The following is a 70,341-nucleotide window of genomic DNA, read 5'->3' on the forward strand; positions in this document are numbered from 1 at the left end:
GATGAAGATGACCGTGCTGTCATTGTGGATCATACGCGAGGCACACAGCAGAGCATTGCACAGGGTGACTGCTCTTACAAAGCTGCATCATTTCCATTAAGAAATCTGCCACTGTGAAAAATCCCGTTTAGATGTACACTTAGGTTGTGTGCACACGACGAGACTTTTTGCTGAATTTTCACAGCAGAAACACAAAGTTTTTGAGGAGTTTTGAGATTTGGAGAGTTTAAGCTCAGTTTCTGCCTCCTCCCCAGAAAACTCCAAAGGGTGCACAAAGCCTTACATGGATATTGAGATTTGCTATTGCTTGGCTGTTTTACAGATACTGGTGGGCTGCCGGTCCCAGGACGCCATACACAGGCACCTCTCATACATGTGCCACTAACATGTCACTAAATGGGGAGACTGCTCAGCTCTCCCCATTTTGATCAATTTTTATTTCGTCACATATAACGATCCCAGATTTGTGTTTTTTCTATGCAATATATACATATATTGCCATAAGAAGCGAGATCCTACGCTGCACCACTAATGAAGAGGACCCCAATTACAGAGGTGACCGCTCCCACCTGAGGATGGCCGACTACAGAGGGTCAACACAGTTGCCGTCCATACAAGTGTAACTCACCTACTTACACATGGAAATTATTAATTATTCCTATACAGGAGTCACCAGAATTACAATTAAACAACTTTCTCATAAAGGCAAAGTGCACCTTTATATATCGAACTCCAGATGGGGGGGGTGGGGGGGGGGCACTTTTTTGCGCAGTGTAAACCCATAAGTTTGAGGATCTGTGTCTCAAAGCAATGTCCTACAGCTTTCCTACTAAAGACTAAGCTCTACACCAAGACTAGAGATTAGTACAAGGGGCTCCCAACAACCAGATCCCTATGGATACATTACACAAACTCTCCAACTTGATTCCTTTGCACGACACCTTTTTCTAACAAATGAAGCTATCTGGGGAAAAAGCCCCCTGTGTGCCTCCCACCTCCTCTTCCCGGATTGCGCCCCCTCCGTAAATGTCTGTAGGATAACGAGACCATAGGTTACAAATCAGTAATGACAGAGGCGGCTTACTAAACATGACTACACAGTTTTATTGTGAAATTCTGCTTTGCTGAGAAAAGAGTGTATTCAGTAAATCTTTTTAGAAAACAAAACAAAACAAAAAAAAAAGGAATAAAATTAGAAATCTTTTAAAACACAAAAAAAAAGCGTCTGCCAGGCCCAAACATCAGTGAGACGGAGGCAAAGGATGGGGTGATATGGCACAGAAACAATTAGAGCAAAAGCTCCGAGCCCTTCACTGCCATTCTGCAAAACCGCTTCCTTTTCCTGTTTATTAACCCCATCCTGACATCAGTGGCTCTTGGACCACATCACAAGGGAGTGTGATCCTCTCCGTGCGAGCTTTCCCGGAGTTGTTGTGGAACTACAGATCCCAGCAGGGCTTGCAGCAACACAAAAGCTGACGAGCGGGTTCACCCGGATGAGCCGGCTCAGCTCACTCGTGTACAAACATCTGAGACATATATATGTATATATAGAAAGGAAACATCAGTTTTTGTGAAACAGAATAAAATCCCCCCATATTCTGCTACCGTGAACCCCCTAAACCAGCACCGGTTATCTTGGAGGGGTCACGGGGAACATGGCACTGCCTGTCGCTCCCCCACTAATAGGAATTGCAAAAAGATGTCACCAACTCCTTCAAAAAGTCCTATAAAGCATGGCATCTGAGCATGAAGGTTTCCAAAAAGGCTGTGGTCCTGTCCCTATAGATAGAACTTGCAGAGCATGTCGCTGACCACGTGGCATGATGTGGGAAGGTCTGGCGGATGTTGGCATCTCCTCCCCCACTGACCTCTGTGAAAGGTCCTTCATAATAAGGCAGTGTGGCTGACATAGGAATGGCACAGCTTCATCACGGGCCCCCTCATCAGCCCAGAGTCCAGAACTGAGCTGGGATCTTATGAGCAGAGAGGGGAGCAGACGAAGGGAAGGAGGGTGAGGGGCGATGGGGGAGGGCATCTTTCTATTGCCGTTTGGCCACACTCTAGAGCAGATTGCACGTGTTCTTCTTGCGCCCTCTCTTGGCTTGCAATGCAGCTCTTGTCGCCATCTCGAAAACTTCCCGCACACCATCCTTTGTTTTAGCAGAGCACTCCAGGTAGCCAAAGGCACTGATCCTGTTTGCCATATCCCTGCCCTCTTCTGGCTTCACTGGCTCCTGCATGGGGAAGAAAAGTCAGCATCTTGTCACACGCTTATAAGCAGATCTATCTCTTACAGAATATGGTGCAAATCCATTCCCAGGACTTAGGTCAGTAATGTGGCCGTCTGGTCGGGAACCCTGAGAACCACCTTCATCCTCCCAGCATCTGTGGCTCTTCTTTTCATTAGATGGCATATGTGCACCATGCTATAATGTTGGTATTGAGTCACGGCAGCAAATTAAAATAAAAAAAAAAAAAAAAAAAAAAAAGCTGTGGATGCCGAGAGGTAGGAGAGGATTCTCAGGGCTCTTGTCCAATGCCCACAGATTACTGTACCGGGATCTGAGAATCGATCTTCACCTATTCTAGGACTTAAACCTCCCTCCCATGTGCCATATTCCTTTAACCCCTTAATCACTGCTAAAACGTCTTTTTACTGACCTGAGATATAACAGAATAGCATCCACATACAGGTGACAATTTAGCAGCTGTAAGCTGTACACTATAGCTGACAACATGCTGCATCAGCCATGATTAATGTTTGCACCGTCCATATCTGTTTAACCCCTTAGATGCTGCAGTCAATAGTGACTATCATATAAAAGGTTAACAGAGTGTGTGTGTGTGTGTGTGTGTGTGTGTGTGTGTGTGGGGTTCATGGCCATACAGCGGCCTTAGAGTTTGCCAGCTACAGCGGCCTGATCAGAAGTTAATGACATTTTGGTGGTAAAAATATACTTTTTCATTCCCGTCATGTCACTTTGCATTAATACCTAAAAAGCACCTGAAGGGTTAATAAACTACATGACAGCAGTTTTCAATATGTCAGGGGTGCAGTTTTTAAATGGTATCACTTTTGGGGTTTTTCCAATATATAGGACCCCTAAAAGTCACTTCAAACCTGGATAGGTCCCCCAAAAAATACATTTTGTAAATTTCTGTGAAAAAATAAAAAAAAAAATCACTGCTACATTTTTAAACCTCCTAAAATGCTAACAAAATAAAAACATTTTACAAATGGTGCTGATTTACAGCAGACAAGAGGGAAATTTTATTTATTAGTGTTTTTCTATGGTATGACTATCTGGATTAATGGGATAATCAAAGTTTGAAAATTAATAATTTTTTAATATTTGTCAAATTTCTGATATTTTTTGTAAATAAACACAAAACATATTGACCTAAATTTACCATTATCATAAAGTATAATGTACCACAAAAAAAATAAATCTCGAAATCACTGGGATTTGTTGAAGCGTTCCAGAGTTATCACATAAAGTGACAGTGGTCAGACTGCAAAAATTTGGCCCGGTCACTAAGGGGTTACGTGGTTGTCCATATTTTATCATACTTCAAAAATGTCATATTGGCGGGGGTCAGGCAGCAGCCACCCCAGTGATTAGCCGTCATCAGATCCCTCAGCCACCAAACGTCAACTCTCTAGAGAGTCAGAACAGCACCACTCTGCATGCCATTTAGTGGTTGTTCTCATGTAGTGCAGCTCCCCTCCCCAATGGAGGTTTATAGCTGAGCTGCAGTACCAGGAAATGGCTCCTAGGAATTGTAGGTAGCTGTGGGATCACCACCAATATTATATTTTTACTTCATCTAAAAATAAGTCATCAATATTCCTTTAAAGGACAGCTCTTACAACTCTCTAAAAAATAATCTCAACAAACCTCACTAATCAAAAATTGGTCATGTGTCCACCAACGGCACAAATAAATACTCCAAAAACCTTCCAGCAACCGAGGCCATGTCACCCACCTGCTTCATCTTGGCCAGCTCACGCCGAGTGTGCTCATCGTTCCTCAGATCCTTCTTGTTTCCTACCAATATTATGGGCACATTGGGACAGAAATGCTTCACCTCCGGAGTCCACTTCTCAGGGATGTTCTCTGGAAAGAAGAAATGGAAAAAAAGTATCCATTAAAGGGACTCGGTCAGCATAGAAAGACTGTTCAAACCATATACGGGCACTCTGTGCTCCATGGTGGGCAAATTCACTTATATACACCTTCCCAATTGCTCGTTTAGCCTCTATGTCCACATTTCTCTGGCTCTTTGAAGCCAGAGCGGTCAACCAAATAAGGAGGTGGTGGAGACAGAGGGAAAGCAAGCAGGTGGGAAGGTGTATATAAATGACTGGCCCCGCCATGAAGGCCCGAGCGGAGGGACTTGGTGTGAACAGTCATCCTCTGGGGACAGAGTCCCTTTAATGTAGGCTACACTGGGACATGACACCCTGTTTGCGATGGTACAAAGTCAGATGCGGCCCAAGTGATTGGGAGGGTAAAGCCGCTGTCGCATATCTAACCGGGTTATTGGCAGCAGACTTTTATCACTTACCCAAGCTGTCAGGGCTGTCAATGGAGAAACACATGAGGATGACATCAGTATCCGGGTAAGATAGGGGTCTCAGACGATCGTAGTCCTCCTGGCCGGCTGTGTCCCACAGTGCCAGCTCCACCTGGGGAAGATGAGGCTTTAGTTAGTCTCCCTTCAACTTTTCAATCTGTTTGAGATTGTACAACTCTGCCTGCAAAACCAGGAATCCCACAAAACCGTACCATAGGGCTTCTTTTTAAAGGGAAATTCATGACAACAGCTCCCAGAAGAAGAGGTCCCTAATGTGTAGCCAGATCTGCTCTTTTCCCCCTTTTGTTACCTGCTTAGAGTCAACCTCTATATCCGCCACGTAATTTTCAAAGACGGTGGGAACGTAGACTTCAGGGAACTGATCTTTGCTGAATACGATGAGCAGACAGGTCTTACCGCAGGCGCCATCACCAACAATGACAAGCTTTTTACGTATAGCAGCCATGTCTAGAGGAGAAAGAAGGTGGTGGAGGTCAGATCAATGGGTGCAGTCACTATGCACAAACATGACATCCCACATCCAAGCGAGCGGCACCATCTGAGAGCAGCGACATTGTGCATGCTCAGCTGACATCCTGGTTGCATCCAAGATCTTCTCTCGGACTCAGCTTTAATTTAACCACTGATTCTTTAGCAACAGATGAGTTAAAAACAGATAAAACTCAAATGGTAAATTGAAGTACAAAGTCTGTCCTCTATGCCTCCTCCATGCAACGTTTCCTCATGGACTTTACTGTTTCTGTGCTGCTGACACAAAAGACAGACATCACAGATGTGTTACACCCTGTATTATACCCCAGAGCTGCGCTCTCTATTCTGCTAGTGCAGTCACTGTGTACATACATTACTGATTCAGTACTTTTTCCATGATTTATCTATTAGATGTGCCAATTCTGGCTCTTCCCACTTGCCCTGTAGTGGTGGCAAGTGGAGTTCATATTTGTGGGGTTGATGTAACCTTTGTATATTCCAGTGACATCAATCCAACGTATTAGTGATGGAAAGTGGTCTATGAGACGCCTATCCATTACTAATCCTATTTATTATATTATATTTTTTATATGGTAAATAAAGACACAGCCAGAATAAACTCCTTTGCTAGAAATAAACAAAACACACTTACTTTTTTTAATATAAAAATAAAACAGTTATACTCACCTAACGCCCATTCCATTGAATCCCTTATCTCCTGTAATAAAACAACAATATCCCTCATCTCTCCGTCTTTCTGTCCCATGCCTTAATCCATGCCTTGAGATAAACAGTTTTCCACCTGGATATTGCCAAGATGCGACCGTCCAGGCTGAGAACAACATAGGAATCAGCTGCTGGGAGCGCAACATCAGTGACTAGCGGTGACATCATTGAGGTTACTGCAGGTCACTGAGGCTGCGTCTCCAGTGGGGCCAATGAAATGCGGTGACCTCAGGGTAATCACTGCTAGCACCGTGAGAAAAAAAAAAAGTCAGTGAGTTCACCGTGGTGAACACACTGACTTTTTCTCAGTTGACTTTTTCTCACAGTGCTGAGGTTGCCGCAGTTCAGCCTCAGTGTCCTACGGTCACCTCGACAATCATTGCTGCTCACTGTTGAAGTCATTGTTGCTATGTCTTGATTTACCATACAACTATAGTAATAGTAAGTGCAGACACCTCGCCATTACTAGTCCATGGGATTGATGTCACAGTACAATACAAATATGACATCAAAGCCATAAATATTACCCCACTTGCCACCACTACAGGGCAGGCAGGAAGAGCCCGGCAATGTGCCAGAAATGGCACATCTAATAGACATGCCTTTTCTGGGCAACTGCTGGCTGCTATTTTTAGGCTTGGGGGGGGGGCGCTATATCCATGGCTCCTTACCAGCCCGAGAATACCAGCCCCCAGCTGTGGGCTTTAGCAAGGTTGGTTGTCAAAAATGAGGGGGACCATACACTTTTTTTTTTTCTAATTACCGTATTTTTCGCTTTGGGGGGGGGGGGGGGGGGGGGGGGAGAATAGGGGTGCGTCTTACAATGCAAATATACCTTTTATTGTGCTGCCGCTGCGAGTGTCCATTACTTGCCGCCACCGCGCTGTGTCACCCGATGCCTGCCGCCGCTGGGCTGTCCCGTGCTGCGTGGGAGGCTCTGCCGTTCCATCCATTCCTGTGCGGTGGATTGCTTCTTGGAAAATGGCCATTTTCCAGGAAGCAATCCACCGCACAGGCATGTATGGAATGGCAGAGCCCCCACGCAGCACGGGACACTGCCCGGCTGCGGCAGGCACTGGGGGACACAGCGCAGCGGCGGCAGCACCCGAGGGACCCAGCGCGGTGGCGGCAGCACCCCGGGGACAGCGCGGTAAGCAATAAGACGCCTGGATTATAAGAACACCACCATTTTATTAAAAAAAAAAGTTTTTTCCTATTTTTCTCCTCAAAATTTGGGGTGCGTCTTATAAAGCGAAAAATACAGTATTTAAATTTAAAATTAAAAAAACAGTACGGGCACCCCTCTATTCTTGATAACCAACCTTGCTAACGATGACAGCTGACGCACACAGCTGTCAGTTTTGCCTGGCTGGTTATCAAACATACAGGGGAACCCACAAGGTTTTCTTTTTATTACTTACTAGATTATGGCCCGATGCTATCGCATCGGGAGGATGCGACAGCATCACACCTCTTGCCATGTTAACCCTCAACACACACTCCACTCACCTTTCACCATCTCCACATACGACCCCTTATCTCACTCCGTCTCTCATACTCACGCCGTCATTGCCGCTGCTCCACGATCCCAGACATCTTCTTCCGCCGGCGCCATCCTGGATCCAGACGTTGTCCACGCCGGCGACATATTCTTGCGGCGACGCCATCTTGAGTATCGTGAATAGCCGCGATACTCAAGATGGTGTCGCCGGAAGAACATGTCGCCGGCGTGGAAGACGTCGGGATCCAAAATGGCGTCGGCGAAATCTTGCGCGTTTTCGCCGACGCCATTTTGGATCCCGACGTCGTCCTCGCCGGCGACATGTTCTTGCGGCGACGCCATCTTGAGTATCGCGGGATTTCGCCGATCCAAAATAGCGTCGCCGCAGGAACATGTTGCCGGCGTGGATGCCGTCGGGATCCAAAATGGCGTCGGCGAAATCTCGCGAGATTTCGCCGACGCCATTTTGGATCCCGACGGCATCCACGCCGGCGACATGTTCTTGCGGCCAGGGCTGTGGAGTCGGAGTCGTGGAGTCGGTGCTCATTTTGGTGGAGTCGGAGTTGGAGTCGGTATAAAATGGACCGACTCCGACTCCTAAAATATATAATAAATTGGGTACAGTAATTCAATGCAGGATGTGCTGAATATTTTTTCATAGGAATTTGGGAAAGTTATGAAATGTCCTATAAATGGCTGTTCTATTCCTGATCTAAGGCTACATTCACACACAGCGTTTTTCCTGTGTTTTTTGAGGATACGTTTTTCCGCTGCAAAAGCTGATCATCTATTTAAAAAACCGCATCACCTGAAAGGTTTTAGAGCTCATAGATAATGTTTTCAATAGCAAAAGCAGATTAGAAATCTGCTCTATCTATCCATTTATCCATATCGTATCTGTACCAAAAAGAATGAAAACCGGGTAGTACACCAATATATATTCTGTTCTATCTAAATATCTTGATTATGGGATCATAAAAATGATTAAATGTCTGAGGTTCACATTGTACTACAATAAATTTTTCACTTAAATATAAGCAATATGTGTGGGAGTCGGAGTTGGAGTCGGTGTAAGGGAAATTGAGGAGTCGCAGGTTTGGCTTACCGACTCCACAGCCCTGCTTGCGGCGACGCCATCTTGACTATCGCGGGATGTCGCCGATCCAAAATGGCGTCGCCGCAAGAACATGTCGCCGGCGTGGAGGACGTCTGGATCCAGGATGGCACCGGCGGAAGATGATGTCGGGGATCGTGGATCAGCGGCGATGACGGCGTGAGTATGAGAGACGGAGTGAGAGAAAGGGTCGTATGTGGAGTGAAAGAGTGAGTGGACGTGAGTGGAGTGTGTGTGTTGAGGGTTAACATGGAAATAGGTGAGCGGTGACGTCACCGGTTACAACTGGACGGAAGTTGTTACAACCGGAAGCTGCTTAGGGCATTTATTATTATAGATTTATAGCGCAGGCAGAAGCTCATGAACACTCATCAGCCGCGCCAGCTCTTACTGTTATCAGCTAAATACAACTCTCAACAATCTCCTCTGGTCGAACTAATCGCAGGCAGAGGAGGGAAGAATGATGAGAGATGTCTTAAGCACCCAACGCCGGGGAACAGCACGAATGGTAATGTTGCTTCCCAGGAGCCGGTATGTGCTACTGATGCGGCACACAGCTGTAACACACATACGCTGATATTTCCAGTTTTTTCTGGTACTGGAATTATCAGGACAAATGAAAGCCTAGTAGAAAGTGCCACCTGCCCATGGCACAGCAAACCTGGCAGGAACAAACAACCATGAACCGTGATAAAGACTGAGGAAAACAACAACAAAGCAGTGAATGCAGATTTATTTATTGGGAGAAGACAAATCGGTCCCATCGTCGTTGACCCAACCATGTAGATAAAGAATTGTAGGCTGATTTTTATTTTCAACCATAGTCGTTCTCGTTTTACAAGGCCCTGTGCTTCATCTAAAAGATTATGTAGAAACAGATGTACTCTCAGTCAAGCTTCCGGTTGATGACCGTGGCATTGTGTGGCCCAAGGTACTTCTCTAGAGCTGCACTCACTATGTACATACATCACTGATTCTGAGTTACATCCTGTATTATACTCCAGAGCTGCACTCACTATTCTGCTGGTGCAGTCACTGTATACATACATCACTGATCCTGAGTTACATCCTGTATTATACCCCAGAGCTGCACTTACTATGGGAAGGAGGATGTGTGATGGGTATATGGGCACGGGACTATGGGATGGAGGATATGTATGATGGGTATATGGGCACGGGACTATGGGATGGAGGATATGTATGATGGGTATATGGGCACGGGACTATGGGAAGGAGGATATGTATGATGGGTATATGGGCATGGGACTATGAGATGAAGGATGTGTGATGGGTATATGGGCATGGGACGGCGAATATGTATGATGGGTATATGGGCATGGGACTATGGGATGACAAATATGTATGATGGGTATGTGGGCATGGAATTATGGGATGGCGAATATGTATGATGGGTATGTGGGCACGGGCCTATGGGATGGAGAATATGTATGATGGGTATATGGGCACGGGACTATGGGATGGGGGATAATTATAATTTGCTATAACTTACCACAGTTAGTTACTATGCCCGGGCAGTGCTAGGCTCTTCAGCTAGTACATATTACTGACACAGAGTTACATCCGGTATTATACCCCAGAGCTGCACTTACTATTCTGCTGGTGCAGTCACTGTATACATACATTACATTACTGATCCTGAGTTACATCATGCATCATACTCCAGAGCTGCACTCACTATTCTGCTGGTGCAGTCACTGTGTACATACATTACTGATCCTGTACTGATCCTGAGTTACATCCTGTATTATACCCCAGAGCTGCACTCACTATTCTGCCGGTGCAGTTACTGTGTACATACATTACATTACTGAACCTGTACTGATCCTGAGTTACATTCTGTATTATACTCCAGAGCTGCACTCACTATTCTGCTGGTGCAGTCACTGTGTACATACATTACATTACTGATCCTGAGTTACATCCTGTATTATACCCTAGAGCTGCAGTCACTATTCTGCTGGTGGAGTCACTGTGTACATACATTACATTGCTCATCCTGAGTTGCATCCTGTATTATACTCCAGAGCTGTACTCACTATTCTGCTGGTGCAGTCACTGTGTACATACATAACATTACTTGATCCAGAATTACATCCTGCGTTATGCTCCAGAGCTGCACTCACACTGGTGCAATCACTGTGTACATACATTACTGATCCTGAGTTACATCCTGTATTATACTCCAGAGCTGCACTCACTATTCTGCTGGTGCAGTGACTGTGTACATACATTACTGATTCTGTACTGATCCTGAGTTACCTCCTGTATTATACTGCAGAGCTGCACTCACTATTCTGCTGGTGCAGTGACTGTGTACATACATTACTGATCCTGAGTTACATCCTATATTATACCCCAGAGCTGTACTCACTATTCTGCTGGTGCAGTCACTGTGTACATACATTACTGATCCTGAGTTACATCCTGTATTATACTCCAGAGCTGCACTCACTATTCTGCTGGTGCAGTGACTGTGTACATACATTACTGATTCTGTACTGATCCCGAGTTACATCCTGTATTATACTCCAGAGCTGCACTCACTATTCTGCTGGTGCAGTCACTGTGTACATACATTACTTATCCTGAGTTACATCCTGTATTATACTCCAGAGCTGCCCTCACTATTCTGCTGGTGCGATCCTGTACTGATCCTGAGTCACATCCTGTATTATACTCCAGAGCTGCACTCACTATTCTGCTGGTGCAGTCACTGTGTACATACATTACTTATCCTGAGTTACATCCTGTATTATACTCCAGAGCTGCCCTCACTATTCTGCTGGTGCAGTCACTGTGTACATACATTACTGATCCTGTACTGATCCTGAGTCACATCCTGTATTATACTCCAGAGCTGCACTCACTATTCTGCTGGTGCAGTCACTGTGTACATACATTACATTATTGATCCTGAGTTACATCCTGTATTATACTCCAGAGCTGCCCTTACTATTCTGCTGGTGCAGTCACTGTGTACATACATTACTGATCCTGTACTGATCCTGAGTCACATCCTGTATTATACTCCAGAGCTGCACTCACTATTCTGCTGGTGCAGTCACTGTGTACATACATTACTTATCCTGAGTTACATCCTGTATTATACTCCAGAGCTGCCCTCACTATTCTGCTGGTGCAGTCACTGTGTACATACATTACATTACTGATCCTGTACTGATCCTGAGTCACATCCTGTATTATACTCCAGAGCTGCACTCACTATTCTGCTGGTGCAGTCACTGTGTACATACATTACATTATTGATCCTGAGTTACATCCTGTATTATACTCCAGAGCTGCACTCACTATTCTGCTGGTGCAGTCACTGTGTACATACATTACATTACTGATCCTGTACTGATCCTGAGTCACATCCTGTATTATACTCCAGAGCTGCACTCACTATTCTGCTGGTGCAGTCAATGTGTACATACATTACATTACTGATCCTGAGTTACATCCTGTATTATACCCCATAGCTGCACTCACTATTCTGCTGGTGCAGTCACTGTGTACATACATTACTGATCCTGTACTGATCCTGAGTTACATCCTGTATTATACTCCAGAGCTGCACTCACTATTCTGCTGGTGCAGTCACTGTGTACATACATTACTGATCCTGAGTTACATCCTGTATTATACCCCAGAGCTGCACTCACTATTCTGCCGGTGCACTCACTGTTTACATACATTACTGATCCTGAGTTACATCCTGTATTATACTCCAGAGCTGCACTCACTATTCTGCTGGTGCAGTCACTGTGTACATACATTACTCATCCTGTACTGATCCTGAGTTACATCCTGTATTATACCCAGAGCTGCACTCACTATTCTGCTGGTGCAGTCACTGTGTACATACATTACATTGCTGATCCTGAGTTACATCCTGTATTATACTCCAGAGCTGCACTCACTATTCTGCAGGTGGAGTCACTGTGCACATACATTACTTATCCTGTACTGATCCTGAGTTACATCCTGTATTATACTCCAGAGCTGCACTCACTATTCTGTTGGTGCAGTCAATGTGTACATAAATTACTGATCCTGAGTTACATCCTGTATTATACCCCAGAGCTGCACTCACTATTCTGCTGGTGCAGTCAATGTGTACATACATTACATTACTGATCCTGAGTTACATCCTGTATTATACCCCAGAGCTGCACTCACTATTCTGCTGGTGCAGTCACTGTGTACATACATTACATTACTGATCCTGAGTTACATCCTGTATTATACTCCAGAGCTGCACTCACTATTCTGCTGGTGCAGTCAGTGTGTACATACATTACATTACTGATCCTGAGTTACATCCTGTATTATACTCCAGAGCTGCACTCACTATTCTGCTGGTGCAGTCACTGTGTACATACATTACATTACTGATCCTGTACTGATCCTGAGTCACATCCTGTATTATACCCCAGAGCTGCACTCACTATTCTGCTGGTGCAGTCACTGTGTACATACATTACATTACTGATCCTGTACTGATCCTGAGTTACATCCTGTATTATACTCCAGAGCTGCACTCACTATTCTGCTGGTGCAGTCAGTGTGTACATACATTACATTACTGATCCTGAGTTACATCATGTATTATACTCCAGAGCTGCACTCACTATTCTGCTGGTGCAGTCACTGTGTACATACATTACATTACTGATCCTGAGTCACATCCTGTATTATACCCCAGAGCTGCACTCACTATTCTGCTGGTGCAGTCACTGTGTACATACATTACATTACTGATCCTGTACTGATCCTGAGTTACATCCTGTATTATACTCCAGAGCTGCACTCACTATTCTGCTGGTGCAGTCAGTGTGTACATACATTACATTACTGATCCTGAGTTACATCCTGTATTATACTCCAGAGCTGCACTCACTATTCTGCTGGTGCAGTCACTGTGTACATACATTACATTACTGATCCTGTACTGATCCTGAGTCACATCCTGTATTATACCCCAGAGCTGCACTCACTATTCTGCTGGTGCAGTCACTGTGTACATACATTACTGATCCTGTGCTATACCACAGAGGTGCACTCACTATTCTGCTCGTGCACTGCAGTGACTATGTACACAATATATACACACTCGGATACTTCCGGTCAGTCTCCATGGCCCCGCCCACACAGACGTCACTGTTTCACACCGCACGATGTCAGCATTACACTGAACACTGGTGACCCGTCACTGGTCGCTCCTGAGCCCGGTGGGTTTCTTCCCTCACACCCTCCCCTGACGTCCAGTGCCTTTCCAGAAACGTCATGTGACTCACCAGCGGGGAAACACCCTAAATGCGCGCTCGCCTTCTAGACAAAGACTTTCCTGCATGACGGGATAGCGCAACAACCAGTATGTGTGACACAACGGCTTCCGCCTAATCCCCATCCCCGGCCCACATACCGTCCTCTCCGTCCCGCTGCTTCCAACCGTCTGACTAGCTATGACGTGCGAGAACCCGCTTTCCAAGCCAATCAGAGCGAGGGCCGCCCACGAATGACACTTCAGTGGACCAATAGCGAACAGATCCGAAAAATCTTCCGGAAGGCAGGAAGTGGATGTGATTGATGCCTGGTGTCATCCAATCAGAAACCTGACAGACGCGGAACGCTCATTGGTGACGTAAAATAGATGCGCCTATCAAAGATGTACGGCCGCCATTTTGGAAGAGGGCAAATGTATGTGATGAAAGTATTGCTGTAGACACTAGTATACCCATGAAGAGGCAAGGTGTGAGTGTGCTGGACGAGAGGGGTCAGTGCCCTGTGTGGCTGCAGGGAGTGGGGGAAAATGTAGAGACAGGTGTAAGAAAATAACTACTGGAGCAAGGAGTGCAATAAGTAACAACGGTCACGCAATGCAACACATGGCATGGTAAGAGACAGCAGTAAGGACAGGACATGATCATAAGATACATAAAATAAAGGAGCCGGTCAGGAGCACGAGCTGTAAGCAATGTGTATCTCTAGAGAGGCGATGAGGGTGGAAACAACGATCTAAATGTGTGCGATCCGATGGTAAGCACTAATATATTATCTCACAAGCTCATAGGTGTAGTTAGCAATCCTTATATACAGCATTACCGGCAAAAAGGAGCGTAGTGCGGACAATATAGAGGGCTATCTGCATGAGAGCAAGAGGATGGGAGAATGATACTAATCCGAACTCGTGCTGGTACTGCCATCCCACACTCCAACACGCGTATGTGTATGGATGTATGACCGGCAGTGGATTAGCATCTGTCCTTAGACTGCAGCTCTCACAAAGGTGATAACTTGTGTTATCCTGAGAAAGGCAGTCTCCTATCTCCAGCCTCTCCAGAGGGCTTCCTGAGAGCACAGAGAATTGGAAACATTCCACACCTTCTGACTCTTTTGAAGAGAGACGCCAATTGCAGCCTAACATTATTTCCTATGAGAAAGGTCACACAAATAATGTTCAGAGAAAAATCATGTATTCATTGGTAAAATAGCCATGATCCAGTAACAAATCAAGAATTAGAATATTAGTATGACAGGCTGGTCTAGAAATCTGATCCCCAGTTGAAATCTATAAATTAGGCCAATACACCAAGAAAGCTGTTCACAGTTGAGGGGCAGCTAGGCTGTTGTGATCCATTTAATATTTCCCCCTCCCTCAGGGACAGAATACCAGACTGCAAAGTTTGATATTTCTATAGGTTTTCTCCCTTTTATTTTATCACTGTTTTTGTATGTATGTCACTTTTTATTTCCATATTTTATATCCTTTTATTGTAAGCACTGTACCTTTTCTATTAAAGCTTAAAATTTTAATAAGTTTGAACCTTGTATGCTCTAAAGAATCCATAGCCTTAAAGTGTGTGATCCTGGTGATTGGACGACAGTAGTAGTAATATTTCCGGGACTCATCACCCATGTATTCGGTGAGTGGTGGCAGCGTGTGTATGAAACAGGGTGTGTGGTCTGTGTCGGAGTGTGATTTATGCTCCCACTGCAAGCATAGGGCAGAGTTTGAATGCTGGGCTGAGTGCGAGAAGGTAGATAACCCTTGCAGGCGCAACCCTAAGTCACATGCTGAGATGCAGGTACGTGACATCGCGTGTCACACGTTGCTTTGTCAGGGAGTGAATGTATATACAGTGACTGCACCAGCAGAATAGTGCGTGCAGCTCTGGAGTATAATACCGGATGTGACTCAGGATCAGTAATGTAATGCATGTACACAGTGACTGCACCAGCAGAATAGTGCGTGCAGCTCTGGAGTATAATACCGGATGTGACTCAGGATCAGTAATGTAATGTATTTACAAAGTGACTGCACCAGCAGAATAGTGTGTGCAGCTCTGGAATATAATACAGGATGTAACTCAGGATCAGTACAGGATCAGTAATGTACTGTATGTACACAGTGACTGCACCAGCAGAATAGTGAGTGTAGCTCTGGAGTATAATACAGGATGTAACTCAGGATCAGTACAGGATAAATAATGTAATGTATTCGCAAAGTGACTGCACCAGCAGAATAGTGAGCGCAGCTCTGGAGTATAATACTGGATGTAACTCAGGATCAGTACAGGATAAATAATGTAATGTAGGTAGACAGTGAATGCACCAGCAGAATAGTGAGTGCAGCTCTGTTCATCTGTTGCTCGCTGTGATTATTGTAGGTGTGGTCCTGCTGTGTGATCCTGAGATCCAGAGAACCAACACCTCTCCACCCGGAGACCTGCTCTCTCTTTTACCCAGGGAGGGAGTTGGTTTCCTGAGATGAGCAATGGAGCTAATTCCCAGGCTTCTATTTCCTGGACCAGGCTGGCGGGGAGCAGGAATAACCAGCAACCCGCCTGCACATCAGAGGACACGGGTGAGACACTCCACCAGGAGTCGCAGCAATGTGGCTCCTACTCCCCCCAAGTCTGCAGAGACCCAGAGAAGCCGCAAGGCTTCCAACATAGAGGAGAAGCCTGCTAGCAGCGTGCAAGATGGCGGTCCTTCCAGAGGAAAGCTGAGTGCCCACAGAGGTGAGGCCGACCTCACTGAAGAAAGTTGGGGGCTGCAGAGGTCCCGGGAGTCTGTGTCCACCTATGCCTCCCGGGTCATGAGCCACCTCCATGAGTATGAAGAGGCGAGTAAGACCATCAGGAGGTTTCGGGAGGAGCTGTGCTGCACAAGCGCCAAAGCTGCAGGTTCCTACAAACCCAGGAAGACCCAACTCCAGGGGGAGATAAAGAGACAGAGACATGAAATAAATGAGCTGGAGGTAAGGAAAGCCTTCATAAGAGAGAAGAGCGGACCCTTTAAGGGAAAACTAATAAATGAAGACAGGTTTAGAGAAATGGCTGATAACAGAGAGCAAAGGCAGATGGGGCTGCACCCTGAAAGCCATGTGGATGTTGATGATATTGATGATGACCAGCAAAAAGCCCCACCTGGCAGCCTGCAAAGTCACATGCAGGCCACGTGCAGCGAGCTCCCTGCTGGACAGGCGACATTGACATCTGGTCGCTGTTCTGCTGGCTCTGGGGAGGACAATGATAACAGCGGCCAGGGAGGGGCGCTAATATGGAGATAAAGCTCCTGGAGTCCCCAGTGTGCCTTCAGAATTTCCATTTTGGTGACGATTTACCAGAGGAGACACCTGGGCGCCAGAAGACTAAGGCAAAGAAGACCAAGCCAAAGCTACAGGAAATGGTAAGCTATGTATATGCTCCTCTCCCTATACCCCGAGTCGGCTGTAGGGTCAGCTCACTGTATTAGCCCCGTTGCCCAGCCCGGGTTCTGCTGTGGAACCAGTGCAAAGGCGCGGGAAGAGTACAGCGCACGCTAGTGAGGCGCAGAGCTCTGTCTCTGCTTGTAGTAGCATGGACGTAGCAGGAGGTGCATCAGCCGAGAGGCTGGACAGTGAGGGCAGCCTGGCGGCGGGTGAACGGTCAGGCCACGATGCTGTGATATGCTCCTCAGTGGGAGGGGGGAGCGGCCCAGTGTCGGGGGCAGCTTCGGTAGCCTCGGTGCCCCTGAATACTGTTGCCGCTGATCACTTAGTTGAGAAGTGGCAGCAGTGTGAGGGGATTGTCAGGGCTTGGCGTTCCGATCCTCCCAAAGTCCTATTGTGTGTTGGCGCCGCTGGTCAACAAGATACTGGTCTAAAGGATCAGCGGCGCCTCACAGCAGTAAAAGAGCGGCTTTTGATGTCAATTGTTAAACAGCGGAAATTACCAGCTGATGATGCGGAGGGCACACGTAAGACCAAGGGTGAGGTCGCCTCCAGTTCTGTGGAGTAGATTGAGCCCCTTGTGCCTGATGATGCGGAGGTCAAAATGTCACCCGCTGTTGTCACTGGTCCAGCAGGAGTAAATGTGGTGAGGGGTATGAATGAGGAAAATTCTCTCTCTCGCGGTGTGGTTGATGGTTTGATGGAGGGCGAGAGGGTTATGGATGTGGGTAAAAATGGTACTGTTGATGTGGTCACTGGTCTGGTTGCCCCCCCCCACGGTGGTGGCAGCACCCGTTGTTAGTAGTTATGCCGCTGTCACCTCTGGGGGAAAGAAGGCGTCCTCCTCGTCTCCGAGCTCTGGGGATGGCATGTTGCAGTGGCGTCTACTGGAGGCTCTAAAGAAGGGGGAAAGATCACTAGTGGTAGAGGGTCGAGAGGTTGATCTATCCTTCTGGATAGAGGCATGACCTCGGGGCCTTCCGAGAACAAAACGGTGGGGATACAATGTGGTCCCTCCCAAAAGCCGGGCCGGGTAGTGTGCGTAGGAATGTGGTCCGTCTTTGGTGGAGGGGCAGTGATGTGTGTCCTCCAAGGTCTAAGGTTGTGGAGCTCCTGCTGAGAATGGACTTCAAGGCAATTGACATCTACGCCTTGATACATCCCTATTCCATGCCTGAGTTTGATGTCAGCTTTGTTCAGCCAAGATGGGCTCGAGCTCTTCTGGTCGAATTATGAGTTGGCAAAAAATTAGCCTGGCTGGCGAGACTTTGCCATTCAGGCGGTGTCTCGCCAAAACCAAGTCAAGAAAGTGACTGTGATGACTTGTAACGAGTCACTTTCTTGTTATGACATCATGACGTGGCTTGGCCGACATGGAGAGGTGGTGGAGATGTCGAATAACCATGACGAGTTTGGTATTTGGTCAGGGGCCTGGACATTTATGGTAAAACTTAAGCGTTCATGTGGTACGGTTGCCCACATTCCATCATCTGCCTTCCTGGGTAGGGATCACATCCAGGTCTTGTACCAGGGGCAACCGAAGCTCTGTCACAGGTGCGGCGACCCCACACACTTCAGTGCAAACTGCACTGTGCAAAAATGTGCATTGTGTGGGGATGTCGGCCATCTTGCTGCATCTTGTGCGGAGATTAGGTGTCACCTGTGTGGTGACTTAGGTCACCCATTCAGCCGTTGTCCTCGCTCCGTCACTAATGCATTTGTGACCCCTGTGGGAGAAAGCCGTGAGGCTGATTCTGCTGGGGAAGGGACTTGCAGGGGTGAGGGAGCTGAAGAGCCAAGGAGGAAAAGCAATAAAAAGATGCCTGCCCAGCTGAGGCGTCTAGACAGGCGCAGACAGGAGAGGGAACTTGGTGAGCCCTGGGCTACTGAAGTGGCCCCTGTCCTGGATGCCAGTCTTGCTGCTAAGGCCCCGAGGGATGATGAGTTGGATGAGGAGGTCAGGAGAATCCACAGGGAGGAAAGTGCCACTGCCTCCGAATCCTCCCATTATGAAAGTATGGATGAGGAAAATAGGCAGTGGCTAGAGGACAAGCGTAAGCTCAGCACCAAAAAGAAAGAGAAAGAAGGGAGTTAAAACATCTTCTCCCGCTCTGACCAAGGTATCTAAGAAAGGAAAAACTGACTCCTCTCTGGTTGGTCTTTCTAACCGGTTCCAAGCCCTTGAGAACATCTCTTCCTCTGAGGAGGAAGCTGAGGGTGAGGTCCCGACTTTGGCGGGGGTTACAGGGGGTGCTGAGTCTTCTTTTTCTGGAAATGTAAGGTCCTTGGAGGGAGGGACTGGCCCAGAGTCTAGAGACAAGAACGATAAAAAGAAAAAGCTTGTGGGAATGGATATCTCTGTGTCATTACAAAGGGAGGATTCCTCCTCTGAGGCAGAGGATAAGGGGAGTGGGAAGAAGAAAGCTATCTAATTCAATCACCAATGATGGTGGTACCCACTCCGTTGATGCTGGCATCCATTAATGTCCACAAAAAAGCCAAGAAGCCAGCGCTGCCCATGGTCAGCACGCAACACAAAGTGCACGTGCACATATTAGTTTCTAACTGTACTTTAAAATGAGACATTTAGCAAACAATTGATCAATTCTTTGAGCCACCCCGCCACGCCAAGACATTCTCATATGGGGCAGTCCTACTCTACGTTTTTATATTCGCTGTGCCATTACGGCCTCCTAAATGTATTAAAAGCAAGACTGTATAAAATGCAAACGTACCCGAAGAATTTCTGAATCACTCCCGTGGCGCCAGAAGGGCAAGCGCAAATAAAGGCCGACCAGGTCCGGACATGGACATTTCAGATCTGACCTCCACACTGCCAAACCAGCAACCATAGATGAAGGGTGAAACAGGCCCAGACACAGGTGCATAATCAAATAGAGCCTGGGGGAGGGTAGGGCTGCTGTATGTGTGTACAAAAGCCTAGATAAATCACAATAAAGACAGATAGAATGGCGTGTATATCCAAGCGCGCACGGCAAAAAGTGGGGGTCAGCTACAAACCTATACAAACAAGAAAGCCAAGAAGCCAGCGCTGCCCATGGTCAGCACGCAACACATAAAGTGCACAAGCACATATTAGTTTCTAACTGTACTTTAAAATGAGACATTTAGCAAACAATTGATTAATTCTTTGAGCCACCCTGCCATGCCAAGGCATTCTCATATGGGGCAGTCATACTCTATCTTTTTTATATTCGCTGTGCCATTACGGCCTCCTAAATATATTAAAAGCAAGACTGTATAAAATGCAAATGTACCCGAAGCATTTCTGAATCTGAGTCCATTAATGTCGCAGCACGAAGTCAAATACAGCTAGATTTGCGGCCTTTGATTTTCTAAGCCGTGTTGAAGCTGACATTTTCTTTTTGCAAGAGACCAACCTGCCAAACATGGCAGTAGTGTTTAAAGCTAAGAGGGAGTGGAGTATTGGGCCCTCCTATTGGTCTCTTGCGGCCGAGCCTTATAGTGGAGTGGCCGTCCTTTTTACCGCACTGGTGGAATGCCGACGGGTTATTGAGTTAGAAATGGGGATGTGCCTGATCTTAGATGTCCTCATAAAGGGACAAGAACTCCAGCTCATTAACATCTATGGCCCCCATTCTAAGTGGGACCGGAAGTGTTCCAGAGACAAGCTGACTTATGATAGCGTCGCCATTAATAGTATAGCTAGTGATGCTCGCCTGGTGGATGTCCACATAAGGCACACCCCAGGCCACGAGGGGTTCACCTATCATAGAGGTAACTGTAGGTCCAGAATAGATAGGTTTTATTTAAAGGAGGAAACTGTCTCTTCAGTGTCTGTTGTTGAGGTGGAGTTCTCCGACCACTGTTTAATTTTGTTCTCTCAGTGACGTCAGCGGTAGTCAGGGAGGCTGCGCAGAGTCCCTGGCTGACCGGAGGTGAACTCCAGAGCATGGGAAAAAGTTCAGAAACTTTCCCACGCTTATTAGTTCATCTCCGTTCAGCCGGGGCGCCTGCGCAGACATGATTTAATTCATTCTGCCGTGGTTTACAGTGAGGCCAGTAGCATTAGCACCGTTCCCGTTGTAAACTAGTTAACCCCTTGTGATGGATTGCAGTGGTGGACCTGACTCAACGGTGGATAGGTATGGATACTGTTGTTTTTTTTATTTTAAAAGCATACAAAACCTACAAAAGACAAAATGAAAAAAACCCTGCTATAATTAAATAAGTAAAAAGCAAAAGTGCATTTAAATCATACAGAGTTCTTAGTAATACTGTATTTGATCAAACATCATATAAAAGCCATCCCACCATCGACAAGGTGGGTTTTTTTCATTTTGTCTTTTTTGGATTAGCAGCATAATGAATGTGGTCAAAAACTTTGTGTAATTATTTCATTAAAATAATTTTTAATTGATGTGTTTTTTTTAACCCTTTACTATTCAAGGGTTAATAATGGAGAGATGTCTTATTGACACCTTTCAATTATTAACCCGGCTTAATGTCACCTTTCAATAGCAAGGTGACATTAATCCATTATTATTAACCCATTTGTCACCTCCAAAGGCAATGATAATAGAGAGGCTAAGTGCCAGTAAAGGCACATCTTATAGATGTGCCGCTTATGGGGTGGCTGGGGGCTGTTTTTTTTTTTAGGCAGGGGGGGGGAAGCAAAAACAAAGGTCCCTCTCTATGCTATTAATATCTGACCTCACTCACTGGCTTTCCCTCTCTGACAGAGAAATTACCGCGGGAGCCCACACAATTTTTTTCAACGAATTTACCTGTTAATTTAACACCTACTTGTCCAAAATTTTATACACATACCCTAATTATTAGTCAAAGACGTATAAAAAACTATATGACATGAAATGGATTACTGTATGTAAACCATGTGTCATTTCATGTCAGGTCTTGTAATGATTTTACAGAAGCCGGCAATTGATTTAGCGGCTATTATGCTATGTAGAACTCCATGAAAAAAATAAAATAAAAATATATATATATATATATATATATATATATATATATATATATATATATATATATATATATATTTTTATATATATATATATATATATTTTTATCTGTATGTCTCATGGACAGAATATTACGTCTAATGCGATCAGCGGCGCCCACGTGGTGAGTGCCGCTGATCGCGGCCAGGTGTCAGCTGATTATCACAGCTGACACCCTGCACAATGTGTCAGGGGCGATCACGGACCGCCCCCGACACGTTAACCCCTTGCACACTGTGATCAAACACGATTGCGGTGTACCGGGGGTTAAAGGGAAGCATCGGCAGGGAGGGGGCTCACTCCGTGCTTCCCCGAGTCCCCCACAGCAGCGCAATGTGCAGCACTGCTGCAGGGGTCTCCTTCCCTACAGGTCCCCGGATCCAAGATGGCGATGGGGGCCTGTAGGGAGCTGACTTCCTCAGTGCCTGCAAAGTGCAGGCATGAGGAAGTCTGCATCTATGCCTGTGACAGATCGCTGATCTGTCACAGTGATCTGTGATGTGACAGATCAGCGATCTGTCACAGGACAGTGATGTCCCCCCTGGGACAACCTAATAAAGTTAAAAAAAAAAAAGTAAAAATAATTAACCCCTTCCTGACATGAGACGTACTATCCCATCCATGGGACCCGGGCCCCTATGCCCATGGACGGGATAGTATGTCTACCGCGATCAGCGGCGCCCACGTGGTGAGCGCCGCTGATCGCGGCCGGGTGTCAGCTGATTATCACAGCTGACACCCGGCACAATGTGTCAGGGGCGGTCACGGACCGCCCCGACACGTTAACCCCTTGCACACCGCGATCAAACATGATCGCGGTGTACCGGGGGTTATAGGGAAGCATCGGCAGGGAGGGGGCTCCCTCCTTGCTTCCCTGAGCCCCCCACGGCAGCGCAATGTGCAGCGCTGCTGCCGGTGGCTCCTTTCCTGCAGGCCCCCGAATCCAAGATGGCGACGGGGGCCTGCAGGAAGCTTGCTTCCTCAGTGCCTGCAAAGCGCAGGCATGAGGAAGCCTTCTGCAGTGCCTGTGACAGATCGCTGATCTGTCACAGTGATCTGTGATGTGACAGATCAGCGATCTGTCACAGGACAGTGATGTCCCACTTGGGACTATTTAATAAAGTAAAAAAAAAAATAAAAAAAGTGTTAAAATAAATTTTAAAAAAAATCGCCAAATAAATTAGAAAAAAAAAAAATATTCCCCCAAATAAATCCATTTTTTAGAAATAAAAAAAACCAATAAAAGTACACATATTAGGTATCGCCGCGTCCGTAACGACCCGCACTGTAAAACTGTCCCATTAGTTAACCCCTTTAGCGAACCCCTTAAAAAATAAAAAACGAAGCAAAAAATAATGATTTATCATACCGCCAAACAAAAAGTGTAATAACGCGCGATCAAAAAGACGCATATAAATATCCATGGTACCGCTGAAAACGTCATCTTGTCTCGCAAAAAACGAGCCGCCACACAGCATCATCCGCAAAAAAATAAAAAAGTTATAGCTCGCAGAATAAAGCGATGCAAAAATAATTATTTTTTATATAATAGTTTTCATTGCATAAAAGCGCCAACATAAAAAAAGACCTAAATGAGGTATCGCTGTAACCGTACTGACCCGAAGAATAAAACCGCTTTATCAATTTGATCGCACGCGGAACGGTGTAAACGCACCCCCCAAAAGAAATTCATGAAACACTTTTTTGTTCATTCTGCGTCCCAAAAATCGGAATAAAAAGCGATCAAAAAATGTCACGTGCCCGAAAATGGTACCAATAAAAACGTCAACTCGTCCCGCAAAAAATAAGACCTCACATGACTCGGTGGGTCAAAATACGGAAAAATTAGAGCTCTCAATATGTGGTGATGCAAAAACTATTTTTACAATAAAAAGCATCTTTTAGCGTGTGACAGCCGCCAAACATAAAAATCGCCATAAATAGTAAATCAAACCCCCCGTTATCACCCCCTTAGTTAGGGAAAAATAATAAAATTAAAAGAAAATGTATTTATTTCCATTTTTCCATTAGGGTTAGGGCTGAGATTAGGGTTAGGGGTGTGTTGGGGTTCGGGTTGGAGTTAGAATTGGGGGTTTCCACTGTTTGGGCACATCAGGGGCTCTCCAAATGCAACATGGCGTCTGATCTCAATTCCAGCCAATTCTGAGTTGAAAAAGTCAAATGGTGCTCCTTCCCTTCCAAGCTCTGCCATGCGCCCAAACAGTGTTTTACCCCCACATGTAGGGTATCAGCCTACTCAGGTCAAATTGCAAAGAAATTTTTGGGGTCCAATTTCTCCTGTTACCCTTAGGAAAATAAAAAATTGGGGGCAAAAATATCATTTTTGTGGAAAAAAATGATTTTTTTATTTTCACGCCCGAGCGTTATAAACTTCTGTGAAGCCCTTGGGGGTTCAAAGTGCTCACCACACATCTAGATAAGTTCCGTGGGGGGCCTAGTGTAGAAAACGGGGTCACTTGTGGGGAGCTTCAATAGTTTAGGTACATCAGGGGCTCTCCAAACGCACATGACACCCGCAGACCATTCCATCAAAGTCTGCATTCCAAAATGTCACTGCTTCCCTTCCGAGCCCCGACGTGTGTCCATACAGTAGTTTTCTCCCACATATGGGGTGTCAGCGTACTCATGACAAATTGGACAACAACTTTTGGGGTCCAATTTCTCCTGTTACCCTTGGGAAAATGAAAAAATTGGGGACTAATTGATCATGTTTGTGGAAAAAATACGATTTTTTTATTTTCATGCCCAGGCATTATAAACTTCTGTGAAGCCCTTGGGGGTTCAAAGTGCTTACCACACATCTATATAAGTTCCTTAGGGGGTCTCGTTTCCAAAATGGGGTCATTTGTGGGGGGTTTCCACTGTTTAGGTACAATAGGGGCTCTCCAAAGGCAACATGACACCCGCAGAACATTCCCTCAAAGTCTGCATGCCAAAATGTCACTACTTCCCTTCCGAGCCCCGACGTGTGTCCATACAGTAGTTTTCTCCCACATATGGGGCGTCAGCGTTCTCAGGACAAATTGGACAACAACTTTTGGGGTTCAATTTCTCCTGTTACCCTTGGGAAAATAAAAAAATTGGGGACTAATTGATGTTTGTGGAAAAAATACGATTTTTTAATTTTCATGCCCGGGCATTATAAACTTCTGTGAAGCCCTTGGGGGTTCAAAGTGCTCACCTCACATCTAGATAAGTTCCTTAGGGGGTCTAGTTTTCAAAATGGGGTCATTTGTGGGGGGTTTCCACTGTTTAGGTACATCAGGGGTTTTCCAGTCGCGACATGGTGTCCGATCTCAATTCCAGCCAAAAACGTCAAATGGCGCTGCTTCCCTTCCGAGCTCTGCCATGCGCCCAAATAGTGGTTTACCCCCCCATGTGGGGTATCAGCGTACTCAGGACAAATTGCACAATAACTTTTAGGGTCCTGTTACCCTTGGAAAAATAAGAATTGAGGGTGAAAAGATCATTTTCGTGGAAAAAATATGATTTTTTTAATTGTACAGCTTTATGTTATAAACTTCTGTGAAGCCCTTGGGGGTTCAAAGTTCTCACCACACATCTACATAAGTTCCTTAGGGGGTCTAGTTTCCAAAATGGTGTCATTTGTGGGGGGTTTCCACTGTTTTGGTACATCAGGGGTTTTCCAATCGTGACATGATGTCCGATCTCAATTCCAGCTAAAAACGTCAAATGGCGCTGCTTCCCTTCCGAGCTCTGCCATGCGCCCAAATAGTGGTTTACCCCCACATGTGGGGTATCAGCGTACTCAGGACAAATTGCACAATAACTTTTAGGGTCCTGTTACCCTTGGGAAAATAAAAATTGGGGTGAAAAGATCATTTTTGTGGAAAAAATATTTTTTTAATTGTACCGCTGTACGTTATAGACTTCTGTAAAGCCCTTGTGGGTTCAAAGTTCTCACCACATATCTAGATAAGTTCCTTGGGGGGTCTAGTTTCCAAAATGGGGTCACTTGTAGGGGGTTTCCACTGTTTAGGTACATCAGGGACTCTCCAAACGTGACATGGCGTCCGATCTGAATTCCAGCCAATTTTGCATTGAAAAAGTCAAACGGCGCTCCTTCCATTCTGAGCTCTGCCATGCGCCGAAACAGTCGTTCCCCCCCACATATCAGGTATCAGCATACTCAGGACAAATTGCGCAATAACTTTTGCAGTCCAATTTCTCCTGTTACCCTTGGTAAAATAAAAAAAATTGAACCTGAAGTATTTTTTTTGTGAAAAAAAAGTTAGATGTTCACTTTTTTTTTTTAAATATTCAAAAAAATTCCTGTGACGCACCTAAAGGGTTAATAAACTTCTTGAATGTGGTTTTGAGCACCTTAAGGGGTGCAGTTTTTAGAATGGTGTCACTTTTGGGTATTTTCTATCATATAGACCCCTCAAAGTGACCTCAAATGTGATGTGGTCCTAAAAATAAAATGGTGTTGTAAAAATGAGAAATCGCTGGTCAACTTTTAACCCTTATAACTTCCTAACAAAAAAAAATTTTGGTTCTAAAATTGTGCTGATGTAAAGTAAACATGTGGGAAATGTTAGTTATCAAGTTTTTTGTGTGCTGTATCTCTATGATTTAAGGGCATAAAAATTCAAAGTTGGAAAATTGCAAAATTTTCAAAATTTTCGCCAAATTTCCGTTTTTCTCACAAATAAACGCAAGTTATTTGAATGAAATTTTACCACTAACATGAAGTACAATATGTCACGAGAAAACAATGTCAGAATCACCGGGATCCAAGCGTTCCAGAGTTATGACCTCATAAAGGTACAGTGGTCAGAATTGTAAAAATTGGCCCGGTCATGAATGTGCAAACCACCCTTGGGGGTGAAGGGGTTAAAAAAAAAAAAAAAAAAGAAAAGAAAAGAAAAACCCGCTAAATAAATTAGAAAAAAAAATAACTTAGAAAAAAAAATATTCCCAAATAAATTCATTTTTGGAAATAAAAAACCCCCAAAAGTACACATATTTGGTATCACCGCGTCCGCAAGAGACCTCCGCTATAATGTACCATTAGTTAACCCCTTTAGCGAACCCCTTAAAAATTAAAAAACGAAGCAAAAAATGATTTATCATCATACCGCCGAACAAAAAGTGCAATAACGCGTGATCAAAAAGACGCATATAAATATCCATGGTACCGCTGAAAACGTCATCTTCTCCCTCAAAAAACGAGCCGCCATACAGCGTCATCAGCAAAAAAATAAGTTATAGCTCGCAGAATAAAGCGATGCAAAAATAATTATTTTTTATATAAAATAGTTTTCATTGCATAAAACCGCCAAAACATAAAAAACGACAGAGGTATCGCTGTAACTGTACCGACCCGAAGAATAAACAGTTTTATCAATTTTACCTCACGCGGAACGGTGTAAACGCACCCCCAAAAGAAATTCATGAAACGCTGGTTTTTGTTCATTCTGCGTTTGTTCAAAGTGCTCACCACACATCTAGATAAGTTCCATGGGGGGTCTAGTTTCCAAAATGGTGTCATTTGTGGGGGGTTTCCACTGTTTTGGTACATCAGGGGCTTTCCAAACGCGACATGGTGTCCGATCTCAATTCCAGCCAAAAACGTCAAATGGCGCTGCTTCCCTTCCGAGCTCTGCCATGCGCCCAAATTGTGGTTTACCCCCACATGTGGGGTATCAGCGTACTCAGGACAAATTGCACAATAACTTTTAGGGTCCTGTTACCCTTGGAAAAATAAGAATTGAGGGTGAAAAGATCATTTTTGTGGAAAAAAATATGATTTTTTAATTGTACGGCTGTATGTTATAAACTTCTGTGAAGCCCTTGTGGGTTCAAAGTTCTCACCACATATCTAGATAAGTTCCTTGGGGGGTCTAGTTTCCAAAATGGGGTCACTTGTGGGGGGTTTCCACTATTTAGGTACATCAGGGGCTCTCCAAACGCGACATAGCGTCCGATCTGAATTCCAGCCAATTTTGCATTGAAAAAGTCAAACGGCGCTCCTTCCCTTATGAGCTCTGCCATGCGCCGAAACAGTGGTCCCCCCCCCCACATATCAGGTATCAGCATACTCAGGACAAATTGCACAATAACTTTTGCAGTCCCATTTGTCCTGTTAACCTCGGTAAAATAAAAAAAAAATTGAACCTGAAGTTTTTTTTTGTGAAGTTAAATGTTCATTTTTTTTTTCAAACATTCAAAAAATTCCTGTGACGCACCTAAAGGGTTAATAAACTTCTTGAATGTGGTTTTGAGCACCTTAGGGGTGCAGTTTTTAGAATGGTGTCACGTTTGGGTATTTTCTATCATATAGACACCGCAAAGTGGCTTCAAATGTGATGTGGTCCATAAAAATAAAATGGTGTTGCAAAAATGAGAAATCGCTGGTCAATTTTTAACCCTTATAACTTCCTAACAAAAAAAAAAAATTTGGTTTCAAAATTGTGCTGATGTAAAGTAAACATGTGGGAAATGTTACTCATTAAGTTTTTTGTGTGCCGTATCTCTGTGATTTAAGGGCATAAAAATTCAATGTTGGAAAATTGCGAAATTTTAAAAATTTTCGCCAAATTTCCATGTTTTTCACAAATAAACGCAAGTTATTTGAATAAAATTTTACCACTAACATGAAGTACAATATGTCATGAGAAAACAATGTCAGAATCACCGGGATCCATGGAAGCGTTTCAGTTATTACCTCCATAAAGGGACAGTGGTCAGAATTGTAAAATTTGGCCCAGGAGTTAACATGCAAACCACCCTTGGTAGTGAAGGGGTTAAGCAGAACATACAGAGACCTAGCGAAGTATAGTAAATTTAAACTATCCTGGTTTGGAAGGATGAATGCTATCAAAATGGATGTTTTACCCCATTTCTTATACATATTCCAAACTATACAGATTCCCCCCCCCCCCTCATAGTTTCTTCTGTAAATTACAATCAGCTTTAACCAAATTCATATGGGGTAAACTCAAACCTCGCATAAGCATACAGACCCTTTCTCGACCTAAATCTATAGGTGGTGCTGGATTTCCCAATTTTAAGAGGTATTTTCAGGCTACTACATTACTTAGGATTCTAGACTGGCACTTTCGGGCTGATGCTAAACAATGGGTGGGGGTGGAACAGGAGGGTTTGGATGTCCCTTAAGACATCTGCCGTGGTGTTCTGGGGAGTCATTGTCAATTGTAATTTAACTAGAGAGACACTTAAAATATGGCACACTCTGAGAAAGGGTTCCCAGATAGGAATATTAGCCCACTTACATAATTGTTTTTCAATCCATCCTTTCTCCCTGGATACTTGCATGGATCTTTTCTCGGTCGGAGGGCACTGGAGGATACCAGATTGTTTCAGGTGCTAGAAAGTGGGGAGTTGCCTTCTTTTGTCTCTATACAGGCTGTTTCCAAATGAGAAAATTAGGTGGTTTGAATACTTGCAATTACAATCCTTCCTAGTAACACATAATTTTGATAAAATTTCGATTTCAAACTTCACCTTTTTTGAGAAATTGTTCGTAGAGGAAAATAAGCCTCCACATGCTATATCTGTGATTTATGGGGGATTAAGCAGAGAGGGTGAAGTGGAGAAGTTAACATTTCAGCAGGTGTGGGAGAGAGACTTGGGGATAAGCTTGTCTCCTGAGGAATGGGAAAAGGGGTTTCTCTTCACTCAAACTTCTTAGCGCTGGGATTGCACAAGAGAAGAACTACAAAATACTTATGAGATGGTATCATTACCCTTCTAAACTACATGCAATATATCCAGCAGTTTCAGGGGTTTGTTGGAGATGCGAGAGGGAGGTGGGCTCTATGATTCACATTTGGTGGGAATGCTCTAAGATCAAGCCATTCTAGGAGGTTTTCGACAATTATCAACGAATCACGGGAAACCATGTAGCAAGGTCCCCTCAAATAGCTCTTCTGTCAATTTTACCTTCTTCAATAGGGACTCAGGAGAGAGATATTCTTCGGTTTTGTCTAACAGCAGCACGGATGGTAATCCCGCGGTTTTGGAAACTTACAAACCCCCGACATATTAGACTGGTATAAGGAAATGGTCAATCTGTGTAGAATGGAGGAGCTGTCTGCAGACTGCAATGGTACAAACGATAAATTTAGAAGGATTTGGAGTGGATGGGTTTCGTTTCAGGACTCACCTGATTTCCATAATTTGTTCCGCTGAATGTTTCAGTTACATAGGAATTTGCACATTAATATATACATGATGTTAAGGACTGCTTCATCCATAACTTTTTTTTCCTTTTTCCCCCCTCTTCCCTTGTCTTTCTTTCCCACTTTTTTTACCCTATGTCTGTCCTCGGCATAATATAGAGGATACTTCCTCTCTTTAATACCTTGTTGGCGTTCGCCATATGGCTACTGTTATTGTCTACCATGGTATGTTTGATTTACTGATAGATGGTTGTATTCTCATTTTTGAATACTAGATATTTTCTATGATTCTATATATTATCTGTTTGCATATATTTTGTAAAATGCTCACTAAAATAGATTGAACATAAAATGGCAATTCTGGAAGCCTACCAGGTGAAGGACAGGGTGTCCCCTGCTGGAGTCAAGGCCCATTCAACCCAGGCAGTTGTCGCCTCCTGGGTGGTACACAATAGGGCATCAGCCATGCAGTTGTGCAAGGCAGCCACATGGTCGTCTGTGCATACCTTTTCAAGGTTCTATAAGGTCCATTCCTATGCTTCACGGACGCCAGCCTAGGCAGAAGAATCTTGCAGGCGGCAGTGGTGAGTTCTCCGACCTGAAGGAAGTTTGTCTTCTCCAACCCCAGGGACTGCTTTTGAACGTCCCACGTTTTCTGTGTCCCCCAATGAGACGAAAGAGAAAACAGGATTTTGGTTGCTTACCGTAAAATCTGTTTCTCAGAGTCTTCATTGGGGGACACAGCGCCCTCCCATGATTTTACTTGTAATATATGACTTACATGATGTCTCCTCTTACTGCTTTTTCACTGATTGTCCTACAGCCGGTCAGAGGGGTGTATACTGCGGAGCTAACATTTTTTTCATGGCATAGTGTCAACCTCCTAGTGACAGCAGCACACACCCACGGTTCCTGTGTCCCCCAATAAAGCAACCAAAATCCTGTTTTTAAAAAACGTTAATGTATGTGTCAGCTTTTGTTTAGTGACCGGACCAAAAGGTGTAAGGAGGTATTTTTAGTTATAATTCTGTATATATGTATATGTGTGTGAGGAGAGAATGAGTGGCTGTACCAGTGTTCAGTATACTGTTTATTTTCTCTGATATTCTTGTTCAGTTTCTATTATTGTTACATTTTCCATTTTTATAATAAAAGATCTACAGGATGTGACTCAGGATCAGTAATGTATGTACAGTGACTGCACCAGCAGAATAGTGGGTGCAGCTCTGGAGTATAATACAGCATATAACTAAGGATCAGTAATGTAACGCATGTACAGTGACTGCACCAGCAGAATAGTGAGTGCAGCTCTGGAGTATAATACAGCATATAACTAAGGATCAGTAATGTAACGCATGTACACAGTGACTGCACCAGCAGAAGAGTGAGTGCAGCTCTGGAGTATAATACAGGATATAACTCAGGATCTGTACAGGTTGAGTAATGTATGTACACTGACTCCAGCAAAATAGTGGGTACAACTCTAGAGTATAGATATTTAACTGCTGAAACACTTCAGAACGTCTTTTTTTTAATTTTTTTCAGATTTCAAACACAGTATAAAGAGACATTTCTACAAGAACAGCAGTACTGTATTTCTTATTACACTAAAGCTATCTCTTACTGCTCTTTAGCCCTCAGGTCACTGGCACAGTCTGGATGTTGTAAGTGTGGGCAAGGCAAAAATAAAAAAAAATGTAATCATTATTTGCTCCCCATGCAGTTATTACAAGTCAGCGCACAGGACTTTCTAGCTCAATTCTCCACAGCCAATAACCCTTCCTCCTACACATCTGTATTATGCGGCAGAAGGGTCAAGCAAACTTGTGCACTAAATGACTAACAGTACAAATACATGGAGCAGGAAATGTCATTGGTGGCCAGAATCTCTGGGAAGGAAGTCCCCAACTAAGACTGGAAACGCTCAGTGAGGGGAGAAGAAAATGAATCAGGCTTGGATTTAAGCACCTCTAAATGGAGGGGTGCTGGAGTGCAAGTGAGAGGACAGGGTGCACGTTAGTTGGGTTTAGGAAAATGCTCACAAGCCTTACACGATACCAGACAGGTGATGGATTACATTACAATGATTCGTGCACCCCCCTAAGTCATGATCCCTTCACTGCATTGAAAGGGTAATAGCAGTAGGAGAGTCAAACTTTACAACTCCTAAATTTTTTTTTTTTGTAATTCTTTATACCGCCCCTCTCTCCCCCCAAACTCCTGTGCCCTTTCCATTCTGCTCCAGAAACCCACTTTCCCCCAATGTGCATTGAAGCTGGAGATCAGGTGAGGCTCAGCGGATAGTGTAGCGCACGTAGGGGACCTCCACATCCTCGCCGTCATCGTCATTGCAGCAAAGCTCAAACACCAGAGCTTTCACGTGTTTCCCAATCTTCTTCTTGGACACTTTTGTGACTATTTCGGTCATCCTGCCAAAAAATTAAAAATGTAGTTAATAGCAGCAGTGCCAATGCAATCTGACCACTTTGTTTTTAGGGCCTCGATAAGGTACTAGAATGTCTGGATAAATCAGCAGCAAATAATCAGTTTACTCTATAGCTCCCCCTCAGGATAAACAAAACATCACACAGATTGCCCATGTGACTCACAGATGTGCCCAGCCCTCCGTCTGTAAGTGGGGGAAGAATACTCACGGGATTTCAAGCCGTTCCTTCAGCTTGGCCGCTTGCATGAAGAAGGAGTAGAGCATGGAGACTCCTTGTGACAACATGGTGATCTCCAGCTTGTGTTCTCTCTGCAAACAATCATACAAAGGTTTCTACGTCAGCCAGTGGTGCGCCAGTGACAGCTGTCAACTCATAGGTATGAAACTCGCATGTCTCCTTTTTGTTATACACCCACTTTAACCCCTTCACGATATAGGACATCAATGTGTAGGTGGGCTTTAAACACACGTAAACCAAAAGCACGTCACTCATGTTATCGCTGGCAGCCAATGGGTTATTTAAAGCCATGGATCTGTATTTCCACAACAGAAATCAGAGGCTGTACCCTAGGTGTGTGCAGCCTCTGATTTCCACTGTGGAAATACTTTGAGGTGTCAACCAGACAAGTGAACAAAGCCTGTGTGACATCACCACCATTCCCTAAGGCTGGTTTCACATGAGCTTTTTTTAGCGCAGCGCATCGTGCGCGTCCATGCGCACCTATGTTTAACATGGGGGCGCGTGGTCTAGCGTTTGCACGCGTTTTCGTGCGCTTGCTTTTTTTTTTAGTAGGCGCGCCGGACGCAACCTGTTACATTTTTGGTCCGTCCAACCTGTGTCAAAAAGACGCATGCGCACGGAATGCACCAAAATAACACATTACAGTCTATGGGAACGCAGGCGTGCCACATGACCGCGGGTCGCCGATGGGTTGGTATCACAACCCGGGCTCTGAAGCAGACCCTTGTGGTTGTCACTGCCGGATTGCTATGAGCGCTGCCCAGCGGTCGGCGCTCAAATCAAGTGAGCATTTCTGCTACACACAGGCGATGATCTGATCATAGCCTGTATGTAGCAGAGCTGATCGGATTATCACAGCTTCTTGTCTCTCATGGAGACAATTGAAGCTAGTGAGAAGAAAGTTTTTAAAAAGATTAAAAAAAAAATTAAGTATAAATTATCCCCATTCATAATAAAACAAGCGAAAACAGATAGACAAAACGCCAGAATTACGTTTTTTTGGTCGCCGCAACGTAAAATGCAATAACGCGTGATCAAAAGACCGCATCTGCATCAATACGGTATTAAAAAAGTCAGCTCGACACGCAAAAAATAAGTCCTCACCCAACCAGACATCACAAAAACTGGAGACGCTACGGGTATCAGAAAGTGAAGCGTAAAAAAAAAAAAAAACCAAGACATGTTTCCAGTACACAACATGGTAAAACCAAGGATGTCGTTCAAAAGTACAACTCGGCCCGCAAAAAAACAAGCCCTCACATGGCCATATTGACTGAAAAATTAAAAAAATAAATAAAATATATATTTATTTTATGGCTCTGGGAAGAAGGGGAGCGAAAAACTAACGTAAAAACAAACGAGGGCCGCGGCATGAAGGGGTTAAAGATGCAAAGCATTAAAAAGAACGGTCTGTGCTGCTCCCTTTACTGTGAGGCGAGCTGCGCCTATTTATACCAACTAGGTGCATGAGCTTCACATATGAATAGGGCACATGCCCCGCATCCAGGTACATGTGTGACAATCAGCACTGCTCAACCACGTAAGTGAGCGGCATTGGTCAACAAGGAAAGTAGGAAAAATGAACAACGAACCTTGAAGTAGTCCAAAAACTGTTTCAGTGTCATCTCGTCTCCGGTGTCCTGTACACCCTTCACTTCAAACCGGTCCCAGAGAGTCCAGTCATGTTCATAGTACTGTCAACAGTTTATAAAAAGGTTCTCAGAACTTCAGAAGTCACAGAAAAGGAAGCAAGTCCGAGATGTGAGGATGTCACTCACCTTGTGCTTTGGTGCTGCAATGGGCTCGGAGAAACCAAAGAAGGGCAGCGCCAGATTCATGAAACCGTTCTTGAAGGACTCAATCTTCTTGTGCCCCTGAACAATCTTGTAGAGCTCCAAGCACACTAGGCCGACAACAGCCGCTGTGGTCGTAGCAATCGCTGGAATGATCTTCCCTGCTATCAGCTTACTCTGCATAAAGCAGACGAGAGAAAATCAGGAGCAGAATGCAATCCGTCCAATCACATCACCATTATCAAAGTATGGCACCATGCCACCTGTACCGTACATAGCAGCCAGAGACCCCCACCTCCACCCCCATGACACTAAATGCTCCTCCCTACACCACGTACCTTATGACGGTCCGCTGGTGGGATGTCATAGTTTTCAGCTCGCAGGTTAGAAGCCGCCACAATGAAGTCCATGTGAAAATTTGTGTCATCGTCCTATAAAACAGGCGACGTCATGTACAGAAAAAAAAAAAAAATCATTATCTGAGACCTAGAACTTTTTTCTATCGTTGACAGACGTTTTTTTTTGGTACATGCCTCTCTTTGACCACTTTTTATTGCATAGTTTGAGGGAAGTGCATTATCAAAAACATTTCTGCAGTTGTTTTTTTATCTAATCTGATCTATTAAATGATAATGTCCCTTTTATAAAAAGTGACAAGAGGAGATTTAAAGGGAACCTGTCGGATTGTGCACAGTAACCTACACAGTGTCAAGTCAGCGCAGTTATACTGATTACAATGACACCTGGTGATGAAATCCGTCTTATGGTTGTTCTTTAATCTGTATTTCCAGTTTGTAGTTAAGATTCTCGTGCCCTGAGGCGGGGCTGGTGTATGTGGTGCTCTGATTAGATATTCATAATGCAGACAGCACACTGATCCCTCACTGACCTGTCCCCTAGTTTGCATAATGAATATCAGTAAATAAAAACCTGCTGGCAGGTGCCGGCCGTGGCACCTGCTTTGCAGCTAAATAGCTTAGTTACTCACCGATAACGGTGTTTCTCGGAACCCATGACAGCACCACGGAGAGAGGGGGTCCGCCCATCAAGGACAGGAACCTACAGACAAAAAAAAGAGTGGCACCTCTCCTCCGCCCCCAGTTGGTTACAGAGCATCAGAGGGTCTCCCGGTTAGTTAACAACAAAAGTATATACATAACATTATAATTTGTATACTTATAGAGAAGCCTCGTGTCTAAGAACATACTCTACACACACGTGAAAAAAGGGGGGGAATTAAGCGGGTGCTGTCATGGGTTCCGAGAAACACCGTTATGACAGCACCACGGAGAGAATTTCAGAGATTGGTAGCTTAGGGAGGGACCACCGCCTGAAGGACCCTTCTCCCTAAGGTCAGGTCAGACGCAGAGGCTAGATCTAGGCGATAGTGTTTGAAAAAGGTAGAAGGTGTTGACCAGGTGGCCGCCTTACAGATCTGCTCTATTGATACCTCTGATCTTTCTGCCCATGAGGTCGCCATTGCTCTCGTAGAGTGGGCTTTTAGACCCTCCGGGATGGTATTCCCACTGCATGAGTATGCCAGGGCAATCGCATCCCTTATCCATCTTGCCAGGGTACTTTTGGACGCCCCGAGCCCCTTCCGAGGTCCCTGGAAACACACAGAGATCCTTCCTTCCTACATCCCTTGGTGGCCTCTAGGTAGTGCACTAAGCACCTCTTCACATCTAATGTGTGAAATTTCTCCTCTCCTCTATTCGTAGGGTTTGGGCAGAAGGAAGGAAGGACTACCTCCTGTGATCTATGGAAGTGTGTTGCTACCTTGGGCAAATATGCAGGGTCAGGTTTCAATATAATTCTATCCTCCATAATTTTAATGAATGGGGGTATTGCCGATAAGGCTTGAATGTCACTCACTCTGCGAGCAGATGTTAGGGCCACTAGCAGTATCGTTTTTAATGATAGGGTCTTTAGTGGAGCTGACTGGATAGGCTCGAATGGGGGTCCTGTTAGGGCTGACAACACTAAGTTCAGATCCCATGATGGTACTTTCTGGGTAGTTATTGGTCTAGACCTGGCTGCGGCCCTCAAACCGTGATACCCAAGGGTCGCTCGCCACGTCCTGATTATAGAGGGCGCCTAGGGCCGCTACCTGTACCCTCAGTGTGTTAGTCGCTAGTCCCTGTTCTAACCCCCTTTGGAGGAATTCCAGGATTTTATCCATTTGTATTCCATCCTGAACCTTTGCCCCCGAACTGGATAGGAATTTCCTCCAGGTTCTACCATAGGCTTTGGTTGTAATTGGTTTTCTACTTTTTTGCAACGTGGAAATTAGATTTTCTGAAAATCCTTTCCACCTCAGCAGTGACCTTTCAAATTCCATGCTGTTAAATGGAGGTTCACTGCTTGGGGGTGTAGCACAGGACCCTGCGATAGAAGGTCGGGGAGATCTGGTAGAACCCAGGGGTCGGTTACTGACATTATTCTGAGCCATGAAAACCATGTTCTTTTTGGCCAGAAAGGGGCTATAAGTATTACTCGAGCCCCCTCTTCCCTGACTTTCCTTATCACCGCCGGGAGGAGAATGGTCGGTGGGAAGGCATACAGTAGTCCCCGTGTCCATGGGAGCATAAATGCGTCCAGGGTCCGAGGATTCCCTTTGGGATTTAGAGAACAGAATGCTTCCACTTTTTTGTTTTTGTGGTCTGCGAATAAGGCTATGTCTGAGGTTCCCCACATTTCCACAATTTTCTGAAAAACGGACTGATTTAGAGCCCACTCCCCTTGATGTAGTGTGGTACGGCTCAGAAAGTCTGCTGTCTGGTTCTCTACTCCCCGTATGTGTAGCGCCGATAGGGACAGTAAGTTTTCCTCGGCTAACCTGAATATCTCGGAGGATGCCTCCATTAGCGTTCTGGACCTGGTTCCCCCCTGGTGGTTTATATAGGCCACTGTTACTCGGTTGTCCGAGAATATACGGACATGATGGCCCTTTAATGCTGGCAAAAAGTGACTCAAGGCATAATTTACTGCTAGCAGTTCTTTTTGATTCGAGGAGGCTTTTAGTTCTTGACCTCTCCATCCTCCTTGAGCCACACTGATGCCCATGTGTGCTCCCCATCCCACAGGACTGGCGTCGGTGGTAATTACATGTGTGATCTTGGCCTCCCAGGGAATCCCTTTGGACAAGTTGTTTTTGTCCTCCCACCAGGCTAGGGAATGAATAGTTTTTGAATCTAGTGTAATATGATGTTCCAAGTGGTCTCCTAAAGCCCGCTGTTTGGTCAGGACATCCCACTGCAGATCCCTCATGTGTATTTGTGCCCACTGGACCGCCGGCAAGCATGCAGAGAGGGACCCTAACAGAGACATTGCTCGTCTTAGTGTCATAGAAGGGTTTTGCCTCGCTTTTTGTACCATATGAATGATTCTGTCCCTTTTGTGATTTGGCAAGTAACACACTTGGATGTTTGAATCCAGTGTCAGGCCTAGGAACTCCTGGACTCTCCTTGGTTCCAGCCTTGACTTTTTCAGGTTCAGAAGCCACCCGAGGTTTTTTTAGAGTGCTCATCACTCTGTCCCTCTGTTCTGTGCATTTCTGGCCTGAGTTGCTCGCTATTAAAAAGTCGTCCAAATATGGCACTATCAGAACATCCTGTTCTCTTATGTGAGCCATCATCTCTGCCACCAATTTCGTAAAGACCCGTGGAGCCACTGAGATCCCAAATGGCAGGGCCCTGTATTGGAATTCTCTTATTTCTCCTGCTATCGAGACTGCTAGCCTGAGGTATTGCCTGGATTCTTTGTGAATGGGGACATGGTAGTAGGCATCGCTGAGGTCTAAGACCACCATAAAGCATTGCGGAAAGAGAATTTTGATGGTCGATTTGATCGACTCCATCTTGAATTTTTCGTTCTTGATATAGCAATTCAGTCTATTTTAAATTTATGATGGTGCGGAAGGTGCCGTCTGGTTTGGTTACTAGGAAGAGAGGCGAGTAGAACCCCCTGCCTCTCTCCTGTGGGGGAACCTCCTGTAGGACTTTTTTGTCCAATATACTCAGGACCTCCTTTTCGAGGGCGTCTTGTTCGTTTTTTGACGACCTTATCGGGGTAATTATATATTTTTGCGGCGGGAGAGAATAAAAGCTTATCCTTAATCCTGATCTTATAAGATTTATCAGCCAGGGATTGTTGGATATTTTCTCCCAGGCTGGGAGGAAAAAACTTAGTCTCCCTCCCACCCTGGGCCCACAGTCACTTGGCGGGTTTTTTATCCCGGGACGAGTTACCGAAGATGAACCCCCTGTCCCTTCTTCTGTCTTCCCATTTTTGGTCTCTCGGGGGTCTCCTCTGAAAGAACTTTTTGTTCCGAAAGGACCGTTTAAAGCCCGTGGCGCTCACTGGTCCTAGGTTTGGAAAGCCTTTCTTTTTGTCGCCTGCCTTTTCGAGGATGTCATCCAAAGTTTCCCCGAAGAGGAATTTTCCTTCACAGGGAATGGCGCATAACTTCATTTTTGTCTGGAGATCCCCAGGCCAACATTTTAACCATAAAGCTCTTCTAGCTGCATTCGACAAGGCTGCCGTTTTGGATGACAATCTTATCGAATCAGCCGAAGAGTCGGCCAGGAAGGCTGCCGCCCCTCTTATCATTGGCATGGATTCCAGGATTTTATCTCTGGGAACCCCTTCCCTTATCTGTCTCTCCAATTGGTCTATCCATACCATAAGAGCTCTGGAGGTACAGGTTGCCGCTACCGCCGGCCTGATGTTTCCCCCTGCTGATTCCCAGGTGCCCTTAAGTAGGGTATCCGCTTTTTTATCCAACGGGTCTTTCAGGGTACCAATATCTTCAAAGGGGAGTGCAAACCTTCTTGAAGCTTTGGCTACCGCCACGTCTAGTTTGGGGGCTTTATCCCACGATGTGGATGCCTCCTCATCAAATGGGTACTTTCTTTTAATGGAAGGAACCGTAGAGTTTTTCCTATCCGGTTTTTCCCATTCTTTATCTATGAGGCCTTGGACGTTCTTATTTAACGGAAATACCCTCCGTTTCTTTTGACCCAGTCCTCCGAACATAATGTCCTGGACTAATCTATCAGTCCGGGGGTCCTCCACCCCCATAGTGGATCTTACCGCTTTTACTAAGGCATCCACTTCGTCCAGGGGGAAACAATGACGACCTTCCGTCTCCTCTTCGGAGGATGACGAGTCGGTATTTACAGTATGGGAGGTGACTTCCCCTGACGATAAGCTCTCTGATTGGGACTCTATTACCACGTCCCCCTTCCTTCCTTTCCTTTCCCGTTTTTTGGATGAAAGGGCACTCTGAATTTCTGCGCGGATTACCGCCCTTAGGTCTGCGGCATGATCCGGGGTTTCACCGCCGAGGACCTCCTGTATACATTAGTCACACAATTTTTTCTCCCAGGGCGTTGGTAATGGTTTCCTACAGGTGGGGCATCCCCTGTTCTTGGTTTTTTCTCTCTTCTTTCCCTGATAAGGGAAAGAAGTCTATTACAATGGGGAACATTCACGAAGATCCACTTACCGCCAATGCGCGGTTGCAGGTACCGGTTCTGGAAGTGGATCCAAATCCCTCACTGGGCGATCCACGGCAGGTGACTTGCTCCTTGCAGTTGAATGCTGCGTGGAGTGACTACTGGACCGGCTCTCCCGTCCGTCTTTATCCTTTTGGCGGTGCTGGTGATGCTGCCTATGTTGCTGCTGCTGCTTAGGCTGCTGTAGCTCCTCATGCTGGTCGCTATCCATCACGCCTGAACGCTTCCAGCCCTGAGGCTGCTTCAGCGTTCCAAATTTGAATAAGCCGCCCTGGCGTCACCTGTTTTCCCGGCCTGCACCGCTGCCTCGCCCGGGGAGTGCGCACCTCTGTACCCGGCGCTGCCCCTATACCGGCGTCCCCCGGCCCCTACTCCTCCCAGAGCGGCGGCCCGGTCCTCCCCGCCTGCTCACCCTGAACAGCCCCTCAGCTGCAGCGGTGGCGGCTTCGGCAACCGACCCCGCCGCGACAGGGGCCTCCCCGCTGTCTGACCGCGGACGGGACGGTCCCGGATCTTCACCCCGGTAAGTGCTGCGCTCCTGCTGCCGTGGTTCACCCGTCAAGGACAGGAACCCAACTGGGGGGCGGAGGAGAGGTGCCGCTCTTTTGTCTGTAGGTTCCTGTCCTTGATGGGCGGACCCCCTCTCTCCGTGGTGCTGTCATGGGTGAGGGAGAATCACATGTTTTATGTGCCAATAATATGTTTTATTCAGGTTATTCTGCTAGAGGAGAGAATTTTCAAATTGAGTTTTTTTCCTTCCTTTAACTTGAATTAAATGTTTTGTTGGCACATAAAACATGTGATTTTGCTGCAGAGCAGGTGCCATGGCCGGCCTGCCGAAGTGTTTTTATTCAGAAAATCTGCATTATGAATATCTAATTGCAGGATATTGGGAAAACCCCAAATGTCAGTCATTGTCTGAGATTGTAGAATCGGGGAATGATAATTGTCTATCAGGGAAGAGAATTCTTCATCCACCAATAATACAACATCAGATCTCAGGAAATGGGACAGCTGGCTATCATTCAGACTTAATACTGTGGTTATAGAGATGTAATAGCGCTATTAATGGTACATTATGGGTACAGTAATCTGTTGTCATCACCCCCTTCCCTTGTGGTTTCCCATGTTGTTTAGTTATGAGAAAATACTATTAGATTTGGCCGAAAAATGAATGAGGTAATTTTTGCAACAATGTTCAATGACTGGAGGCCAATTGGTTGTTAAATATGACTATTTAAATTCAATAAAAATTTATGGTAAAAAAAAGAAAAAAAATCTAAATCAGAGCAACACATACAAGAACCCCGGCCTCAGAGCACGAGAATCTCATTAACACAAAACTGAAAATAAAGATTAAACAACCATAGACAGATTTCATCATCAGGTATCATTGTTATCAGTTAACGGCACCGACCTGACACTGTCTGTAGGTTACTGTGCGCAATCCTGCTGACACGTTCCCTTAAAAGGTTTATTTTTTTTTCCAATCCATGCAGATGTGAACCTGCAAATTGCTGGCACAATATTCTGTAGTACTTTTGGTGAAATTAATGTTCCCAGTACGAAAATGGCAGCAACAAGGCGCCTTCACTAGACAATTTTCTGCCATGTTTGGTGACCAGTTGGCATATCACAATTGCATTATAGCGGGTCCAAATGGGCAAAGTGGTCTGAACAGCGCCCTCACCAGAATGAAACCTCTTAAACAGTTATTAGTTATCGATACAATACAACCAGCACCCATCTTATACAGAGCGATCACTGCACCTGAATCCGCTCTGAATAACCCGCACCAGTCATGTGACAAATCTAAATGTCGGGAAGGGGTTAAATTGCAAATCTAGGACTTTACCTTTTCAAAATCAATAGTAAACATTTTGAAGCTTGATAAGCTTTCTGGCGAGGGCAGACTCTGCTTCAGCTCCTCCAGACGACTGTCATCTAGAAAATAGAAGAATTGTGACTTCTGTTAATGACAAGTGTCCATCTCTGCTTCTCAGGACACCATTAATAATAATAATAATCCTACCCAAGGAAGCGTGCGCATTCTGCATCTCTTGGTCCGATACGTGGATTTTCACTCCAGACTTGGGTGTGAATTCTGCCACTTTGATAGATTTGAGGATTTCAATGACCGCAGCTCTGTCTGTGGATCCAGCGATACCGTAGGATTGTGCAAAGAGGTTAGCAGCGGCTATGATATAATCCAAGTGCAAGGGCTGCAAATACAACACAGAGCATAAGTAGCCCCCAAAAATCCATCCACGGCCATGACCAACAGCAACATGTAAGAACTTACCGTGTTGCAATCGAAGGACAGCGGGTGAGGACATCTTTTGGGGCCAGACCAGAAGGGCGCACCAGAAGAGGTCAGCTGCAACAGAACAAAGCAACGATAAACGTCAAAATCTTTAGTATTCAGCATTTAGTAAAAAAAAACAAAAACAAAAACAAACTGTCAATGGTAGCAAACCTGTTCCGGTGGGAAGTTGTGCAGGAGCTGCCGGATGTTGTTGGAGTATTGGGTGTGCCAGTGGTTACAAGCCCACGACACACAATCTGTCCAGCTCTTGGGCCTCTCATTGATTAGGCTTTTGTACACTGCTTCAATCACTTCCAGAGGCTGAGAGCCAGGCAGCTTCAGTGTCCTCTCCATGAATTTTGGATCCCTGAGGATTAAAAATTTAAAGTGATAAAGCCTCTTCATAGGCTGATCTGGTCATCCATCAAGTTCAATATTAAACTTGCGCTGACAACGTTTTGATCTACCATTTAAATTTAACCACCAAGCTAGTATTAAAATTCTTCCCAATCGCTGCCTAACTTCCGTTCCACAGGACTAGCCGGGTTTTCTTTCTGGACTAGAAAACGCTTTCTCAGTGTAATCCTGTGACCTCTGAATGAGTCAAGCGAAGCATTGAGAAAGCGACTGCTGATCCATGCAGAAGCAGCAGAGCAACGCAGACAGATTGAGGCAGCCATAGGAAAGCATAACTGTGGCTTGGGGGGGGGGGGGGGGGGGGGAGGAAATGAAAAATGGTACAAGCTTGATAGATCAAAGCTTTGTCCTTCTCCTTTCTCATTATAGGAACACTCCAGACAAAGCTAAAAAAAAGTATGTTCAATGTGCGGGTGAGTCAATGGACACATCTTGTTATATAGTCGTGTGACCATTGGCCATCAGAGGGTGGCCGAAGGTTCAGCAGGGTGGCTAGATGCCACGTGCACCCATACCCTTAGTGGGGGTCTGAAAGGGTGGGAGCACAACAATAATCAGAATGTCCTTTACTGTGCATTACACAATATGGTTACATCAGGAGTGTCCCTTTAAGAATAAAAAAAAAAGATCAAGAGTGAGATCATGTATGACACTAGCTTTTCACCATCCAAAACAGGACACCAAACCACTTTTGGTGTCTTTATTAGAGGACAAAAAAAAAATGCACAATTGAGACACTCACGTTAAATACTGGTTGACATTTTCTGCCGGCTGTTTGAAGAGTCCCTCAAATTCATCCCGAGCCCACTGAAAAGCATAAATAACGTGGTCAGGCCTGGGCACTTCCCAGCTCCATTAATAAAAGCAGCATATTCTGCTGCTCCAGGTATCATGGCAGTCATTTATCCTTTCCGATACTTGCAGGACTGGAAAGAAGTCGTTTAATTATAAACAAGCATGGAGCATCGCTCGGGTGGGCTGCGTGTCAAGATCAGAGTAAAGGTGTCATGGTCTCCTAGTTGGAAGGTTCTGCCATCAAGCATCTTAATTTTTTTTAATGGATAAAGCCCTTAAATATCCAAGTAATTTGCAACACCAGTAAGATCTCCAGTACAGCGGCCGTCAAACAGCAAATATTAGATATTATTTCTGTGAAATTGCTCTACAAACCCATTTCCTGTCCCCAGGCCAGTGTGCCCCCTTTATAGTCACCTGTAAGGTGTGCTCGATGGCGTTCGGGAAGTTTTTCAGGGTACATATTGGTATGGACTTTTCTGGGGGGTCTTGGCTTGAGCTGTAGGACTCTGTGAGGAAAGGTATCACCACTTGTACGTTCCCTTTGGTTCCTAATGTTCCAGATTCCAGGAGCGGCTTACGGTAGTATACGCAGCGACGGTCCATGTACATCCCTACAGACATGATGGATAGAAGCCAAAAATAAATGCAAAGTGACAAAGTTATAGGACAGACGTAATCAGCACTTCCGTTCATCTTACAAAATTAAACTAATGTTAGCTGAACTCGCCGATATCCAGTGTGCCTGACAGATCTCAAGGGTTAAAAAAAAACCCAGCACAGCAGATTTCCAAGGGCCCCGCCTTTGCTTCTAAAATGAGAGCAAACGACCAAGCCACCTGCTCATGTGTATGGAGGACTAGGGATAGATGGCAGACAGCCTGGCAATCACTACGATGTGGTGGCCTTTAGACGAGACCTCACAAGTGATTGCCTTTGTATAGATATTGCCGTTCTATTTTGGCAAATGGGTATAGCCTACATTTTGGATAAAAGGGGTCAGCCTACATGTTGGATAAAACAGGATTTTTGGGTTGCTTACCGTAAAATCTGTTTCTCGGAGCTTTCATTGGGGGACACAGAGACCATGGGTGTACGCTGCTGCCACTAGGAGGCTGACACTATGCACAAAAAAAGGTTAGCTCCTCCTCCGCAGTGTACACCCCACCGACCGGCAGGGAACTCCTCAGTTAGTGAGAAAGCAGTAGGAGAAGTAACAGAATAGAGTGAAAACAGAACTCAACTGTAACCAATCAACCAAAGTAAGAACAGGAGTTGTAGAACATGGGAGGGTGCTGTGTCCCCCAATGAAGGCTCCGAGAAACAGATTTTACGGTAAGCAACCCAAAAATCCTGTTTTCTCGTTCGCCTTATTGGGGGACACAGAGACCATGGGACGTCCCAAAGCAGTCCCTGGGGTGGGAAAAAACTTCCATCAGGCCAGTGGACTCACCACCGCTGCCTGCAGAATCCTTCTACCTAGGCTGGCGTCTGCCGAAGCGTAGGTGTGGACTTTGTAGAATTTTCACAAACGTGTGAACCGATGACCAGGATGCAGCTTTGCAAAGCTGCAGCGCGGAGGCTCTGTGGCGTACCGCCCAGGAAGCACCCACTGCCCGGGTAGAGTGCGCTCGATGCTTAACCCGGAAGGCCTCCAAAATTGCCGATCTGACCCAGCGAGCAATAGTAGCTTTGGAAGCCGGGTGACCTTTCCGCGCCCCATCTGGAATGACGAAGAGAGAGTCTGTCTTCCGCAAAGGGGTCGTCCTAGCTAGGTACACCTTCATCGCCCTGACCAAGTCCAGCTTGTTCAAGGACCGCTCCCGAGGGTGAGCTAGACCCGGACAAAATGACGGGAGAACAATGTCCTCATTCAGGTGGAAAGCTGACACCACCTTAGGAAGGAAAGAGGGCGGAGACTGCAGAACTACCTTGTCCTGGTAGAGTACCAAGACAGGAGAGCGGCAAGAGAGGGCCGCCAATTCCGACACGCACCGGATGGAGGTGATGGTTACTAGGAAGGCTACTTTCCATGAAAGGAGAGATAGGGAAACTTCCCTGAGAGGTACAAAGGGAGGACCTTGCAGAACCTTGAGAACCAAATTAAGATCCCAAGGATCTACGGGCGCTCGGTACAGAGGAGCCGCATGAGCCAGACCTTGAAGGAAGGTTTTGACCTGAGGACGGGAGGCCAATGTCTTCTGAAATAAAACGGACAGCGCCGAAACTTGACCTTTTAAAGAGCTGAGGGAAAGGCCTGCATCAAGCCCTGCCTGAAGAAACGCCAGGACAGAAGGGAGCGAAAAACGCATGGGCGGAATGTCGTTGGCCTCGCACCAAGTGAAATAGGCCTTCCAAGTACGGTAATAAATTTTGGAAGACGATGGCTTTCTGGCCCGGATCATGGTCTGAATAACTCGATCCGAAAAGCCTGATCGTTTCAAAACCTCGGTCTCAACAGCCACGCCGTTAAATTGAGAGGCCGAGAATTGGGGTGGCAAATCGAACCTTGAGACAGCAGATCTGCCCTGTCTGGAAGCTTCCGGGGGGGCGTCAGCGAGAAGGTTAACGGCGTCCGCGAACCAAGACCATCTGGGCCAATTCGGGGCGATGAGAATAACTGGAATCCCTTCTGTTCTGATCTTCTTCAACAGCTTGGGAAGAAGAGGCAGGTGAGGGAACAGGTAGGGGAGCTCGAACTGCGACCAAGGAATGGCCAGAGCGTCGGCGCCCACTGCGAGGGGATCTCGAGCCCTGGATACAAACTGTGGGACTTTCCTATTGAGGAGAGAAGCTAGCAGATCTACGTCCGGGGTTCCCCAACGACGGCAAAGCTGAAGAAATACCTCCGGATGTAGGGACCACTCTCCCGCCGCAAGACCCTCGCGGCTGAGAAAATCGGCGGTCCAGTTGTCCACGCCGGTAATGTGCACCGCGGATATAGCCGGGACTGAAACCTCTGCCCAATGAAGAATCTTGGACACCTCTGCCAGGGCTGAGACACTCCGTGTCCCCCCCTTGGCGGTTGACATATGCCACCGCTGTGGCATTGTCTGTCTGAATCTGGATAGTCAGGCCCCTGAGAAGTCTCTCCCAGTGAACGAGAGACAGATAAATCGCTCGTATCTCGAGAACGTTGATCGGCAGGGCTGACTCCTGCGTCGACCACCGACCCTAAACAGTGTGTTCGCGGAACACTGCTCCACAGCCGAGGAGGTTGGCAAACGGCGTCACAAGCTGCCAGTGAATGGGGAGGAAAGACCGTCCTAGGGAGATGAGTGGAGACGTCAGCCACCAATTGAGGGACTGCTTGACCCGGTATGAAAGACAAACTGGGCGATCCAGAGAAAAAACAGACCTGTTCCACCGAGACAGGATGGCGTGTTGGAGAGGTCTGGTGTGAAATTGGGCAAAGGGAACCGCCTCTGTCGCTGCCTCCATCTTTCCTAGGACTTTCATTATTGTCCGGAGAGATGGAAGTCGTAAGATCTGTAGCGATCGTACATCCCGCTGCAGGGAGCAAATCTTTTCTTGTAGGAGAAAAACCCTTGATCAACGAGTGTCGAACAATAGACCCAGAAACACAAGACATTGTGTCGGAACCAGGCAGGACTTTTTTGTTGATGAGCCACCCGAAATTGGACAGGGTGTCGAGGACGATGGTAATACTTTGGTGAGCTTGATGAAAGGACGGAGCTGTGATCAGAATGTCATCGAGGTACGGAAAAAGAACGAGACCTCTGATTCTCAACAAGGCCGTCAACGCCGCCATGATCTTTGTAAACACTCTGGGTGCGGAGGCGAGACCGAACGGTAGTGCAACAAACTGGTAATGTTCCTGGCAAATCGCAAAACGCAGGAATTTCTGAGGGCCGGAGAATATGGGAACGTGTAGATAGGCATCTTGGATGTCTATTGAACACATGAACTCCTGCGTTTCCATGGAAGCGATTACTGACCGAAGAGACTCCATTCGGAAATGACGCAGTCGGACTCTTGTTGAGTAACTTGAGGTCCAAGATGGGGCGAACTGTACCGCCTTTTTTTGGTACCACGAACAGGTTTGAATAAAACCCTGTGAAACGTTCTGATTCGGGAACGGGCACTATCACTCCGGAATTGAGGAGATAGGCGATGGACGCAAAGAACCCCGGAACTAAGGCGGGATCTTTTGGAGGTCAGGACTCGAAGAAACGATCCCGGGGATGAGAAACGAACTCTATCTTGTATCCTGATGATACAACCTCCCTGACCCAAGCGTCCTCTACTGAGGCAAGTCATACGTCTCTGAAGAAAGGGAGTCGACCTCCTAATTGGGAAGGACCCTCGAGAGTTCGTTGATAGTCATGCTGATGTGGACCATCCAGATCTGGAGGATCTGCCCTGGGAGTTGTGAGATCGCCAGGAGGGAATGGGTCTGAAGGACACCTTTTCTCTATCCTGGCGTGCCTGCGGTCTCTGTTGGTTAGAGAAGTTGTCTGCCGCATTGAAGCGGCGGAAAGTCCGAAAGGGCTGAAACTGACGTCTTAACGGAGGTCTGCGAGGCTTGGACTGAGGGAGGAGGGAACTCGTGCCTCCAGCGGCGTCCTTAATAATCTGGTCCAGCTGGGATCCGAAGAGACACGCTCCCTGAAAAGGCAGATTGGTAAGGGACTTTTTTGAAGCCAAATCCGCCTGCCAAGCCTTGAGCCAAATTGAACGTCGGATTGCTACCACGTTGCTTGACGCCTGAACTGCGCAAGACGCGGCATCCAAGGAGGCAGAGAGCAGATAATCCCATGCATGAGAGATCTGGTTGGCCAGTTCGGCCAATTGCTCTGGTTGGGCTTTAACTAGGATGCCCTTGCGGAGTTCCTCTGCCCAAGTGGCTCTGCCCTTCGCTACCCAAGATGAAGCGAAGGCTGGGCTTACCACTGCTGTAGCCGCTTCGAATGTTGACTTTGCTAAAGATGCTATAATTCTAACATTAGAATCCTTTAGTGACGCCACACCTGAAATCGGGAGGACCGTGTTGTCAAGAAAGTCTGGACACGGGTGCGTCTACCGAGGGGGAAGTGGACCAGTTGTCGGTAAGCTCCTTGGCAAACGGGTACAGCACGCCGAGGCGCTTCCCTCTTTGAGAGCGCCTGGTTGGATTTTCTCTTTCCCTGGTAAGGATCCTGCCAAACTCGGATCGGAAAGCGAAGACCCTGGAAGGTGTTTCTGCCCGTCTGAACGAAACCTCCTGTTCTGAGGATTTCGCAGGGGAGTCTGAGATTTCGAAGGTGTGTTTAATCGCAGCAATGAGGTTCTGTACCGTAACCTTCATGTCCACGTCCTGGTCCGAATCCAGCATTAAGATCTCTTCGGATGACACATCCGAAAGCGCTTCACCTTACTTGGGTGAGGAGGCACGGGAGGGCGACTGCTGGGAAGGACTATGTGGGGATGTGAGGCCAGGAGAGGATCCCGGCCGGAGGTCCTGTCAGGACCTTTTGCGGCTTCTGCTGGCTGGCTCAAATGGAGCATCATGTGACCTGCTGGACCCTGCAGAAGTGTCCAGGGGCAACCTATCAAGGACGGCTACTAGGGACTGAGACACCCTGGTGAGGTCTGCCACAGATTGAGAAAGACGAGGCCCAACCAGTAATGGGGGGGTTCGCTTCCACATGGCGCAATAGATGGCTCCTGGACGGGGGTCTTGCTGAATGGGGTTGCTGCAGTCCAGGCAGAGGGGAGTAGGCTGTCCTGCTGCCGGAAGGTTGGGGGTCAAAAAGGCAGAGGAGGGTGTCAGTCTGCAGATGCAGAGATACTCACGGTCTGGTGTCCCTAGGGAACGTGCCACAAGACTTGTCGGAAGATGTAGGGCAGCGGAGAGCGGTATCCGGCTGACAGGCTGCGAAGATGGCGGCCGCCTGAGAGGAGCAGGAGGAACGTGCGCTTTCAGAGGAAGAAGGGCGGCGCTAGCCGCCGAAGCTGAAGGAAGGCACCGCCCGCTGGCCAAGAACAGGCTAGGATCAAAGAGAGCGGTGGGCGGGCCTAGAACGGGCGGGAGAGAAGCCCGCTTAGAAGAAGGGGGCGGGGGGCGTGGCCGCGACGCAGAAGAAGGCCCGAAATGAAGCCGGGGCCTAAATTAATAGCGGCGGCCGCCTGTCAGCGAGGGGCGGCGCGGAGGTCCCGCAGCGCTGCCTCGGCAACCGTTCTGCAGAACGCCGCTGATATCTGCTGCGCCAAGGACTAAAGGCGGGGGAAAACGCCGGGCAAGACCCTTACTGATGCCAGGGCCAGGAGTAATAGCGGCAGCCGCAGTGGCCGCTTTGAACAATATTGGAGCCGCCGAGATGCCCATCTAGGGATGAGGAGGACGCGACTCGGCCCCCATACTTACCTCCGTCTTGTATTCAATAAAGGTACCTCATTATCCCACGCTGTCTGATCCGTCTCTTGTTGTGGCCGCGTCTCATCCAAACCGACAGGCTCTGGTGGGCGAGTGGGTGGGAGACGGGGAGCGAGGACCATCTGGATCGCTGGCACGCACCCGTGCTGAGCTCTTGGTCCCGCTGTGGAGAGCTATGAGGATACGGGGTGGCAGTACACGCCGTACTCAAAGCCTCTTTGTGGGAGTACAGTTGTGACTATTCACACTGTATCCCTCCAGAACCTGAAAGGGAACGACGCACATCGAGGTAGATAAGGGTCTAATGAAAGACCCGTGTCCACCTCCTACTGACACTAAGCTAAACTGAGGAGTTCCCTGCCGGTCGGTGGGGTGTACACTGCGGAGGAGGAGCTAACCTTTTTTTGTGCATAGTGTCAGCCTCCTAGTGGCAGCAGCGTACACCCATGGTCTCTGTGTACCCCAATAAGGCGAACGAGAAAAGGGGTCCTGTCAGCCCAAACAGCCAGTGTAAACTACGCACACAGCCTTGTAGTGGATACGGCGCCGACAATGCACAATTAGTGCTCTTTTTGCTACCGCTGTTTTGATTTTCATGAATTATGCTAATCAAACTGCTCCATGCATCCTGGGTGTGGCCAAGAGGCTCAGTGTACAGTGCTGCCACGGGTTTTGCATGTTTCTGCCTCAATCATTGGTGACGAACAGAACTGGCTTGCCTGGAGCAAGTACTGTCTGCAGAGAAAGTTTGAGCAAGCCAACACTGTCAATCACCAGTGATGGAAGCAGGGACATAAAGACAACATTGGCGGAACCGTGCACTGAGCCTCTGCTACACCCAGGGTGCACTGTACAGCCTAATTAGGATACTTGATGAGACTTTCGACTAACCTCTGCACTAATCCGTACCTCCCACTCCCGACTCCAAGACTTCTCCCGCGCTGTGCCAATCCTCTGGAATGCTCTACCCCAAGAAATTAGGACTATCCACAATTTGCATAGTTTCAGGCGAGCGGCCTATCACGTTCACTAATCAAAGTCATTCTATGTGTAAGTGTGCATGTGTAGCCCATTCACTATCTCCATCCATCCCTCACTACCTCAAGATGGCTGGACCATCATTGTAAATACATCACTGTAAATACACACCTGTACTTTGTATCTCCCCCACCTCATTGTAGATTGTAAGCTCTCATGAGCAGGGTCTTCTTATTTTGCCTTAATTATTGTATTGTTAACGTTGTTACTTATGACTTGTGTTTTGAAACTGTTAAAACTGTAAAGCGCTGCGGAATATGTTGGCGCTATATAAAGATTATGCAATCTATGAGGCTACAACATTATGTCCGCTTGGGCCGACACTTCCTTTAATTCTGTGATGACATATTTACTTTCATCACACCAGCTCTTTCAGATTTGAATCGTAGACTAAAGAATTATGATGGAGAAGTGACTGTGGACATGTGCGACCTCTCTGCTCCGTCTGAAGCGGGGAGACTCCCTTGACTAGAACCCTGAGATATCAGCTGCGTCCTTAGAGGCCACTTACTAGCATCCACGTTATCAAGTGCATTGGCCACGCCATCAAGTGCTTCAAAGAAATCATCGTCGTAAACCTTCTCGGTGTCCGTGCCCACGCGGTTCTGGTGTCCGATGACATTCAAGCTCGGGTTCATCTGTTTCACTGACGCAGCAGCAGTTTCAGATTTCATTTTCTGCTTGCAGGAATAAAACAATAAATAAATCAGGAAATCAGAAAGCAGAACGCATCAGCAGCTGCTAGACAGAACTAACATGGCACTCACCGTTACATCCCAGGGTCTAAAGAGGAACTGCCTGTTCAGATTGGACTTCTCTATAGTGTCCATGTCGGTCACAACGACCTCACCACCTTCTCCTGCCCCCAAGCCGATCATGGCAAAGTTTTTCAGCAGCTCACAGCCAATGGCGCCAGCACCAACCTACACAGGAGACATGGAAGATATCTGTGCATCCTCTAAAGAAAAGACTGGCCTAATATATGGGGGACAGAAGTACTTACCAGAAAGTACTTCTGTTTGCCAATTTTCTCCTGAAAGTCGGATCCAAACACGGCTATTTGTCCATCATAACGAGATTTCTTCTGTTAGGGGGAAAAGCAGAAAATATTAGGAATAAGCAGATTCCATATTCTAAGCAATCCGGAAAAAAAAAAAAAAAAAAATATATAAGACAGTCCAGGAGGAGCGCACTTACAGGACTACAACTCTCTTCATTCAGTAGGGAATCCTCATTTTCTTCCGGCATGCATTCAATGGCGTCAAAGTACAACCACTGAATAACTGGCATGAACTTTCCTGACAAGGCCTGCAACCATAAAACCAAAGTCAGTATGACGAACGCAGCCAGACAGTATACAGCTGGATGGGTACCGTACCTTCATGGCTTCCTGGGCTGCTAGCCCCCCAATGAAAGCATTAACAGGGGCAAGGTTTCCGGTCGCCTGGAAGGACAACTTCTTCAGGAGACTTTCTTTCAGTTCCTCCTGCTTTGCAGATCCCGATAACTTCTCACTGATCTCTTTGGTAAGTGCCAGCAACTCAGTTGCATCACACTGTCCGAAAAAAAAAAAAAAACACTAATAACAGATCTTAATAGCAGTGCAGGCAAAGTATACGAGAGGCGTGAACCCCCAACCTCATTACGTGGCTTGGGAAGCCGTCCGTTCTTCTTCTGGAAGGAATGGAGGCCTTGGAAACCCAAGTGCAGCTGGCAAGGATGGTCAAACTTGGCAAAATCTGTAATCAGTATCTCCGGCTCCTGGAGAGATTCTTTTATGGATTTCTGAAAGGAAAAAAAAAGCATTTGGGGGAATTGCTACAAAATAAAGGTCCATTTGTCAGCAGAAGTCCCAGTATCTTGGCCACTTACAAAGCTGATTTTTTTCGGCATTTTTACTTGGCTGACGATTCCCCCACGGACGTAGTCTGAGAAATTCGTTGTGTCGCAGATACTGAAGGTGTAAGGTCCTGCAGAGAAAGAACAAGTATGATTCAGTCCTCACGGGCAATAACATCTAGGGACTGGTTACAGTGATGCATGAGGTATGAGGGAGTAAAGGACGGTCATACCTAGCACTTTAATTTCCACGGGATCGGCATTGTTCAGCTCCGTAATGCCTTGTAGCTCAGTGAAGGTTACATAATCGCCGCTTTCAAAGCCGTGACGAGCCTCATCCAAGCAGGTGACCACTCCTGGGTTATCCTACGAGAACACATATCGCTAAAGGCATGCAGACCAGGAGTGGCACCGGACCCCTTTTGTCAGAACTAGTTATTTTTGACAACCAGAGGTTTCCCAGAAGGCTTCATACCTTGGTAATCATTGAAATCATGGCACTTAGGGGCTGCTCTCCGTTGGGGTCCAGCACAACCATTTCATCACCAAAGTCGCAGAACAGCTGCCTGAAAATGGAAAAATTCAGACTTTAAGATGGAACCAGAACATTATAGATATCTGATTGCTGGGGGTAGGGGGGGGGGGGGGGGGGGGGGGGTGTCTGGCTGCTGAATCCCCATTAATACAGAGAATGAGGGGCTAGACGTCCCATGTGAGCATATGCGGCCACTCAACAGTGTATGATGCAGTGGTCTCACATACTTTATACCACTGTAGATACAAAAGGGCTTTTGGAGTCCCATTTCAGTGATTGAACCCCTCCATAAATGATAGATATAATACATGTTTATTGGGAAGATCTATACTGTGCTGCCAGTTGTGACAGTCACTGCTTTCCAGTCAAGGTTATTTATGTGAAATCCTTAGAACATGGAGATCAGCAAAAAATACGTATGCTGCCCTGGTGTGGGGTCCGATCGTCTGCAGCAGTCAGACCAGTAGAGCCTTCACTTCTGTGGCCACCATCAGGGGTTTACAAAGTCCTGCTAAGTCATACTGTCACAGAGCCTAATAATTGGCAGGTGCCCCAGATGCTGGCTGTGCAAGTGAAGACTGTCATGGTCCAGCAGTACTCTGCTAAAATACCCCTTTAAGACAGAACACTTGCACAATAAAAGGAAGGAACAGTCACAGTAATCACCTACCCGAACAGACCCCGGGTGTCGGCAACGATGAACTTCACGTTGTGACTGTGGCAGAAATCGCCCACTCGTAGCTGTTCATCCAACGTTGAACCAGCGAGAATCACAAGCTGGGGAAAGATACAAAGACCTTGAGGGAATGTGCAAAATAGAAAAAAAAAAAAAAAAAAAACCCAACAGATACGAGCCAATGACAACCATATGTGGTCCTTGTGCTTCTTACCTGGAAGCTGGAGAGAAAGTCTTCAGTCAGGGGGCTGCTGGAGGCACATACAGGCACATAGGTGTTCAGCTCAGCCAGTCTGGGAAGGGAGACATCTGCTCGGTTTTTGCCAATGTCTTCCTCACGGAGGTAGAACTGTCACATGAGAAAATGATCAACAATTCATCCAAGAAAACAAAATGCAGGTAGAGCAGACAATCCAGTGTCGCTGCTCACCTGGGAGGACAGGTCCCCCCACTCAGTGTTTGCTTGGTCATGGACAGTCACTGACTTGACGCCTCCCAGGATAATATTTTTGGCGATCTCCACGCCAAGACCGCCCATCCCTGAGACGAGAACATTGGAGTTCTGCATCCGCTTCATCGCCTCATGGCCCAAAACATACCTGGAAGAAAGAAGTTAAAATTACTAAAATGGAAAAAAAATGATATACACCTAACCCTGGCAATGCACTTTACGAAATGTTTTAATTGGTTTTTTTTAACTAACAAGCTCACCCTCCCATGGCCCCCACTGCTGCTCTTGGGATTTGTTATTGTCTACAGCGCTGATATGTCAGCAGCCAAACTAAGGTCACAGATTGGCTGCAGTGGTTTTAATTAGGTCAACGCTGCAGACAAAAACAAATCAACAGCTGTGGAGATTCAGCACTGGACCTTGAAAAGGCGATAAACGCGCAGCTATGGTGCTGGACACCCATTGATCTGATACAGATGACTTATCCTACATATTTAAGTCCTGAAAAGACACTAACACCTTGGAGATGCAGACACTTTATTTTGGATATTTACTGTCAAGAGCCAGAGCTTTGTTTCCACTCCCATAACTTCCATCTGCTCCCACGCTGCTCATACTTACAGCTGACGAGAGTAGAGGCCCTCATCAATCTCAGCGTCATTCCCGTTCCTAGCCATGCCCTAAAATACAACAGAGCAATCAGCACAAGGGACGGTCGGCACGTGACCCACCACTGTCGCAGGCTGGTAGGCGCTTACGTTGGCTGGCGCTGTCTGCTCAGTGCTCACAGAATTGGAGGATGCGCAGTTTGAACCCGTCTTTGTATCAGCTCCGGCCACGCGACGCTTCTTAGACACCGGCGAGCTGGACATCTGTGTAACGAGAGCGACCAGTCAGATTAAGAGACGTCCCATGGCAAAACAATAACCCCCATCCTCCTCCACACCACAGATGAGACCATCACTAGTAAATGAGGACAGGATCGTAACAGCAAAGTATGAGGCACTCAGGTTTAACCCATTCCTAATGTATTAATCAGGCTCAGCAGCCAAACCTGCACCAAAGATGGTAGTTGGTGACTGCATTATACAGAAGGGACCTGCCTGAATAAGAGGCCACTACAGTTCACCACTTTAGATGTTGCGGAGACAAAACATCACAGTGCTACATAATCCAATGAAAAGGCAGCACCATGGATGAGACCAGACAGACCCCATTACAGCCCAGAGTGTGTCCGCCGTGGGAGGGGTCAGGCGGTGGTCTGTGTCTTGTTGTTCTGCTCTTAAGACAGGGCAGATGTGCCTCATTTAATGCTGTTGTGTGACAGCTTTTATCCATTCGTTCACAGCAAGCTGAAGTCTTGATGAAACTGAAGAACACAGATTACAAGGCATTGTTCCATACATGCACATCATTAGTTCACCACAGGGTGGATTATCTGCAGACACCCCACCAAATCTGAAAACAGGGACCCTCAGTAGACCCCTCACCCCAAGCTGCCATTCCATCACCACCTCATGGGCACTTGAAAACGACCGGACCATTTATTGACAGCTGCATCCGAGAGGGTGAACGATTGGAGCAAGCCCTGATCACTGATGCTAGAGGCAGAAACCTCCTGCGTAACAGCTGACACCAGAGAGAGCACCATCTACATCAGAAAAGGGTTAGACAAAAGCGCTAGTGAAAGGAGCAAAGTGGGATTAAAGCACAGGTAGGGGGTCGGAGCTTCGTTTTTGTGCATTTTAGCGGCAAATTCTCTGCAGCTACATATCAGCTGACAGTCGAAAATTAAGCATGATTCACCAGGGGGCAGTGCGTGATACCAGAAAGCAGCAGCTGCAGGGATGTGGTCCGTGACCTGGCAACACGGGAGCGACATTCCCCAGAGAGATGACACAGACGGCCAACCCAGGCATACGGGGTTGTCTCCAGGAAGAGGAAGCTCCAGAGCACCCGTACACGCCCTGGCCTGGAATCCATCACCCAGTCCCCTCCATTACTGCATACAAGGATGGCACAGCGGGTACTGCACACTGCAGCAGTCACCCATAGCAACCGGTCAGGTCTGAAAGCAAAATAGGTGCACCCCCTCGAGACCTGACAGAACTTTACACTGGGAGGAATAATATGGCCTCTTGTGACATTTTTTGTGCCGCTGGTTAATTAGAACGCATAGCTAAGGTGCAAAGCAACAAAGTGGTAAGAATGGCGGCTCATGTAATCTCCACACGGATACGTCATACTGCGGCCAGGGCACATGTGGGGGCACGGCACAGCCGGCTGTCATATGGGCCTACAACCCCCGGAGGCTCTGCACGGAGCCAGGATGACTCAGTGACAGGACATGTCGGGGCACACACGGGGACAGCAGGCACCAGAGGAACTAAAGGCGCCCCACTAGGCTCCCGCAGGGAGTGCGCACAACACAGGGCGGGACACTCACCAATCCCACCGGGGCGCGCCCCGTTCTTCTGCCTTAATTCCGCGCACAACCGGCTCCGGCCTAACACAAAAACAAGATGGCGGCTGCCCGGAACACGGCAGAAAAGAGCGCAGCGCGCCCGGCCTCATTAATATACAGCAAAGGGCGTGGCTCGCCTTCTCCAATAGCCGCTGGCGACTGAGCGAGACCACGCCCACAAGCCTTGCGTCTAGAGGTTACAGAGTTTAAATCACGTGTCTGCGTGTCAGGGGCGGGCAGAGTGGAGCGCGCCTCACCTTATCACGTGAGCGGCGTAAACCAATAACCTTTGGGGAAGGAGGATAAAATGGCGTTGCGTTTCACAGTGGAACGCACCAACTTGCCTTTTCTTTTTTTATATATCAAATATGAACATCTTTTGGGGGGGGACATAATGGTAACATACATGCGAACTAATCCAGTCACTAGGTGATATCTATATGTACAGTGCAGAGGAAAGCAACAAGTGGCCCCACTTGAAGTGGACTTGCTGGGATTTGTCGTTCTTCTACTGCTGGAAATGCAAAGGTTCCCTAGACAATATGATAACCTTTACAATTATACCGTGATCTGTGAGTCAATAACTCATGCGCTACTATAACTCCCAGCATCTCGCACACTGGGAGTTGTAGTCCACCGCTTTACTGTTATAGTCACACAGGGGTGCACACATCACAATGTAAAGGACATGACCATCCCCAACCAAAGCAGTGAAGACAGGAGGTGTGTCGCCGTGGAAACCACAGCTTGACGTCTCCAACTAGTACAACTTTAGAATAATGGGGGTTCGAAATGTGCAGGGGCAGCTGCCACTCAATCACACTGCTGCGTCCATTATCGTAGACGGCAGCGGGGAGACCCTCTACTGCACATGACAAATGTGAAAAACGCTTTGTGACATTTTATTTCTAAGCTAAGATAGTATTGAATATAAAGTTACAGGCCTGAAGCCTGAGGCTGCACCACTGAGACCATGGAAAGCACACAAGATATACAAATATATACGGTGGCCCTGACGTGTGTACACGGAGCAGCACCACAGATACTTATGGGGATTGGAACAAGTCTCCCTGACAACACGGAGGAGCAGAGACTGATGTCAGACTCTCTTAGTAGTGCAGCCTCCAAATGGTTGCTTATGGCAACAGTCACCAGTGTTGCTAATATTCCTTATTTCCTTTAGTGTCACTTCTGAGATCTGTGTTGCCTAGTTACATAATCTACATGACACTCGGGGCATTTTCCGAGTATCGGAGGGCGTCGCATCAATATTGGCCACGACTCACACGACTGTAGACAGAAATCCAAACTGGCAGGACTCTTGGTCCCAAGTCGCACGCACCTTTGCCATCATAGACCGCCAACTTTGTTTTTTAACAGGAAGGCCATTTTGTTTTATACTGAACCGCCTTAAGAAGGTCCTGTCCAGTTTCTGCACTTATTTTTTTTTCTACTGCTCCCGAGTATTTTCTTTTTTTTTAAATCAAGAAACATTGTCCTTTTTATTCAATGCCAACTTTTCTGGTCTGTACAAGGGGACGTGGCTCACAGGATCCTCTGGGGCGTGTCCTTTATACTCAGGGGTGGGGGGGAATAAGGGCTAAAAGTGCCTAGTTCTGACCTGGTGGCAGGTCCTTTTTAAGGGGCTATCTGATAACGCGCGACTCTGCATCGTAAGCAAGCGGTAGTGGAAAACCCCTTTAAAAGAAGTACGTCAATGTCAGCCATTAGTCTCTACTTTCTGCTGTGGTAATGACAGCTCAACAAATAGCCATGTGACCAGCTGCAGCCAATCAGTGGCTGAGACATGTAGCATCTGCTGATAGCGACTGGCTGACTGCTCAGTTCCTGGGATATAAGAGAAAGCAGATACCAGTGTGGAGAAGAGAGAATTATTGTTTTTAAATATCTTTACCCATTGTGATAATTTATTATATTCCCCTTTAATAAAACTATTTTTCTCTCCTTGTTCCCTATATAATTACATGTATAGTTAATTTCTTATCACACGATAGGGATCAGCTGCAAAGAAGTGTGGGAGAGGGCGCTGACATGTGGAGCACTGTAAACTCATACACTGGGGTGTCAGAGAGCCATATCCAGAGAACAATATGTTACTATAGAGGAGCACTGCAACCTGAGGCTCTGGAGCTGTGGAGAAACTACAGATCCCAGGCTGCACGACTGACCCTTGCGCTGTCAGGGTATGCTGGGAAGTGTAGTCCTTCCGCAGCTGCCGAGCATCAGTGATGCAGTACTCAGCAGCCATATACGCAGCCCTTGTATACAGATCACTTATCCCACGTGCTTTGGCACAGAGCCCCCCCCCAGTCTATTATGTGCCTTTACCCCCCCCCCCCCCCCACGCACACACGTGCTTCAAATCAACAATCAATCCCCAAAAGCAGAGCCCCGGAGTCAGCTGAGGCTTCGGCTGCCACCTCCCACCCCCGAGCCTATTACCTGGGACCGGTTATCACACAATGAATTGTCACTGTCCCTCGCCGGCCGCTCCTCCATGTCTCCCGCGTCGCACAATTCAACGTCACGGGAACGGCGCATGATAGTGACGTATGAAGCGCATGAGGTTCCTGGAAGACGTCACCGCCGGCGCGACTGGCAGAGACCGCTTGTGGTGTAAGGAAGAGGGGTGTGCGTGGATGGCATGAACCATGTGACATGATGGAAGGGGGAGTCTAGAAAATGACACAATAATATATAAAAAAAGAAAGAAGTTAAACTCCTAGCTGAGTAACATAACCCGGCATAAATGTCTTTATTGTGCAGTGACGTGTTTTATGTGTTCTATACAACAAGTGACTGTGGCAGGCTTTTATTGTATGTAGGTTGTAACAATGTTGTGGCATAAAACGACATGGGGGTTGAGAGACACGCTGGTTATCCCCTTCATTAAAAATAGCATTTTCAAGGTTTAGGCAAAAGGATATTGTAATAAGGAAGAAGGGCGCAATGGCCGCCTGTGGTAAATCTGCATGGTGTCACAGGTCCGCCATAGGTCTCACTACACTCCTGAGTCCTGATTATAGTCCGGATCTCGCCGTTACCTACAATCATTGATTTCCTATATCCTGACCCTCCCAGTCCACCACCTACATCACCGCCATCATAAAACCCCAAAAGTCCCTGTTTCACCCTCTAGAGAGAGCCTGCCATGGGCGCATTCATTCATCCAGATCAGTGGGTCCAAGATCGGACTGTGGCGCTCCTGAGGGTTCAGTCGCCACAGAGGTGTGGTACCCCACCATCCAGGTAAGGTGGAGACGCCTGACCATGCTCCAACACCTGCATCCCACACAACAAAGTAGTGTAGCAAAGCACCTTTGGTGGCTCCCTGCTTGGAACACGAAGAGTGCTGGGAGGTGGGTGGAGCTTAGCCTGCACAAGAGAGGAGAATATTAGGAAAAAGGTCAGTCTGGGAGAGAAGATCCTCTGAGAGGGATGGAGTGAAAGAAGTGCTGCAGCAGACTCCTGTGACCTGGAGCTGCTGGCACAGGAAAGAGATATAGAAAGCCTGATTCTCCAGAAGGAAGAAAGATTAGTGCGGAACATAAGGAGAAGAAGAGAACTAAGGACTAGGGTTAGAGCAGAGCCCTTCCTCAAGTTCTAAGCGTAAGGCCGGGGTCCGGTCCCCGAGGTTGTATGGATACTGATGGTCCTGCAGCAAAAAAAAACGGAGGAATAGAAGTCGTCACCACTTCATTCCCACCTAAGACTTGGGGGCACAACAGCAACGTGAGTGAGCTGGGACTTGATAGCAAGGAGTCCCCGAAGCAGGCTACAGCTGTCTGATGTACAAGTAGAGTTCTAAGTAACATCAAGAAGGAGGAACTTGGGTTTAACACACAACTACGAGTACCTCAGTATAAGCGCTAGTGTGGAGACGTTCAGAACAGGCACACGAAAGGGAGAGCTGGAGAGGTTAATTCCATCTGCCTGGGAGTTGGCTGAGCCCCTGATCTGGAGACCGCAGCATTGAAGCGGGCACCTGTCTGTGCCAAGAACGTGAGTAAAAGAACTGGAACTGCATTCATCTGTCTCATTGCCTTCTTCCTGCGCCAACCCACTCAGCACTGCTACATCTCTGTGCCTAACACTGCACCATCTACTTCTCACTATCTCATTTGCCAACCTCATCTACTCTGCCCTGGGACTACAGCCCTACCTGTGGAGGGCTACAACATCATTGCTGCACCACACCATCTGTCCCAGAGAAGCAACCCTGCAGCGCTGGTCAAACTGACCAGAAACCACAGGTGGCGTCACGAATCATCTCAATGACTTTATCCCCATCACTCTACCCCTTTTACATTGACCGCCTGAGGCCACGGACCGGGTCACTGCCACTGTGACACTTCCCTCTGAGATACCGGAACCAATTACCCCACGGCCCTGGCGGGCGACCCAGGACCATAGTGCACGGACTGGCCGTGAGTCTCCTGACAGCATGAGTATTGCATAGATATACATGAAGCAGTGCATGGACTAGCTGTGGGTCTCTTGACAGCATGAGAATGACTAGTAAGGTTAGGACACCATATGAATACTAATGGGGTCACATTTTGGTGGAAGCAGTCAACAAGCAGGGTAAGGCCGTGGATGTCCTCTATTCTGGACTTTACAAAGGTGTTTGATAAAGGGCCACATAAAAAGTTGGTGTATATAATGAGAGCAATGGGACTGGGGGAAAATATGTGTAACTGGGTTGACAACTGGCTCAGGGATAGGAAACCTAAGGTGATAGCTACTCAGATTGTGTTGGATGAACTGCAGAAGATAGGGTATCAAAATTGGGGTTATTCAGTTTGAAAAAATGAATGCTTAGGGGCAATCTTATTACAATGTAAAAATATGAGGGGACAGTACAGAGATCTGTATAATGAACTTTTTACCCCTAGGCCTGCAACAGGGACAAGGGGGCATCCTCTATGTCTGGAGGAAAGAAGGTTTAATCATTATCAGACAAATTATTATTTCTGCCACATGATGTTGTAATGGTTAATCCTTATACTCAGAGTTCAGCACCGACATTACATTCACAGTCTATTATATCAGGGACACACAAACCTCACATCCAGCCTGTATTACAGGGAGGGACACACAAACCTCATATTCAGCCTTGTATTACAGGGAGGGAAACACAAACCTCATATTCAGCCTTGTATTACAGGGAGGGAAACACAAACCTCATATTCAGCCTTGTATTACAGGGAGGGAAACACAAACCTCACATTCAGCCTTGTATTACAGGGAGGGACACACAAACCTCACATTCAGCCTTGTATTAGGCCTCTTTCACACATCCGTTTTTTGTGTCCGCCAAACAGATCCGTTTCCATTTTTTTGCCGCAAACGGATGCTACCGGATCCGTTTTTTTGATGGATCCGCTGTAGCCGCTAATGCAAGTCTATGGGAAAAAAACCCCAGATCTGCCAAAAACATGGCGGATCCGTTTTTTAACGGAAAATGACGGATTTGGACGGATTTAAAAAAACGGAAGTGTGATCCAGGCCTTACAGGGAGGGACACACAAACCTCAATCCAGCCTGTATTAGGCCGGTGTCACACATGCAAGAAACTCACACGAGTCTCACGTCTCAATACCCGGCACTGCCGCTGGCACTTGGGACCGGAGTGTTCGGCTGCACGTATTTCTATGCAGCCGAGCGCTCTGGTCCGAGTGCCAGCGGCAGTGCTGGGTATTGAGACGCGAGACTCATGCGAGTTTCTTGCAAGTGTGACCACGGACGTACAGGGAAGGAAACAAAGATCTCACTTTCAGCCTGTATTAAATGGATGGAAGCAAATACCTCACTTTCAGCCTGTATTACAGAGAGAGACATGCAGAACTCACATCCAGTCTACATTACTGGGAGGGATGCCAAAAATTCACATCCAGCCTATTACAACAATGACTGAACAGCACTGACATCTAGCATATATTACAGGAGGTACACATATAACTCACTTGTGGCTGGGGGTCACATGAGGGATGATTATCTTATGTGAGAGAATCTGCTCGGTTATGCTAATGTCACTCGGATCAGAGTTTGATCCGAGTGTCCTTCAGCATCTTCCAAAACTTTACCTTCCTTGTAAGAGAACCTCGCGCATCAGGGCTGAGAGAGTCTGAGAAAACGGTCCCAGACCCTTGATAGTGTTCCTCTGCTGCATCTGGTGTGTGTCTCCCTAGTCTCCACTCCTTGGTTGTCCAAGGAACTGTGATCTCTGCCGCCAGAGTAGTCAGATGGGAATTTTTTTAAAATAATTCTTCAACTAGGGCCTTCTGGTACGGCAACATTTTATTAGACCTTTCCTCCACAGGAAGAGATAGAAAGACCTCCTTGTAGCTTGAATCTAGAAGGGTGACCATCCAGTATTTAGTGTTGGCCAAAATGTATAAAACACGAGGGTCACGGAAAAGGCAGCGGAACATAAACTCAGCCATGTGTGCCACACTGCCAACAGTCAAGATTTCCCTGTCCCCACCAAGAGGGCGACTGTCCATGTCGTCCTCCTCCTCTTCCTCCCTCCTCCTCTCTCCTCCTTGTGTTCAGGCCATCTCCATGCAGAACATACGTGGTGAAGGTGGTATGGGTAGTATCGTCTGTAGCTCCTGTTTCTCCTCATTATCACCCAATCTGCTTTGAGAAGATGTGATGATGCTGAGCTGTGTAGCATCACCCAGTATACAGTAGTTTCTTGCTCCTTCTCAAATTGGTCCACCTGCAAAGCCTTCTCCTTGAGAGCAGCGAGCGTTTTAGTAGACAGAGAAGCGAGATGGTGACGTTGATAATGACATCATGACTGCTCCCCACCTTGGTTATGTCCTCAAAGTTTTGGAGAACCACACAGATGTCAGGCATCCATGCCCACTCATCAGCTCTTATGTGCGGAGACTGACTGGAATACAGACGGGTATGGTATAGCTGGTATTCAACTACTGCCCTCTGCTGCTCACAAAGCTTTGCTAATATATGTTGAGTTCCAATGCGTGGTGACATTGCACACCATTTGGTGAGCTGGAAGTTGCAAACGCAGCTGCAGCGGTACCAGGGCGGCGGCAGCTGTAGCTGACTTGAGGAAATGTGCACACACACGGCGTACTTTCACATCTAGGTCAGGCAGATCTGGGTAGGTTTTGAGAACTCGCTGAACCACTAGGTTGAGCATGTTGGCTAGGCATGATATGTGTGCGAGGTTACCAAGCTTCAGATCTGCCACCAGGTTACGGCCATTGTCACACACGACCATGCCTGGCTGTAGGCTGACGTTTGTGAGATTCAGGGTGAGGAGGAGGTGCACGAACTTCTGTAGAAGGTGGGGGCAACCCTGATTGAATCAGGGCCCGCAATCCTCGGTGTCGGTAGCATGTGTTCCATCCCAGCATCTGATTGAGACCCGGCTTTCACAATGTTCACCCAGTGTGCCGTTAGGGAAATGTAGCATCCCTGCCAACACGAAGTTGTCCAGGTGTCTGTGGTTAAGTGGACATTCGTCACAGCGTTGGTCAGGGCACAGCTGATATTATGGGACATGTGCTTGTGTAAGGATGGCACACCGAGATAAATAGTGGCGGCAAGGGACTGAGTACACCATAAGGTTGCGGAAAGCTTTAGTCTCCACAAGCCTAAACAGCAACATTTCCAGGGCAAGCAGTCTGGAAACTTGGCCATTTAGTATTGTAGCCTGTGGGTGGATGGCTTCGTATTTACACTTGTGTTACCAGGACTGGGGTAGAGACAACTGAACTCAGCGAAGGGACAAGGACATGGTTGCTGACTGTGGTTGCAAGTCTACAACAACAGGTGCAGGGTGGGAGGCATCTTCACCTACATTTTAGAAAGGGGATTGGTGTGGACGTAGAACAAGGGAAACGGCAGTGTTGTCACCCGCAGACACAGTTTCTGGGTGCTTTGCTTGCATGTGCCTCAGCATGCTGGTAATTGTTCTGCCCCTGCTGATGCCGGCATGGTGGCGGTTGCAAATTGGCTTTTTTGGGTTAACTGGACTGTCTTTAAAAAAAGCACCAGACTCAGGAACACCTAACCCTTGGCTTGTCAACTTCACCCGTGTTGATGCTCTGGGGATCAGTTGCCCGCCTTGTGTCTCTGGCCACCCCACATCCTCTTCCTGCCTGTTGTGGTGATGTGGATTCCTCCGCCTGTGAGCTGCTGTCTTTGGTCTGCATGTCACCTTCCCAGGTTGGGTCAATGACTTCATTATCCACCACGCCATCTTCCACTTCTACACCCTGGTCCGCCTGCTGACTTGCTGATGTAACACCACCATTTGCTGGCAACTCGGTCTCGTCATCATCCAACTCCTGCCACAGTAAATGCATTTTCTCACCGTCGCCTTCTTGTGAGTGTGGCAGCTCAAATATTTGAACATCACTACATGTGATCTCCTCATATCCCGGTTGGAACATGCAGGGCAAGAGACCAGAATCTTTCAATGGAAATGTGAACAGCTCTTCAGAGTGGGATCACTTGTCTCCTTGCACTCAGCATGGTTGGAGAAAGGAGAATCAGGGTGAGGATTATATGGTCCAGAAGCACAGCTACTGAGACTGGACTGTGTGGAAGACAGGGTGGTGCTGGCAAAGTGACTGGAAGCATTATCTGCTTTCCATCCAACAATCTTTTCACATTGGTCTGGCTTCAAGAGTGGTGTTCCGCTCTCCCCTACAAAGTGGGATAGGAAGCTAGATCAACGTGTTTTTTGTGCTCCGCAGCAGGCACAGTTTTACCTTGCCCATATCCTTGGCCTCTGTGCACACCTCCATGTCCACTTGCCCGTCCCTTACCTCACGCCTTGCCCATGCCACTTCAGATGGATGTATAAGACTGCAATATCAATAAAGCAATGCTATTTGTAACCAAATAATTTTAGGGGGTGGGTTTGAGGCCCAACTATAGCACAATAAATGGCATATAAAATGTCACTGCTGGAAAAAAGTTGCAGTATTACAGTGCCAGGAAAATTTGCCCAATTGAGATGGACATATGGGACTGCAGTATGAATATAGCATGTGATTTATTTTTTTTTAACCTTTTTTTTTTGGGGGGGGGGGATTGAAACCCAACTGTAGCACAATAAATACTGTATTAAATTTCAAAGATCAAAAAAAAAAGGTTGTATTACCATGCCAGCAAAATTTGCACACCTCAGATGGACATATGAGACTGCAGTATAATTATAACAGAACAATTTGTAGGGTTAAGCGCAAAAAGAATATTATTAGCCCTGAGAAGGGGTTTTTGTGTGAGATGCAGGCTGCAGGATAAAGGATGTGCAATTCAGCCTATCTTGTCCTACATGATCCCTTTAGCACAATCTCTCCCTAAGTGCTGCTTACAGCAGTATTACTATTTATTATAATTAGCCGTTACATGGACTGTTGTACTTCACAGAAATATAAATGTGGCTGAATCCCTGGCTAATACACAGCTAAAATTCTGTCCGTCTCTCATCAGCACCTCTCACTATGCTGCCTGTGTCTGGGGTACAGTGTGATGAACATAGCACCATTGGTCTTACATGAACCTGATGACACTATGCGGCCAGCCAATCACAGTAATGCCACAACCAAAATGGCTACGGCCTGACAGTGACTGTCAGGCAATGTTCATTGTCTAAAAAGCACCAAACACGTGAGGACTCAAGCTTCCGCTCGAATATTCAAAAAATACTCGCCGAGTAACGAGCACACTGATACTCGAGCGAGTAACGAGTAGTCACAAGCACACTTGCTCATCACGAAAGCACATGACAATTCCAGCCTATATTTCTGGGAGGGATGAACAAAACTCACATCGAGCCTATATTACTGGGATGGATCAACAGAACTCGCATGCAGCCTAAATTATATAAACTTACATTCAGCCTATATTTCAGAGAGGTAAACACAAAACTTATACGCCTTACATTTCAGAGAGTGACGCACACAACTTGTATACAGCCTACATTACCGTTCAAAAGTTTGGGGTCACCCAGACAATTTTGTGTTTTCCATGAAAACTCATACTTTATTAATCAAATGAGTTGCCAAATGAATTTACAATCTAGTCCAGACATTGACAAGGTTCGAAAAAAAGTTTTTATTTGAAATAATAATTTTCTCCTTCAAACTTTGCTTTCGTCAAAGAATGCTCCCTTTGCAGCAATTCCAGCATTGCAGACCTTTGGCATTCTAGCAGTTAATTTGCTGAGGTAATCTGGAGAAATTTCACCCCATGCTTCCAGAAGCCCCTCCCACAAGTTGGTTTGGCTTGATGGGCACTTTTTGCATACTATATGGTCAAGCTGCTCCCACAACAGCTCAATGAGGTTGAGATCTGGTGACTGCGCTGGCCACTCCATCGCAGATAGAATACCAGCTGCCTGCTTCTTCCCTAAATAGTTCTTGCATAATTTGGAGGTGTGCTTTGGGTCATTGTCCTGTTGGATGAAATTGGCTCCAATCAAGCGCTGTCCACAGGGTATGGCATGGCGTTGCAAAATGGAGTGATAGCCTTCCTTATTCAGAATCCCTTTTAGCTTGTACAAATCTCCCACTTTACCAGCACCAAAGCAACCCCAGACCATCACATTACCTCCACCATGCTTGACAGATGGCGTCAGGCACTCTTCCAGCATCTTTTCAGTTGTTCTTTGTCTCACAAATGTTCTTCTGTGTGATCCAAACACCTCAACCTTGGATTCGTCTGTCCATAACACTTTTTTCCAATCTTCCTCTGTCCAATGTCTATGTTCTTTTGCCCATATTAACCTTTTCCTTTTATTAGCCAGTCTCAGATATGGCTTTTTCTTTGCCACTCTGCCCTGAAGGCCAGCATCCTGGAATCCTCTTCACTGTAGACGTTGACACTGGCGTTTTGCGTATACTATTTAATGAAGCTGCCAGTTGAGGATCTGTGAGGCGTCGATTTCCCAAACTACAGACTCTAATGTACTTGTCTTGTTGCTCAGTTGTGCAACGGGGCCTCCCACTTCTCTTTCTACTCTGGTTAGAGGCTGTTTGTTCTTTCCTCTGAAGGGAGTAGTACACACTGTTGTAGGAAATCTTCAGTTTCTTGGCAAGTTCTAGCATGGAATAGCCTTCATTTCTAAGAACAAGAATAGACAGTCGAGTTTCACATGAAAGTTCTTTTTTTCTGGCCATTTTGAGAGTTTAATGGAACCAACAAATGTAATGCTCCAGACTCTCAACTAGCTCAAAGGAAGGTCTGGTTTATAGCTTCTCTAATCAGCCATACGGTTTTCAGCTCTGCTAACAAGGGTTTGGGGTGGCATTTCTTTGGAGGACCACACGGTGTTGGGCTGTGAGCACAACCCCAATCTGTGGATGTCGGGCACTCAGACCATCCTCATGGAGTCGGTTTATAACCGTTTGTGCAGACACATGCACATTTGTGGCCTGCTGGAGGTCATTTTGCAGGGCTCTGGCAGTGCTCCTCCTGTTCCTCCTTGCACAAAGGTGGAGGTAGCGGTCCTGCTGCTGGGTTGTTGCTCTCCCATGGCCCCCTTCACGTCTCCTGGTGTACTTGCCTGTCTCCTGGTGTACCGGCCTGGCTCCAGGTAGTGCCTCAAGCCTCTGGACACTACGCTGACAGACACAGCAAACCTTCTTGCCACAGCTCGCATTGATGTGCCATCCTGGATGAGCTGCACTACCTGAGCCACTTGTGTGGGTTGTAGAGCCCATCTCATGCTACCACGAGTGTGAAAGCACAACCAACATTCAAAAGTGACCAAAACATCAGCCAGAAAGCATTGGTACTGAGATGTGGCCTGTGGTCCCCACCTGCAGAACCACTCCTTTATTGAGGGTGTCTTGATAATTGCCAATAATTTCCATCTGTTGTCTATTCCATTTGCACAACAGCATGTGAAATTGATTGTCAATCAGTGTTGCTTCCTAAGTGGACAGTTTGATTTCAAAGAAGTTTGATTTACTTGGAGTTATATTCTGTTGTTTAAGTGTTCCCTTTATTTTTTTGAGCAGTGTATTATTAAACACAAAAAAGAATGTACACAGTTGTATATCTTGCAGAACATTTGCAGAAAAACAATAAGTTTTGCACAATTAAGTAAGATTATACAAGTTTCGTGTTATTACAGAAGCAATAAACCAATTAACAATTGAACAAGGAACATTGAATGATACTCAATCTTGTACATGTTCGGTGATACATGACTCATAAGAGGTCCCTAAACTACAACAACTACTATCTTGCCGCCTAACATTTTGCACTGTATTATCCCCTATGTGATGCCCCAAAATGTAAAACTTAACATTTTACAATAGGGCCGAGTCATTACGCATTAGTAGAATAAGATGAGAAGAGTTCCACCTATCCCAAATTCTATCAAATTTTCCCGGACATCCCCTATTTTGATATAGTGTGCGCTCATACGGAATAACTGGGTTCACCAATTCAATCCAGGCTCTAAGGGAGGGGCGTGAGCCCCCCATCCAGCGTAGTGCCAATACCTTCCTGGCCATGAAAAGCATCTCCCATAGGAAGATCCCAACATAATGTCCCCAAGTTTCCTCATCTCACACCCCAAACAAACAAATCAGCGGATCAAGAGTAACTATGACGTCAGCTATGACGTCCTCAAATCTGACAACTTTTTCAATTTGTCTCCAGACTGATTGTGCTAATCGAAGTAGGGGTAATAAACAAGGGACACTAATTTTATCTGATTCCAAGAAACCCAGTGGGCAGTCAATCCACATAGCATGAATCAAATGACTTTCAGAATTGGGTAATTAGTTATCAGGCATCCATTTACTCAGTGCTTTAGCCTGCCCAGCTAAATATAGAAAAAAATCCGGTAATGCCGCCCCTCCCCCCTGTTTAGGTCTCTGCAGGGCAGATAACTTGAGTTTGGGCCTAGTTTTCCCCAATATAAAAGATGTAGTTTGGGAATTTAAATTTGCAAAAAAAGGATTTAGGTATCAATACAGCATTGTGTTGAAGGGAATAACTGAGTTTAGGAAGCAAAATCATCTTGATTAAATTTATACGACCGGCTACAGATAACAGGAGTTTACTCCAGGCTGCAAATT

At 46.5% G+C, this 70,341-nt stretch overlaps 2 protein-coding genes across 4 annotated transcripts; both read right to left on the bottom strand.

The window, feature by feature from the left end:
* Positions 1–1,080: 1,080 nt before the first annotated feature.
* LOC141046651 (transforming protein RhoA-like) lies at positions 1,081–14,015 on the bottom strand. Of its 2 annotated transcripts, none has more exons than XM_073541203.1 (5): positions 13,864–14,015; positions 4,892–5,049; positions 4,573–4,693; positions 3,991–4,121; positions 1,081–2,237 (listed from the first exon to the last, which is right to left on the bottom strand). In XM_073541203.1, exons 2-5 carry the CDS (start codon positions 5,045–5,047, stop codon positions 2,064–2,066), a joined length of 582 nt encoding a protein of 193 aa, XP_073397304.1. In that variant the 5' UTR covers positions 5,048–5,049; positions 13,864–14,015; the 3' UTR covers positions 1,081–2,063. The 2 variants fall into 2 exon arrangements, with proteins under 2 accessions (XP_073397304.1, XP_073397305.1); XM_073541204.1 differs by having other exon boundaries at positions 13,736–13,870.
* Positions 14,016–31,857: 17,842 nt separating this feature from the next.
* Positions 31,858–59,854, bottom strand: UBA1 (ubiquitin like modifier activating enzyme 1). 2 transcript variants are annotated; one of them, XM_073541205.1, is made up of 26 exons: positions 59,705–59,854; positions 55,536–55,649; positions 55,399–55,457; positions 54,757–54,925; positions 54,541–54,675; positions 54,321–54,427; positions 53,591–53,681; positions 53,349–53,481; positions 53,149–53,246; positions 52,915–53,061; positions 52,655–52,831; positions 52,474–52,584; positions 52,280–52,360; positions 52,044–52,199; positions 51,788–51,953; positions 44,280–44,476; positions 43,810–43,874; positions 42,822–43,017; positions 42,648–42,722; positions 42,378–42,567; positions 42,201–42,289; positions 35,165–35,257; positions 34,812–35,003; positions 34,626–34,727; positions 33,001–33,101; positions 31,858–32,775 (listed from the first exon to the last, which is right to left on the bottom strand). In XM_073541205.1, exons 1-26 carry the CDS (start codon positions 59,801–59,803, stop codon positions 32,640–32,642), a joined length of 3,279 nt encoding a protein of 1,092 aa, XP_073397306.1. In that variant the 5' UTR covers positions 59,804–59,854; the 3' UTR covers positions 31,858–32,639. The 2 variants fall into 2 exon arrangements, with proteins under 2 accessions (XP_073397306.1, XP_073397307.1); XM_073541206.1 differs by lacking the exon at positions 59,705–59,854 and adding an exon at positions 57,224–57,378.
* Between the last annotated feature and the right edge of the window lie 10,487 nt (positions 59,855–70,341).

Source organism: Dendrobates tinctorius, unplaced genomic scaffold (assembly GCF_039654945.1).
Source record: "Dendrobates tinctorius isolate UK_male_01 unplaced genomic scaffold, ASM3965494v1 ptg000120l, whole genome shotgun sequence".
In the NCBI taxonomy this organism is placed as follows: Eukaryota; Metazoa; Chordata; class Amphibia; order Anura; family Dendrobatidae; genus Dendrobates; species Dendrobates tinctorius.

Excerpts from the sequence above, each read along its gene's own strand:
- LOC141046651 (XM_073541203.1), bottom strand. The coding sequence starts at position 5,047 with ATGGCTGCTATACGTAAAAAGCTTGTCATTGTTGGTGATGGCGCCTGC. Across the intron at positions 4,694-4,891 it reads TAGAGGTTGACTCTAAGCAG|GTGGAGCTGGCACTGTGGGA; the intron begins GTAACAAAAGGG and ends CATCTTCCCCAG. Across the intron at positions 4,122-4,572 it reads TGACAGCCCTGACAGCTTGG|AGAACATCCCTGAGAAGTGG; the intron begins GTAAGTGATAAA and ends TCTTCTTTCCAG.
- UBA1 (XM_073541205.1), bottom strand. The coding sequence starts at position 59,803 with ATGCGCCGTTCCCGTGACGTTGAATTGTGCGACGCGGGAGACATGGAG. Across the intron at positions 54,676-54,756 it reads GGGGGGACCTGTCCTCCCAG|TTCTACCTCCGTGAGGAAGA; the intron begins GTGAGCAGCGAC and ends CTCATGTGACAG. Across the intron at positions 53,062-53,148 it reads TGCCGAAAAAAATCAGCTTT|AAATCCATAAAAGAATCTCT; the intron begins GTAAGTGGCCAA and ends TTTTCCTTTCAG.